Source organism: Sceloporus occidentalis, unplaced genomic scaffold (assembly GCF_023333645.1).
Source record: "Sceloporus occidentalis isolate IW3139 unplaced genomic scaffold, rSceOcc1.0.p SCAF_178, whole genome shotgun sequence".
Taxonomy (NCBI): Eukaryota; Metazoa; Chordata; class Lepidosauria; order Squamata; family Phrynosomatidae; genus Sceloporus; species Sceloporus occidentalis.
This window is the reverse complement of record NW_028317158.1, coordinates 1737501-1808004: the sequence shown is the minus strand read 5'-3', so window position 1 is coordinate 1808004 and position 70504 is coordinate 1737501. Positions and strand designations below refer to the sequence as shown.

Genomic DNA, 70504 nt, shown 5'->3' with positions numbered 1-70504 from the left:
TGCTAACCACTAGCCGGCTTATTCTTTTAAAGGGGAAGTTCCATGGAAAAAATATTTGACACCTTGGATAAACCCCAGAGCTGTATACAGAACTAACCCCCCCCCCGACACTGTATACAGAACTAAACCCCCCTCTCCCCCCAGCGCTGTATACAGAACTGCCTCCCCCCAGCGCTGTATACAGAACTAACCCCCCTCTACCCCCCAGCGCTGTATACAGAACTGCCTTCCCCCCCAGCGCTGTATACAGAACTAACCCCCTCTCCCCCCAGACGCTGTATACAGAACTAACCCCCTCTCCCCCCAGCGCTGTATACAGAACTAACCCCCCTCTCCCCCCCGGCGCTGTATACAGAACTAACCCCCTCTCCCCCCAGCGGCTGTATACAGAACTGCCTCCCCCCCAGCGCTGTATACAGAACTAACCCCCTCTCCCCCCAGCGCTGTATACAGAACTAACCCCCCTTCTCCCCCCGGCGCTGTATACAGAACTAACCCCCTCTCCCCCCAGCGCTGTATACAGAACTAACCCCCTCTCCCCCCAGCGCTGTATACAGAACTAACCCCCCTCTCCCCCCCGGCGCTGTATAAAGAACTAACCCCCTCTCCCCCCAGGGCTGTATACAGAACTGCCTCCCCCAGCGCTGTATACAGAACTAACCCCTTCTCCCCCCGGCGCTGTATACAGAACTAACCCCCTCTCCCCCCGGCGCTCTATACAGAACTAACCCCCTCTCCCCCCAGCGCTGTATACAGAACTGCCTCCCCCCAGCGCTGTATACAGAACTAACCCCTTCTCCCCCCGGCGCTGTATACAGAACTAACCCCCTCTCCCCCCGGCGCTCTATACAGAACTAACCCCCTCTCCCCCCAGCGCTGTATACAGAACTGCCTCCCCCCAGCGCTGTATACAGAACTAACCCCCTCTCCCCCAGCGCTGTATACAGAACTGCCTCCCCCCGGCGCTGTATACAGAACTAACCCCCTCTCCCCCCGGCGCTGTATACAGGACTAACCACCATTCCGTTCCTTTATAGGCTTTCATTAGTCAGAGTCCGACTGGGTGATTAAGACTGAGGCATTCTATTGTTCCCCACAGGCAGTATGATAAGGAGTCGGGGGGGTTTGTTTAGTAGATTGGGGCTCAGATAACAGAGCGAGAATCATACAAACTGGTATTTTGTTGCTAAAGTGATTCTGTATATTGGAAATATATATATTTATCCCCCCCTTGTTCTGACCCAAGCAACACTCGATTCATGAAATGGTTTTTGGGCGCGATGTGATTGGCGATGCTCCGTTTTGGGTTGGGGGGGGGGAAAAAAATCGTATAGTGAGTTGCCGTACTCTTATAACCAAAAAGTGAGTTCTGGTTGAAGTTTAGAAAAGATGGCGGAAGGTATTGGGGTTTTGGGAGATCCGTTTTAGATACTTTGTCCCCTTTCTTCTCGCTCACCAGTATCGGGCTAAAAATAGTGCGGGGTATGAGTGCGTGCGCGGGACGGCGATGGGGTCTCTGCGCGGATTATTGTTGATTGGAATTTCAAGGTCCAAAGGATGGAAGGCGAGCGTCTGACTGTTCGTGCCGCAGCTGTGCTCCGTCCGTCAGGGGGCCGCATTTGCCAGCCCGAGTCTTATTAATTAAACAAAAGGTTCATTTCACGACGGCCCCTCTGAAGGATTTCGGACTGGATGTTATCTCTCCGTCAGAATGCCGTCTCGTACCGCAACATCTGTCTCTCTTCACCCTCTTGTTCTTGGCTAATACTTTGCCAAAGTGTGGAAGTACAAACTTTTGGTGCACAAAAAGGATTTTTTTTTTTAATTTTTTTTTTTTATGTAAGTGTAATAAATGTTTTAAACTGATGTTACCCCCCCAACACCCCCCCCCCACATACTTACCACCTTTACTCTGTCATAGAAATTAAAGGGGAAAATATTTTTTCTTCTTGAGCATAAAGCCTAACACTGTATACGGTAATAACCCCCCCCCAGTGCTGTATACGGTAATAACCCCCCCCAGTGCTGTATACGGTAATAACCCCCCCCAGTGCTGTATACGGTAATAACCCCCCCCAGTGCTGTATACGGTAATAACCCCCCCCAGCGCTGTATACGGTAATAACCCCCCCCAGTGCTGTATACGGTAATAACCCCCCCCAGCGCTGTATACGGTAATAACTCCCCCCAGCGCTGTATACGGTAATAACCCCCCCCCGGCACTGTATACAGTAGTAACACCCCCCCGGTTTTATCTCCTTTTGTCTCAATAAACTCCCTTTTATCTGCAGATCTGGAGCCGTTGTTGCTGTCAGTCGTGTGATATTTTGGGTGACTTTCCCATCTCAAACACCACACTGAGCTGATGCTTTATGGCGATGCTAATGAAGTCCGTTCCCCCATAGACTTTCATTAGTCAGTGTCCGAGTGGATGATTAAGACTGAGCCGCTCTAGTGTTTCCCACAGGCAGTATGATAAGGAGTTACGGCAAAAAAATTATAGAAATGAAAACTTTTTTTTTTTAATGCACAATACTTTTGAAAACATGTTTGGACACTCATTCATGTTTAAAAAATGTTTTAGCTTCATAAAAAAACAACTTTTAAACACCTGTTAATACTTATTTGTGGAGGAAAGTATATAGTTCTGTAGTTTTTTTTTTTTATCAAAGTGGTCAATGATAGGCGTCCCAAGCGCTCTATATCTTATTTATTACACAGGCTACTACTATAGTTATAACATTTTTATATTTATTTTTTTTAAAGACTGGACGCTTTTATATATAAAAACCTAACTTGCTACACTTTAGACATTACGTTATATATTATATAATTTCAGACGGTATCCAAGCTGTATCCGTTTAGCCGACATTGCTTAACCCCTTAAGGACAATGGGCTGTCCATAAACCCATTAAAAACTGGATTGGGAGCCCGTACATGTACGGGCTATGACATTAAGGGGTTAAAATGTTCTTCTACTTTCAGCGGGGATCCGTGAAGCTAATCTCAGCCGCGCAGGTTTCCAGCTGACTGCGGTATTTGTGCTCTAAAGTGTCATTGAGGAAAATAAGTTGTGGTCATTCAGATGTTTTTATTTATTGAATTCGAGAGTCGAGAGAAAATACTTGAGATTTCACGATACGGTTTGGAGTCCTGCGTGAAGAGTCTTCAGTCCATCTCATCTCAGACTAAATTAACTGTTAGAGCTTTATTATTATAATAACTCCCAGGACTCCCAGCCAGCTGGAACAATGAGTTCCAATTGAAGACGGCCGTGACGTCTGTTCTGTATATTGGTTTCTATGGAAGGTTAGTCTAGGAGACACCACGCGCGCCTTGTGTTTGTTTATATTATTATTTTTATTTTTTTTTGGTTTTCTTTCATTATATTTGTAAATTTGGTTTGTATCGGTGTAAATGTGAGTCAGGCTCTAATCGCTTTTTGCCCAGGGCTCTGTGGAAATAATTATTTACTTGCTGATCACTGGTTATTTAATAAGCTGGGATACTTTCTCTCTTTTTTTTATGTATTCAATTGCTTTCGTCCTCCATTAATCTCTGAATTACTAGCCAGGTGGCAACTGTATCCAAGGATCCATCGTGACCTCACGTAAATCTTCTAGGGTAATTTGGCTCAGATGTCCTAAAGGTAACCTAAACATCCGGCGTTGCCTGGGACATTTTCTGTCCCCTAAATTCAACACCCCTCCCCCACACCAAAGGTGTAATGTAAGACTTGGGGCAATTCTCCAGCAGGATGGGGGATGGAAGCCCAAATAATCCTCCAACACATAAACATTTAGATTGAAAGAAACATGAACTATATATGTCATATACGGTGTGTGTATATATATATATATATATATATATATATTATATATATCTCCCTCTCTCTCTATATATATTATATGTGTATATATAAATTCTATTTTTTTTCAATATTATATATTTTAGATTTTATAGTTATATTACATATATATATATGTCTCTCTCTCTCTCTATATATATATATATATTATATGTGTATATATAAATTCGATTTTTTTTCAATATTATATATTTTAGATTTTATAGTTATATTACATATATATGTATGTACTATAACTATAAAATCTAAATATATAATATTGAGAAAAAAATAATAAAAAAAATGAATAAAATATACCGTATTTGCTCGATTATAAGACGACCCCCCAAAATCTAAATATTAATTTAGGAAAAAAACAAAGCCTGAATATAAGACTACCCTATAGGAAAAAAAGTTTTACCAGTAAATATTAATTCATGTAAACAATTTTTTCATATTTAATAAAAGCTATGATTGAGAAAAATATTTATTTTTTTATTTCCTTTTATTTGCCAACCTGCCCCCCCGTTATGCACATCTGCCCCCAGAAATGCCTTATACCCCCTATTTGCCAGTCTGCCCATGATGTGCCTTTTAACCCTCTATATGCCACTCTGCCTCCAGAAATGTCTTATACCCTCCTATATGCCACTCTGCCCCATGATATGCCTTTTAACCCCCTATATGCCAGAGTGGCATATAGGGGGTTAAAAGGCATATCATGGGGCAGAGTGGCATATAGGGGGTTAAAAGGCATTTCTGGAGGTATATATAATATATATAACTGCTAACAGCAATCACACTCCTATCAAGCCAAGGCAGCCAGTACATGCTGGAACCTGGGGATGATAGGAGTGTGAGGACAGCCTCCCTATGCCATGCTACCACCACCACCCCCCCTTACACATCCATGCTATCACACACACACTCATTCACAAACATTTAAATACTCATTCATTCCATTGATCACACATACTTGCTCAAAAAAGTGGAAACCTTTACTTTGTCTCCATCTATTCACTAAACAGAGAATTATTTCTCAGATCCTTTACTATACATTACGAAGGTCCAGCCGAAGGGAGAGCTTGGTTGGCCCTGTGTAATGTATAATAAAATAAGTGAGATTTCGTCACACATTGAATTATACATTATACGGGGCCAGCCTAGCCCTTCTTTGGTGGTGAAACTTGCCAGTGTTGGCCCGTTATATTGATCAGGGAAGTGAATCGGCTGAAACTGCAGCTCTTCTACAGACTCTCCCTTTAGTGAATAGACCTCCATGAGAGCGGTTCCTGTCCAGACGCAGATCTTTGTATCCTTCTGTCTCCGGCTGGCTCGCGTGGCCCCCGGGAGAGCATGGTTCAGGGGTAAATCCAGAGTCCTCCAACGAGCCCAAAAGCTACGATAGAGCTGCCGAGCCGCTAGACCGCGACTGCTCCGTAGAGTGCTGCTGCTGGATGCGACCGTCGTCCGTGTCTGGATAACGCTCTTTTGGACCCAAACTTCTCACTTTCCGCGTAAAACCCTGTAATATATATAATTTTCTTCGCCAGCCTCCTGTGAGAACGGATATTCCTTTGTGTGTTTGGCCGTCGCTGGGCTCGTTAGACGCGGCTGTTACGTCGACTCTTTAGACTTTTATAAAAATAATTCGGGAATGGTGTTTAGAACAGCTGGACGGCTCCAGGTGAACGGCCGCCGGTTCGTTTCATCTCATGCGCGTTGCTGCCAGCTCGCCGACCGCTTAAACACGCGCTATTAATGTTTTATTGTAATTCCTGCAATTAATGTTTTTTGTTTTTTTTCTTTTTAAACCACATTGCTGGTTATAACAAAAGAGGCGCGGAGTTCTCGGTAGCCCGTTGTAGTAATGCCCGCCGTTATAATATATTATTAGCAGCCAAAGAGGGTAAAGCGATCTCTGGCTGTACCTGTAACATAGGGATGTAAAGGTAGGCAACCTCTTTGACGAGAGACTTGGTCTTAATGCCCCAGTGTGACCAAGAAGTCTTAGCATAAACCAATCAGGAGCTAGGGAATGTCCGTTGAATGAGACAATGTATCAGAGGGTAGCCGACGCGCTTCACTTCTCCATCCCATCCAAAAGCTCCGGACAGTCACTTAATGGAAAACACAATGTATTCATTTTTTTTATTTTATTTTTTAATTTCCTGCACCGTAATTCAACTTTAATTTATTATTACCTTTAGTATTATTATTTATATGGTGTCAACAATTACCCGACGTTTCTTAAAATACATAGCAATTTTGGGATAGTTTTGGCGCAATCATTAGGAACATTCAGTTTGTTTATTTTTTGTATTTATTTATACTTGAATAGCTCTGGGTAAAGGCACGCAGAATTTTATATATATATATATAATATATACTGTTTTACAGATAAGTAAGAAATATGGTGGTCAAATTTTTAACATTTAACGTAAAAAAAAAATGAATAAAAAAAAAAAAAATAGAAAATGAAATAATAATTAAAAAAAAAAAAAAGAAAAGTTTTTTTTTGTTTTGAGCAGCCTTTTTCCATAGGCATGTTGTATAGCTTTAGGAATGGAGGATATGTTTGAGGGTTTCCTGCGGTGATAAATGTTGGATATGTGTGACGCCGCCGGCCCCCGTTTTAGTAGATGGATTCATTTGTTAAGCGTGTTTCTCCGGCACGTGGTGAAGTATTTGTTGGTGAAACGGGTTTCTGGTCTTCGGTCTGTCGGGTCGGCGGCTGGTACTATAGATCGCGGGCGGCAGGTTTGGTCTTTAATCTCCATAATCCCGAGACTGAATATGTGGTCCTGTATATGAAGCGTTGACCTTTTCGGAGATAGGAGTAGATCTGAAGGCTTTGAAGTAATGACTTGTTAAACAGAAGCTGATCTGAGCCGGTAAATGTCCTCTTCATCATCAGGGGAGACTTTACTTCATGGTAAATAACTCTGTATACGGTACATCTGCTGTAAAGTCCCTAGGAAAGAAATATTTAATATGTATGTAATATATAATCGTTTTATCTCATTTTGTTCCAATAAACTCCCTTTATCTGCAGACCTGGAGCCGCCGTTGCTGCCAGTCGTGTGATATTTTGGGTGACTTTCCCGGCTCAAACACCGCACTGAGCTGATGCTTTATGGCAATGCTAATGAAGTCTGATTTACATAGACTTTCATTAATCAGAGAGTCCTGCTTTGGGATTAAGACTGAGTCATTCTATTGTCTCCCACAGGCAGTATGATAAGGAGTCGGGGGGTTTAGTAGATCGGGGATCAGATAACAGAGCGAGAATCATACAAACGGCTGATACGCAGCCACCTGAAAACATTATATTATGGGGCAAACATGGGAGCCGGTTAAAAAAGAACGGCGCATCAGAGAATACAAATGAGTGTATTGAGTACAGCGGGGGATGCAGGAGAGTGGGATTTCTTGAAGTATAAATTATAGTCGGAGATGATGGGAGTCATCTCCAGACTGTGAGACCCCTGAGAATCTGCCCCGAGACCCTGAGATTTGGGCAAAAACCCTGAGAGTTCCCCGGTATGGAAATGTCTCCAGTTTAGGACCAGCAGCTGGAACATGCAAAGTGCTGCTTGAACTCAGATGAATCCAGACAATAAATAAAGACTACATTTTCACCCTAAAGTGATGGGGAGTCCTAGCGGTGGCGAGATGGGTAACCCGACCCCGGTCACTCCGTCTGCATCTCATTTGATCCGCATTGCAAAGCAATTAAAGCAGCTGCCAATCAAGAGGGAAATTCCAGCTGGAACCAGTTTAACCCATTATCTTCTCCCCTGTAGGACTGGGTAATAGGTCTGTGAACATCGTTAAGAAGCGTTTTTCTCAGCGTTTTTCGGCTGGTCCAGAATAACTTTCCTGGTATTCATTCGGCAAACCAGTTTGTTTTGTTCTGGTTGTTGCTGGGTCAATACCAAAATAACCTGTGCTGAGAGTGTGGTAGATAAGTGGAGCAGCCTCCCAGCAGAAGTGGTAGAGGCCAATACAGTGAGGGAGTTAAAACATGCGTTAGAAACTTATATTATTTCTCATGGACGGATTTTTAAACCCTGTTGCTTTTTTCAAGCCCAAAAGTAGTTGGAGACGTACTTAGTGGTTTCGGGGGAGGGGTTCCTCAGCTGCCTGTGATGTCATATATCGTAATAAAGGTGTCACACCAGGCTCCGCTTGCATGAGCTATGACAGTAGTATCCATCGGTTATCAGCATTAATTATTCATTGTCTTATATATCGCCATCATATTCCGCAGCGCTGTACAACGGGTAAAAAGTGCTACTAGAAAATAGGATATGACGTAATTCAAATTATAAAGTAAGGAGGGATCTGCTCAAGGGAGCTTACAATCTAGACAATGCCGGCAGTCACCAATAAATGAGACTGTACCAGCAAGCTTGTGACTGTTGCCAGCTATGCTTGTGAAGGATTATTATGCGTCCTGGAAGTGGTTTCTTCTATAAAACAATCTGGTTTTGGTTCTTTACGTTTAAGGACAGCTTAATATGTTTTGTCATCTAGTTTATAAGCAGCCTAATGGGGAGGAATAATCATGTAGAACAGGAAGTTAAGTCTTGTATATGATTTGAAGTTGTAACCAAATGTTTTGGAGACGCGACCGGTGGGCTTTCTCGGAGGGTACGAGCGGACGGCGCCAAGAAGGTATCGAACGTCTCACAAATAATGAATGGAGAGCCCAGAATCTCTGCACCAAATGTATCGGTTTGTCTTAGTCTGTCAATTCTTGTCTTGTCAGATCCCTTGAATTTATGTATTGTATTAAGCGCTGCGTAAACTGTTGGCGCCATATAAAGGATAATAATAATAATAATAATTTTACATTTAGTTAATGAAACGAGTTGGAGTGGCAAAGACTGTAAAGTATTTTGTGCCGGGCCGAGCCGTAAAGAGCTTTTATTAATGCATTACAGATATAATCCGAGTTTATTACATCCCCGGCTCGCCGCGCATGAACTCCTCACGTGGTTGACACAATGTATCTATTCTGTCAGGGGCTACAGATTGGGATATATAGAAACATAGAATGTTCCGGCACATCGGCCCCATTCGGCCCCTGTCTAGTTGCCTGTTTCTCCTGCTGTAAAGACTCAAACCTTAATCAGTCGTTGGTCTCGTCTTAGATTCAGGAGCCGTATGTCTATCCCGTGCATGTTTAAATCCCCTCGCTGTATTAACCCCTACCGCTTCAATAATAATTTTAAAGGTGCTGTTCCACCCAAGGAGCGTCGGCACATCTCCCCAGATAAGTTCTGCATCATGTAAAGTGAAGTAACAGAAACCGGTCGCTTACAACAGCATTCAAAGTTTTATTGAGATACTGGTGCTGCTTAGAAACAGAGTCCTGCCATTCTTCCAAAGCTCCTCCTCCACGTATTACATCGCAGCACTCTGAGCTCCTACAACCGTTCCCGGTCGCCTTTAAACTAATAGACTTTTAAGCAAACGTCCCGTCTGTGATGTCACAAATTAAGAAAATTGCTTAATTGGGGTTTTTCTGTTTTCCGCCTTCTGGATAAAAAGCAGGAAGGTTCGGTTGAAGGGGTTGGACTTGATGGGATTTATATATTTTTTTTTTTTGTGTCCTAAATTACTATGTTACTAAGAGACTCCGCTGGAAGGTTTTGGACTGGAAACTACAGAAAATCGATACATTACGGACACAGGAGGAGTACATAATAATTTCAGTATTAAGGAAAAAAAGACATCTAAGTGGAACAGCATCTTAAAAAAAATATATATATATATATATATATCCTCCAGCCCTTACCGGTTTAATCCTCATTACAACCTTGGCCCGTTATAAGCCTTTGAAGTGCCGAGTGCCTTTAATGCTCAAATGGAAGATCAAAGGCCCTCGAGCCCACTGGGCAGGTGTGATGGCGATGAGATGTGACGGGAAGGCTTTGGAATTGTGGCGTATTATAAACGCGTAACATTTATTATCCACCATCGCTTGAAATTCCTCCAACTCGTGCGAAGTGAGAATAGAACAGTCAAGCGATTCACCGCCGAGCCGATTCCCCCGATATCCGGATCATTCAAATCATTTTCATTAACTGATCGCTTTATATATATATATATAATATACGAGAAAAAACCTCTTCTTAAGACTCTGATCTCGGCGTCTTGAGCAGTGGGTTTTCATGAAACGCATTGTACCAGACGGAGAATATTGTCAGCCTCTGCTAGATCCGTAACTTAACACCCAGCTGTTTCACGTGACGTCAGAGAAGATATTAACTGCTTGAGTATCACGGGGTTAAAAAGACAATTTGAGGGCAGATCAGCCCCCATCTAGTCCGTCCGTTTCTCCTGCTATAAAGACTCAAACCTTAATCAGTCGTTGATCCCTATGCTTATCCCATGCACTGGAACACAGGAGTGATGGGAGTGATAGAGGGCCATTGGAACACAGGAGCGATGGGAGTGATAAAGGGCCATTGGAACCCAGGAGTGATAAAGGGCCATTGGAACCCAGGAGTGATGGGAGTGATAAAGGGCCATTGGAACCCAGGAGTGATGGGAGTGATAAAGGGCCGTTGGAACCCAGGAGTGATGGGAGTGATAAAGGGCCATTGGAACCCAGGAGTGATGGGAGTGATAAAGGGCCTCTGTACGCCTATGAAGAGATTCCATTAACAATCAGCCTTTTCCAGCTACAATAGTCATTAACAGCATTAACCCCGTCTGCGCTGGATTTCTGCTCCAATGTTGTTTTAATGGACAAAATTTGCTTTTTTTTTTCCTCCAACAACTGAGACGTTTCTAAGTGACCCCAAACTTTTGAACGGTATCGCGTGCGTAAATATAAACATCGGGCCCTGGCATGGCATATTCAAGATTTTATTAAATCCTTTGGGATTATAGATCCTTTTCTGTGCCATCTTGGAATCTTTCGGTGGATCCCATCGCCTCTCCCTGGCACCGATGCCCGTAACAGCTTCTTGTTCCAGAGAGACTCCGATGCTGGCGTCGGGGCTACAACTTACTACGTTTGGGAAGCAATCCTCGTCTGTGATGCCAGGGAACGGTGCCACCCGAGGAAAGGACATAAATAAAGTCAGGACGGGAGGTTTTTTTTGTTTCTGGAGCTGAGGGTCCAATAAATTCTACAGGAAGGAAAATGCAAAAACGACTCAAATACATTATTTTTACAGTACGTTTCAGCAAATTATTTTAAAAAGACTTTTTTTTTTGCTAATGTGTGGTGTGTGTGTGTGTGTATGTGTATATATATATATATATATATATGTGTGTGTGTGTGTATATCTATCTATGTATGTAAAGCTCTAATGAAAAAGTTGGTTTTCCTAAAAAAGTAAGAAAACAAGAATTATTATTTTTTTTTTAATTTTAGCCGCACTTATGGACACTTTACTTCCAAACAATTCTATTTGCTAATGTGCAAAACCCTGGCTATGGAATATACTGTATATATTATATTATATAATATTCTATCTGGGCTGTGTGAGTCTGCATGGAACACACAAGCATCAAAGTCCACGGAATGAACACGGATCATGTATGTGACGATCACTCATTTACATGAGGTTGGAGTCTTCACGTTATGGGCAGACCAGACAGGCCGAATGCTTCTCGTCTGTCGTCACATTCTATGTTTCTGTAACCCATTTCTTACGCATTCAGATTCCCGTCTTGTGGCGGCCAAACTGCGAAAGGCCTGTTTCTGCTGATCGGTTGCCCGTCTCTTTTGAAATTGTGATTGGCAGCTGGCTGACTGCTTTGAAGTGCTGGAGGTCACATCAGTCTCCTTTCTCATGGACATGGATAACTATGGCATTGTCCTGCTGTTTCCTTGTTCTTCAAGAGTCCTGTAAAGCATACTGGTGGTGGTGGTGGGGGGGGGGGGGGGTTTGCCACTTCCATGGATTCCGTTAACTCTTACAATGCCACATGGATATGTTGCAATGAGTCATTGAATTTTATTTTATTTTTTTACAAAATTGTGTTTTTTATTTTTCTTCTTTTCTCTCATTTTTTTAAAATTTTATTTTGTGGTGCTCCTGGGCAGTGAAATGGTTAAAGCACTTAAATTATGTTAATTAAAGCGGAGTCACGAAGGGCTTTCGAGATAATTGAGAAATAAATGTACTGTCCCTTTAAATAAAACACGGGGAGTATGCACTAGCATGCGTTAGCGGCCGCGCATGTTTTTCCTCCCAACTTAGTAATGAGCTTCAGATCTTCGTAATGTTGTGGTGGACCCTCTCGCCGCCGTGCTCCGATGTTTAATCAGTTCTAGTAACCTCATTAGAGTAAATGTTTTTGTCTTCTATGATGGAAAACGCTCTGGAGGGTAACAACACCTCGTGGGCTCCACCTTTGCGGAACATTTCAATCATGGAAAGCGAGGCTTGAACACCTGCTGCGGCCTCGTGAAACAATGCAAATTTCCATGAAAATGGGGCGCCAATCTGCTTCCTTTCCATGACGGCAGCGTCTGGAGGCATTATTCTGTTTGGGGTGCGAGTCTTCTGGCACTTGTATAGGCAAATAACAGCAGTGGTACTCGCTCCGGCCCCTTCGTTTTATAGCGATAGTGATTTAAATTTTAAATGGATTGCACTTTTTATTTTCGTTGTGTCAATAGATGGCGTTCCTCTAAATAAATGTGAGCTGTATTTGCACACATGGTACAAATCTATTGGTCCGCGCCATCTATTATATTTCGGTAAGGACGGGCTGTGAATACCGGCAGCCTGGAAACCGGCAGGGTTGCCGGATTCTCTCACGTTTCTATTTACGTTCATTCCTTTTTGTTTCTAAAACACCCTCCCCCCCCCCCCCCCCCCCCGTCCGAAGCTCATGCCCCAAAATGCATGTGGAAACGTGGGACCTTTAACCCAACAATAGACGCCAGATGGCGAGCGCTCTGGAAGTTTGATATTCCTATTAATGCGAACCCTGCAGCATGGATAAATAAAAATTAAAATACATTAAAAAAAACACTTATTTTTTTTCTTTTAGTTACTTCTTCCTTCCCTTTGTTTTTAAAGGGATTTTTTCCCCTATATTTTTCTTTCTCAGCGTGCGGAATTACCTGTAGCTCGTTTTGCTGTTTTTTTAAAGGGACCCTAAAAACAAAAAAAAATGCATATTAAATTATACTTTGTCATTAAAGTAAACTAAAGTAACTGAAGAAAATAAAAATCTTTATTAAAAGGATAAACGCCATAGATTGGCACTTTGTGCCACTGATTGGCTGTTTGAAGCAGCCAATCGGTTGCAGGAAAAAGCTCCCGCTGTAGTCAGTTGGAGCGCTTTCTGGGCAACTCGACTACCGCGAGCCGTATAGTGGAGGAAAGGGGGCTTTGTGCTGAATCCCTCCATGCGTTAATAGGGGGGACCACTCGGCTATCGCACGCATTAAAGTGTATGTGATGGCTGGCGTGTCCCTATAACATGTCGTGCTGTCATGATTTTGGTTAATCATCACATTCCGGGCACTCTTCAGCAAGCAGCTCCGATCTCGATGAGACGATGTATCAATCCGGGTAAGCCACAGGCTTTATCCGCTGAACAGTGAGTATAATATTCAAGATGAAAGTTTAAACTCTGGCAAGTTTCTTCCGCAAGAAGGGTTTCTTGGAAAGCCCATCCTTTGTGTGATTCTGAGTGGTAGCAGTCAGTCACTCACGCTAACACCGCTACAGATATGAATGTAACAACAAGGCGTGTATTTCTCTCTACTCTACGCATGGAACCGGCTCAGCTTGGCCAACGTTGGGGACTCTTGGCCCATTAACTAAAAATAATTGGGTTTTCCCCTGATGATTTCTCTGGAAAGTGCGGAAAGACCGTTGTCTTTTGGGGATCTACAGAACATTCCAGGTTTTGTTCGGCAGAAACGTACAAATTCCTGCTTTCTCTTTAAAGGTTCGCCCCCCCCACCTGATTCTCGATTGAATCGCGCTGCCGGTTATATGTAGAGAAGGTTTTAATGCCGCTGAATTCCAGGCGCGCTTTGTGTCTAATCCCATGAAGACGAAAGTAGTCTAGTCTTTTTTTTTAGCGTTTGGGGAAAGTCGGGAAATAATGTAGCGGGAGTTACCTGGAGAGCGGGACGGAGCATGGAAGGCGTCTCGGCCCCGAACGTTCTGCTCAACCTCCATCACAAATGGTCGATGACATAATCTGATCTCTATATATCTCTCTATGTATATGTATGTATATATATATAATTTTTTCATAGCTTTAAGATGACAGATGAGTTCTCAGCTGTGTGTAGTTGGGTTGATTCAGTGGCCCGTCATATTTTGGATCGGCGTCCTGGGAGTTGAATCGTTTGCGTTCATGGTTTTAGAGGCTCTCTCCACCAAATGTATCGGTTTGTCTTAGTCTGTCAATTCTTGTCTTGTCATATCCCTTGAATTTATGTATTGTATTAAGCGCTGCGTAAACTGTTGGCGCTATATAAATAAAGGATAATAATAATAATAATAAATAATAATAATAATAGTCCAGGTTTTAGAAGAGTTGTTCAGTCGAGCTCCATGTATCTGAAATTCTAGCTCCAGACGGGCGACAGAACTGCAAAGGGAATGGGGAAAAAACCCAATGTCTGGCTACTCGTAGCCCCCGTCTGTTTTCAGGCTATCTCTGCTACCTGGCAAACAAATGTCCTAGGGGCAGGTTGTAGTTTTGCATCAATTGCGTAACAGGCTTTTGCTCTAAATCATGCCGAGATCTCTCAGGATTTTTGCCCCCAATCTGAGGGTGAAGGGGCAGATTCTCGGGGTCGCACAGTCTGGAACCGACTCCCTCCTATTCTACACCGCTGGGATCATATATAATGTTATGGTTGATATCCCTGCTTTAATGCAGGTGACTCAATTAAGGTTTTTTTATGTTTAAATAACAATTTAAGGTTTCCTTGAGAGACGGTATGAGTCAGTCATTTGGATAACACGTTTGGCAAATCACTGCATAGAATTTTCCCAATAGGCTGTTAAAGAGTTAATTTTTTTAGGGTCAGCTGATTTAGAAAGGTCTCAGCATATCCAACCTCGGGACTGTCCCTGGATCTCGAGGTCAGCTGGCCGGGTATACATTGGCGGCTCGTGCATCCACGCTCTTGGTGTCCTTTGCGTTTCGCGTCCTACGCCGCGCATGACTGTTATTTGCAAACAAGTAAAAACAACAACAACGCGGTCTGGATTCTTTTATTTCCTTCCTGCGGTGGCTGGTTTCTCGCCAGCCGCTATAAATAGTGCTCTCTGCGAACGGAGCGTCTGAATCGAGAGCGAGCAACGGGAAAGGAAACCCCCTTTTGGTATCCAGCTGGCCGCCTGCCAATCTAGCGGATTGCTTCATCCGACGGACGCTCGGAGAGGTAGCTCCGGGCAGATAAATGGGAAGATGCGTGGGGACGTCCATCTATTCCCCCCCCCCCCCCCCACGTTTTCATTTTGTTCTCCGCGATTTCAGGTTTGCACGATTCAAAATCTGGTAAAAGTCGCTTTAACCTTTTAAGTGCCACGGCGGGCTTGTCCATCCTCACGGCACTTACACGGTTAAAAATGACGAAAACCGTTGTGGCCTGTGATTATTAGGTGTTTATCATGTGCCGCTTTTTCTTCTTTCATACGATCGCAGTGTGACCGGTCCGCTGGAATATTACCGTATTATTTGCTAGATTATAAGACGACCCCCCCCCCCAACTTTAAATCTTAATGAAAGAAAAGAAAGCCTGATTATAAGATGACTCTCTTGGGGGGGGGGGGGGGGGGAACTATCAAAATCACTGTTTTTGCCTATGTGCCTCTCACACTCTCTGCAAATGTCTCCCTACCGTCTCCTCCAACTGCTTCCGTGTTCCTGTCTCCTTGCCTGCAGTGCTGCTTCTTCTCTTACCTCTTATTGTTCTTCTGTCTTCTTTCTTCTATCTTTTTCTTCTGTCTTCTTTCTTCTATCTTTTTTTTTTTTTTTCTTTTGCCTGCTTCTCCCCGGTTTCAGCTCCGTTATCCCAGGTACTTCTGCAAAAAATGGTCGGTGCCTCCGTGCTCTCTCCTGATTGGAGCAGAAGGCGTCCCCGCGCTGCGCACCGTGGCTGCCCCCTTTTTGCGGATGTACTCCAAGAGGCCGGAATACTGCAGACAGATTCACGGAGAAAGAGAAGGGATTATAAGACGAGGTCATATTTTTCTGATTTTCTCTGATAAAAAAAAACAAAACAAAAAACATCTTATCGATGTTTATTTGATTTAAAAAATGAATCGGTTTGGGTCCCCCCCCCCCACTGAAAGAAGGCAAAGAAAGGGTTAAAGCACTTTGAATGCATCTGATAACTTAGAGGGGGCCGGTGCAGCTTTCACGATGATCCATTTAGCGGGTGGAGGCCGCGTGGGCTTCCGCTAAAACGCGTGGACGAGGGGTAATGTTAAATTGAGCGAACCGAGGAAGAGTAATTTACTCGTTTGTGAAATCATCAAAAATTATCCGTAACGCTAATTGTTTAGACTTTTGACCTCATTTGCCGTTTTGAGAATTAATCGAAATGCGGAGCAGATGTAGGTGAGGGTTTTTTTTACGCGGGGCGGAATGTGAATATCTGGGATGAGTTAAGATCTTTGTCTACAGAATGCCTTCCATTCCGATCTTTTCCGCATTAAAAAAAGATTAAATAGGGATCCCGTCCGCCAAAATATCTCGTATCCTGCCCCATTTGTAACGTCTTCTCCGCAGCCTTTTTATCGTGTAATTGAGGGCCGGTCTGGTAACCATTAAGAAGATACATCTGGTTTAGCCTTACAATAAAACGGAGACCTGGATTAGTCAAATGGTCCTCCTGGGAGAATGGAATCAAGGCATTCTAGTTCTTGCCTCTGTGCGGTAGGAGAAAGTATTGGTAGTTCTATCTTGCAGATGGATTATTGCTTTATCCGCAAAAACCTACAACAGAAATTATTCAGCAATAATGGATACGATCTATATGTCTATGTGCTCTTACCGTTTAACCTGTTATGTGCCGTGTACAGCAGAGATTTAGAGTTAAGGAAGTTTTACTTTACCGAGAGGGTAGATAAGTAGAAGAGCCTCCCAGCAGAAGTGGTAGAGGTAAATACAGTGAGGGGATTTTAAACATGCGCGGGACCAACGACTGATTAAGGTTGGAGTCTTTACAGCAGGAGAAACGGGTGACTAGACCGGCCGGGAAGGTCTTACAAGCGGTCAGGTTGTATGTTTCTATAGTAGAGAAAGTACTTGAAGGGTCTTATCACTAAAGGGAGTCTTCGGAAGAGTTGTGGTTTGAACCTCCAGTGAGCTTCTGCTGAAGGAAGAGCTTGGGTAGCCCTGTGCAATGCATTCTCGCTCATTGAACTATACATTATGGAGGGCCCGCTGAGTCCATCTCTGGGTTTGACCTGGAGTCTCCGGGGGAAGCTCTGTTTCCCCAGGTCTCCGGGTCTGTTCCCATTTTTTTCTTCTTATTTGTCCAAACTTTCTTTAACTTTCTTTTGCATGTACGGGCTTTGTCGTGAATGGGTTAAGAGACGGTCCCGCCGTTGAGGAGTGCGTGTTAAAGTACATTGTGAATTCCATCGCCTCTGTGGTCCTTTTTCATGGAACAGCCGGAAAGAGGGATAGGAGAAAAGTCAAATGTATGGGGAGGTGGGCTTCTGATGATACCCCTCCGTGTACACTTTTATAATGTAAAGGGGTCCCTTGGCTATGCTACGCATTAAAGTGACTACGATGGCCGGAGCGTCCCTGTCAGTTTTTGTCAAATTTTATCCATATTTCACAATTTTTGGCAAAAACTAGGTTTTTTAAAAAAATAAAAATATTCGCTTGTTCCACCAGGAATAAGATTGTGTCAGGAATTTGTGGATTTTTTCCTTTGCTGTTTCCAATCAGGAATGCCGGTTATTTGCAGGAGCGGCTGGTAATTCTGTGTGCTTGGCTTTATTTAATGGAAACCGCAAACGGGGGGCCTGGTTTTCACACTGGGGGGACGAGGGGCCGTCTGCTGGTTGCTTTTTTTTTTTTTTTTTGTGGGTTTTCCTATAACTTCATATGACTTCTCTGCCTAGACTTCTTGTGCGTTCTTCATACTTGCTAACTGTCCTGCTTCTCAGAAAATTCCTGGCAGTGGGAGATCTGCCCTGCGGTCCCGTGCAGACTATGAATGGCGCCGGGTCTGTGTGCCGTGGGGGGCACATGGTATGGTACCACTTATGTCGTTTTATGCCACTTTCGCCTTCACGCACATGCACTTTTTTTTTTTTCTCGTTTTTTTTTAAATTACTCTTTTTTTAAGTAGGTTTTTTTTACAAAAAATGAGCAAAATATAAGTAAAAATAAGTATAAAATATATATGTATGTTCAGATATAAAATGAGAGGGAGGGAGAAAAGAAGAGAGGAGGGGGGGAGGAAGGGCAGAGAGAGGGGAGAAAAAAAGGGGAAAGATGGGAGAGAGGGGAGGAAGGGCAGAGAGAGGGGAGAAAAAAAGGGGAAAGATGGGAGAGAGGGGAGAAAAAAGGGGAGAGGGGGAGAAAAAAAGGGGAGAGAGATAATTAATTTCCCTTTCAACACAAGGTTTAGAATTTGTGAAAATCAGCCATATATTTTTAAAATAATAAATGAGCCTCCGCCGCGTGTAAAGTATGATAAAAGATAATGAAAAAAGGTTAAACTTTGCATTTCCGCGCTTCTGTCCGGCCCTCCTCGTGTCTCGGAGTTTATTGAATAGCTGTTATCATAAGGAAAAGGCGTCCTCTGATGTAAGAGTTACTCTCGCAGCCCTCCAATTAATCGTTTCTCTGTAACGTTTGGGAAATGGACGAAGTGCTGAAGGAAGCTTTCACCTGCCAACAACAACACTCGAGTTTACAGGCACTTTGACAGGGCGGGCGGCGGGGGGGGGGGGGGAGATGGGGGGGGGGCTGTTACATTTGGCTCGGGGTGAGCTTGTCTGGAAGAAGCCCAATGGAATCCCTGGGATGAGGCCAGCGGGCCCTGCGGATGATACATTCGCTTCTCCTCCTCGCAGGATACAATGTATACGAGGACGGCTCGGAGTCTCCTTATGGGTTGGCTGAAGGGCCAGGTTAATGTGCCGGGGAAGCTTCCCAAAAGAAGAATGTATCTGCCCCCCAGCTATTTGCAGTGGGGCGATGTGTTCCGCCAAACACATCTCCCTGCGCATGATCTACTCCCCTCCGGTTCAGACCCCCACGCACATGCGCCGCCAGCGCTTTCCTGCCGATCGGTGGTGACAAATGTCCTACCGTGGAGAGGGAAGAGCAGCTGCAGTAGCAGGGCTGCAACTTCTTGTTTCGTTTTTACATTAAAGCACTCAGAGCCAGTCAGGGACTTTATCATGCATTCTTCTTCACACGGAGTGTTGGGGACATTAGAGAGAAGCTGCTCATTTTTAGTTTTGTTTTGTTTTTTTATTATTTCTGATATTGCTCTTCTTGTAAATTCTAAAAATAGTAAAAAAATGACTTTTACTTCTAATCTGTTTCTCTACGAGGGGCGTAGCGGGAAAGCAAACCGCGGCGATTCTATAGCATGGAGGGAGAGTTGAACTAACAGCCGGGTTCTGCCGTTTTGTAATAACTCACCTGGATTGACTCCATTCTTTTGCCCCCTTTCATATCCAAGGGTTGTTATTTATCCACCGTGCAGATATGGAGTAATGTATACATTTGCGAGGAATTCAAGGATTTTTTCTTGTTAAATAAATAGAATATACATTTACAGAGCCGTTCAGTAACATAAAAGTATTGACCCCCCCCCCCCCGAGATTCCGATAAACAGAGCAAATTTTACTAGCGAACAAATGAAAAAATATATTTCTTACTGTAACTCCGGCCCTGTAATGTAATGACACATATATTAAAAACAAAACGCGAGTTAATAAATGAATTTAATTATGGCGAAAAAAAAACGCGGAAAAGGTTAATTCTGTATAATTAAACAATATAAACCGAGTTCATAAAGACAGTGATGCGGAGCCCAGTTGTATTTTTACTGTGATTTAAAAAAAAAAAATCATAAATTTTAAATAAAATTTTAAATAAAAAATTTGTTACCCGTACTTGGGAAATGACCCTGATACTCTTCAATATTAACCCATTAATAGCTCATTGTGAAGATTCCATGTTCCAAATGGGTCTAATACCGGCCCTCGTGGAAACCTTGACTTGACTTTATTATTTAATAATTGTATTTTTTATTATTTATACACCTTGAGTCACCTGAATTAAAGCAGAGATATCAACCATAAAAACACTAATTGGCCGTCTTAGATATGATCGGAGCAGGCAGAATAGTAAGGGGTCAGATCCAGACTGTGGGACCCTGAGAATCTGCCCCTTCACCCTGACATTGGGGCAAAACCCCTGAGACCTGGGTTAAACCCTGAGCATTACCTGGTATGACTGTATGCCCCCAAATGGGGACATCTGTTTTGGGGGTGTGTAGGTAGAGGTGAGAAGGAACCAAGATGGGCCATGCCGGGAGAAGGGGGTTTGTCTGCGGCTGGACCACCGACCCGCCGTACCCAAAGGCTGCATGGGAGCCGCAATGGAGGTCTGTGCTGGTGCATTGATGTTATATCTCCCGGGGTGAATCGGAGGATCTCCCCGACCGGCCCAAGATCCCCACTTTCTCCAGCGGAGCAGCTATTCAGTACAATGTCCTAAAATCGGGACTGTCCCCCGAAAACCGTGACAATTGGAAGGTATGCATCATTCTATAGATGATTATGTTGTCAATGTGACGCCATATAAAAAAAAAAATAGATATATAAAAAAAATAACTCTGACAAAAGAGAATTTAGGATTAAACATCTGGTTCTGGTGAGCGAGGTTAAACATCGTAAAATGTCTTCGCAGCGGACATATTGATCGTAATTCTCTTTATTTCTATCTCCCCGACTCGGGATCGATAGTTTAGAGTCGCTTTTATCCTTTGAAAGCAAGTCTTCGTTTTTCAAACATGAGTCCTGTTCACGTGCTCGTGCGTTTCCCTTTACATTATTGTATAGGGATACAGACAAAAAACGCCAATAAACAAGGCGAGCGGCAACCATTTCTCCTTTTCTTTAACCAATTTAGTATAGATTTTCGTTCTAATATCCAGAGTTTAAAAGAAAAATCTGCGCACCAGGAAAGTTGTAAATTCTGAGATTAAAGGGGCGCTCCCACCATACTGTTATGTCCTTTTTATTTTGTAAATGGTTACAAAAAGTGACTTAATAATTGACCTACCATGATCCTCTGTTATTTAAAGAAAAGCAGATTTTGTCCTTTAAATCCAGCGTAGATGGGGTTAATGCTGTAAATGACTTCATAGGCGTACAGAGACCCTTTATCACTTCCATCACTCCTGTCTTCCAATGGCCCTTTATCACTCCCATCACTCCTGTCTTCCAATGGCCCTTTATCACTCCTGTCTTCCAATGGCCCTTTATCACTCCTGTCTTCCAATGGCCCTTTATCACTCCTGTCTTCCAATGGCCCTTTATCACTCCTGTCTTCCAATGGCTTTTTATCACTCCCATCACTCCTGTCTTCCAATGGCCCTTTATCACTCCTGTCTTCCAATGGCCCTTTATCACTCCCATCACTCCTGTCTTCCAAAGGCCCTTTATCACACCCATCACTCCTGGGCTGCAATGGCCCTTTATCACTCCCATCACTCCCGTGTTCCAATGGCACACTGTGTTCGCTGATCCGAGTTTAAGGCTAATTGATCGTTAGAAACCCTTTTGCGATTATAGAAAGTTTCTTGTTTTCCATGAAAACCGCTCAGTGACCTCAAACTTTTCAACGATGGTGTAGTTTGATCGGATGCTGAAAGGCTATTAGGTTCTAATGTTCTGGAACTATAACAGCCACAGCAATTGATCAAATGTGTTTTTTGGGGTTTGTTTTCTTAACCTAGAAAGTATTTGCCGTTTGTTTCCCTTTGTTTTCCTTTTCCGCTGCAGTTCTTTCTGTTAATTGATTTTTAATTAGCCAATTTTTCAAAATCTCCTCCAATAAATGGCTATTTGGAGTCCATTGTCTTCTCTTGTTAAGCTGAGATCACTCAGCTGTGTTCTCATTTTAAATATTTCACTGGATCGCTCCTTTGTTACGGTTTGAAACACTTTCCGTTATCTAGAAAAGTAAAATAAAATCCATTGAAAACTTGGCCTCGCAGTGGTAGACTCAAGCTCGAAACTACAAGGTGAATTTGTATTTGAGGTGTCCTTAGGCCGGGGGTTCCTAGATTTTTAAATGTAGGGGAAAATATAAAACGGGCACCTGACTCATACAAAAAACTGTCCAAACCTGCCGTAGGCTCAAAGGACCGCTGACGCTCCCATGCTTAAGATTATAATAAAGTTAAGGGTGTCGGAAAGGACATAAGCTTGGAGTGCGTTCGGTATGTAGGCATGGAACAGAAGGTAGGTACTAAGTAGAAGTATCCTCCTTTGCCCCCTGGACTAAAGCTGCGGACGTGACTGCTTGGTCTGGATTGTTTCTGCCTAGATTCACATAAACAAAATGATTAGTCCACATCTTAAAAGTTGACTCTTCTAGGGGATCCTTGAGGGACAGGGTTGGGAAACCATTAAAATGATCTGAGTGAATCCCAGAAGACCAGGAGCTTGGTTACTGGTGATTTATGAGGTTCCAAGAAGAATTATGTGAGATACGTACACAGACGAGCTTATAACATTGTTGCTCAAGATGGCGGGTTCTTACTTATCCCATGGTATGCATGCTTCAGTGGTAACTTTAAAATTGGAAGCATCTGCTCCATCTTCCTCGTTTTGGGTCGGGGTGGTCTAGGGGTGCATGTTAAGCATGGGCGAGTTCCGTAGCCTTTGAGTTCCATCGGTGTGGGCCAAAACATACCCGTAGAACGACGCTGCCGGGTCCATTGAAGCATCAGAGGTGTCCTTCTTTATTGAAGACAAAGCGGATCTTTTGCTTCAGTTGAGATCTGTAGATTCTTGAAACTGGAACCGCTAATTAGAGGGAATCTTCCTTTGGTCATGCTTAGAAGCTCTTTTATGTTTATTGCATCCATAAGTAGGCTCCCCGTGGCTTTAGAGCTTTGTTTTTGCGTAGCAGTACGTTCTCCAGGGCAGCTCCCTTTTGATGGTGGGGTCACTCCTTCTTCAGGCTTCATTCATCGAGATTGTTTTTTGGGGGGGAGGGGAGGAGATATGCAACAGATAATGGGAGCAGATGTCTTCTTCTCTCCAGACTTCACTTACAGCTCTATTCATTACACGTTTGTCCCATGCATTCTTCCAGAGAGCTCTTAATCATCGTAACCCGATATCAAAAGGACAGTAAAGTTTTTGTACGGAACCACACAACTCTTGGTAGTTTTGGTAAACTTATACGGAATTACGTGATTTTTCCCTCCAAAACATGGAGGCTCTTTGCTGAGAGTGATCTTAACAAAATATTTACTTGTGGCATGTAACCGAGGGCTTACCGTCCCTTTAAATATCCGCTGCCTGCTCGTCGTGTCCTTGCGTTACCCTTTTTTTGCGGTTTATGGAGTGTATTTTCCTAACTAGCTTGTATATACTTTTTTTTAGAGCTGTCGGCGGCGTTTATAGTTTGCTACAGTAGCGCCATTTTATTGGAACAGGTGCGGTTAATGATGCCATCAACTGCCTTGGTCTCTTCATGACTGCTAATTATTACTTCTCAATAACAAATAAACAGATGGCAGAACGTATCAGAAGACGTTGGCGAGTTGTGTTTTTACGGGCTCGCCTATAAAACGTTTTGCTTTAATTCCCGATTAGAGGGTTTGAACATTTTTAGCAACGACCCAGAGATGTTTTTCGTGCTGGCGGCTCTATATATTCCCGATTTAATTGTTCTACGAGGGAAAGTGTAAATAATTTCTTTGTGGTGTCGTAAATGTGAAAAGAGAACTTTCTAAAAATGTACAGTTCTAGGAGCCCGGTTGCCAATCAGCGTTTCCTTATCGAGGTTTTATTTATTTTTTTTGCCAAATGCAGAACATTGAGTTCTTTAATGTTTAATTGTTGCACTTTTTGGGGATTGCATTTGGTAGGAAAATAAAATTGTGTAGATTTACAGTAGATTTATGTACAATTTTACAGAATCCTTTTTTCATATTGACCCTGCCTTAAAGGAACGCTCTAGAACCAAAAATGTTGTTGTTGGAATCCATTGATTGACAAGCCTTTACTCTATTATTATTATTATTATTATCCTTTATTTATATAGCGCCAACAGTTTACGCAGCGCTTAATACAATACATAAATTCAAGGGATATGACAAGACAAGAATTGACAGACTAAGACAAACCGATACATTTGGTGGAGAGAGCCCTGCTCGCAAGCTTATAAGTTCTCTGAATGGATACAGAAAACCGTAAAATATAGCCGGCTAAAAGGAAACTTTGGGGTTTATTCACTAAATGGAGAGCTGGCAGGATAGTTGGGGTTTCAACACCCTCACTTGACTATTTGAAGAATGGTTGAACTGGTTCTGTATAATGCATAATTCAAGTGTGAGCAGACTGAAGAAACCTCAATGATTGAACTATACATTATTCAGGGCCAGCCAAGCTCTTCCTGCACCAGAAGCTCACTGGGATTGGACCTTCAAGTCAAGGAACGGGAACGCAACTTTCCTACAAACTCTCCTGTCAGTCATGTTGTGTATTCGTGGCCTTATGCTGTTGTGTTAGTTGGCCTATGGAAAGCTGGGCTTTACTCTGTCTCAAATTTGGCTTTATCTACCCCAAAAATTTCCCCTGGCGTTCCCGTACATATTGCCATCACGTGACCTAGATGTGAATACTTTGGCCCCTAAGTATCTGTCTTTACCAACTTTCCCCGATTGGAAAAAAAAAACTTGTTTTAGTACTTTTGATGCTCAGTGTCTGGATATAGTTCTTAAATCTGTAAACAGAAGCTTGAACGGAATTTCGGAACATTCTGTGTTCCAGGCTCCATCACCCCCCCCCCCGTCGGTTCTCTGTCTGCTGCAAGCACTGGGAAATGTTCTCCGTATTTTCATGCCATTAAAGTCTCTTCTTGCTTCTTTCTTCCAGACTGTAGCCTTTTCAACCGTTGTAGACCCTACCCTCTGGGATTTCAGCCTCCCAAGTCTATGAATATCTCTCCTCCCTCGTTTCTCACAGACTTCTCCCATTTTTTTTTTTTATTCCTTTCGTTTGTTCAATTTCGACCATGAACATACTATGGTGTAGAGTTCGCATCAATTACAAATGACACTAGACAGCGAAACATCTGTTTCTCTATCCATCACACCAACGCGCTGTTTATGAAGTGTGGAAACGAAATTATTTTGTGCTTCGACTTTCATGATTTGATTTTGTACAGTTCTCGATGACTGTAGACCCTGACAGATCCCAGCCAACTCCCCGAGATTGATCCCGACCAACATCTGTTGTTGCTTTTTGGTACATTTCTGTTTGTGAAGTATGTTTGGCTCGCTAGATGAAGGGAGTTTTTTCCCGCTATCTACCGTATGAATTTCGCTCAAAACATTCTTCGCGTCGATTCGCAAGATTAAAGCATACTTCCAAAAACTTTTATCTCGTGTTTTCTTTTCTCTCTCTCTCTTTCCTTTTTCTCTCTCTCTCTTATCTTTTTGTTTATAATCCTAGCATAAGGAAAATGTTTGTTTCAAGAACTGCAGTTTTTATTTTTTTTTTGCCTTTGGAAAGTCAAGTTCTGAGTCTTAAAGAAAAATCTCTATTTTTTTGCAAATTTGTTTAGTGCGTAAAAAAAAAAAATTTGAAATCTAGAGTTACTAACAATCCATGGTTGGTATTATTCCCATTGTAAGTAACTCTTTGGTGGACGAGATGAACATTACAGACTTAATCGTAGAGGTTGGAGGGTATAATTGAGATACTAGGGTCACATGGTCCAGATGACCTTCTGGTTTTGGGGGTAGATATTGTAGTATCATTTTTATGGTTAGTCCATGAGCGTCTTATGAAATGAATGGGATCTAAGTATTTGGGGGTAAGGGAGAATCAGTGGTCTCTTGTACCGAAGGAGGCTGAAGTTGGTTGACTAAGTGTGAAGGAGACTGAAGAAGGTCTTTGTTCTTTTTTTCTCCATTCAAGCCATACTCCTACTTCCCCGCATAATAGTCTAGTTCTCCTGCCTTCTCTCAACCCCAGTGACTATGGCCAACATCCACCATCTGCTTCTCGTCACAATGGTCCTTTTGCGAGTCTGCCATCTGCCACACACCTTCTCCCGGAGAGAAACTCTTGTAGAACACCAGGCAGGGGTGCCGCGCGGTGGGCTGCATTGTTTTCCTCTTGACTCGACGACAAGAAGTTACTTATTAGTCGTGGAGCCTGTTTATCATATGAATCTCCTTCCCACATTCATATTTCTGGGAGAGCGCTCCCGTTCCATGGGATACGGGCAGGTTGTAAGGGGGAAAAACTCGAGGGGCCTCCACTTTAGACCTCATTATGCGAGAAGAAGAAAAGTTATTTCCTGGAAGCCGGACAGACATCTTGGGAAAGCTGGAAACGTTCAACACCACCTGCCTGTCCCTCGTAACCTCCGATCAAACACATCCATTATTAATTTTTCATTTTATTGTGATTATAACATTTTTTTTCTTGCCTTTATTATAACTGACTTTTTCCCGGTACTTTGTCAACAGTTCCCCCGTTAACAGCTTGTTAATATTTGACCCAAATGAATGCGAGACAAAGACCATCATTCCACCGCCGGGGCGGCGTTATGAAATTTTCAGCTTGATTCAGCCAAAATTAGGTAATAGATAAATAAACCGTCTGGCGCAGCCTATTTATTGTGCGGCTGAGTGGGGCAACCTTTAACTTGTATACGAGTTCTTATCTGAGTTGGCTCAGCTGTTGACATGCATTCTCCATCATGAGCGCGGAGGGAGATTGGTTGTTTAGCAGAGCATCATGGGAGTTGTAGTTCAGCAGCCAACAGACTCGTAATCATGGCCATCTCCATGTCTGCCAGGGTAGGTCACGCTGTTTTGAAAATGATACAATAATAATGACAGAGAATGCTGCGAAGGGGTAAATCCGTCACTTGGCCTCTAAAGACAAAGGGGTTAATTCACTAAAGTAGAAGTTTTCAGGGGAGCTGCAGTTTCTCCCTGATTTTCAACCCCGGTGAGCTTCTGCTGCAGGGAGAGCTTGGATGGTCCTGTAAAATGTATAGTTAACTTTACCCTATAGAAGCTAAGACTGGTGGCAGCCTGTGGCAAGGCCAGCATTATCTACTCCATTTCCCTTCTCCTCTCCCCAGCCGGGTCTTTGAAATGTAGGATTTTGATAAAGTAAAGCATGCGCTGCAGGGTATTTTGTTTTATTCGTTTGAGAAAATCGGTAAAGACAAACGTTCAGATAATTTTTTTTTTTTTGTTTGTTTTTTTTATTTGCAATAGTATGCATTAAGGAATGTTTCTTCCCTTCCTATTTGGGGGGAAAAAAAGGATCATTGTCAGTTTTCTACAACTACAAAAGTATGTTTAAATAATGAATCAAATTCTGCCTTTTTTCATGTTTGCTCCTGTACCATGTGAAGTTGTTTTTGTTTTGTTTTTTGTGTTTGTTTTGTAATTTAGTATTACCTTTTTTTTGTTAGAAAAAAAAAGAAAAAACAATAAGTCAAGTGTAGAAAGCTAGTAAATATTGTTTCGGTTAAAAAAAAAAAAAAAAAAAAGCATTAGAGAGGATGACTTTTTGAATTTTTATTTTATCGTGATATCTGTTAAACTGCTAGTCGGCGAACATAATGCTCTTTCTTCCAAACCTTGTGGGATTAGAGTCTCTTACTTTCTTTCTTTCTGAATTAATGTTTCACATTTGAAAGTCGTTCCCTGCAAAAACTCCCAAATGCGTAGCCTTTCCTTTTTTTTTTTTTTTTTTTTTATTGTCCTCGCGTACAATACTGTTTGGATGGCATTGAATTCTCCGAGGTACCGAGTACGACCGTTGCCAGGCAGGACTAAGAGATTACATTATCGAGACGGACTCTCTCAGTAGGAAAGAATTGGAGGAGGTGGGGGGGCTCTCTGCTCTTTTACAGCCGAAACCCGGGATGAAACTTCTTAAAGGCGAATGCCCACCACACTTCTATATCTTCCGTTATTGTACTATGGCTATGCGGAATATATATATATAATATATATATATATAATATATATAACTGGGACACCCCTGCAAAACTTTCTGGAAGCTTCCTGCTCCCAAAGCCGCTTCTCGCGCATTAAAGGGAACTCGACTAACTAGATAATGCCGCCAGAAAAAAAATTGGTGTGTTTCCCTTTAAAAGCAAAATACTGATTAACTTTAAATGTCTTCTGTAAACTGGGAAGAAAAAACACCTAGGAATAGACTGTTTATTGGAAGAGAAACGCTTTGAAAAGTAGAAAGAACGGCACAAAGTATTGCGTTTCCTTTTTGGTCGCGGCGAGCGTTTGCTGAAATGCGTCTTTATAATCCACGGAGAAATTCACCGGGTGGGAGATTTCTTAAAACTCTGCGCTTTTACGTCCTCGGGTCTCCGATTATCGCCGAGAAGAAACGCAAGACTGATTTTTGTAATTCAGATTTTGCTGCTGAAAGTTTAGGAATTTTGATTGACGCCTGCATTTGAGCAAAATTTTATTTTTTACATTTTTTTTTTTGGAGGGCAGAATTTTTAAATAGGCAGGAATTTTAGCGATCTGATTTTCTGGTTTGATGTAATAGATTTCTGATTGGTGGGTGTGGTGGTCTAGCAGCATTTTGATTTGATGGCAGCCTGGTAAATGAGCCCAATAACTGGCCAGTATATTTTGTATTTATTATTATTATTTATTATTTTTTTTTAGATTTTTTTTAATGTAAGAAGTGTTGGATGAGGAGTTGAAAATTTATGTTCTTGACTCCCTTCCGATTTTTTTTTTCAAAAATTAAATAAATCCAAAAGCAATATTTCCATACATATTTATTATTTTTGAAAAATACTTTCTATATGGTGGTACGCAGAAGAAACGTCGCCCTAACGTGTAAATGTCCTCGGTAATCATGCAGCCCTCCGTTGGGTATCGAGTCTCTCGCGCGCTCAATTCCGGATTATCCGCAGCCTTTCCCCCCCCCCCTCTCTGCGCATGAACAGTCAATTGTGTCCAAAGCGTCTCCTCCCTGCGAATGTTTATATAGCCGTGAACACCCGTCTAACCTCTCTCAGCTTATGTGTGTCTTATAAAGAATAAAACAATAGAATCCCCTGAACAGAAAAACTGTCTAGAAACATGTAAAACAAAGCTGTTCTTTCTCAAGAGTTCTTTTTTTTTTTCTTTTTTTAAACAGTTTTTTTATGCAAATGTTGCCACTTGTGGTTTAAGGGGGCTTAAAGTGGGTCTACGATTTTTCTTCCTATATTCCATCTTTTGCAAGTTTTTTTTTTACACTAAATAAAGTTAAGTAAATGTGTTTGCAGATTAAAATAAGCAATATGTGTGTATTAAAATTAGTGATTATTCTTCCCTCATTGAGTTATCTCTCCCTATATTAAGTTGCTGATTGTTGTTGATTGGTTCGGGCAGCCTTTGTAAGAATTGGGGGAGGGGAGAGGAAATTGGTTGAATGTCCTGCCGCGTTAAGTTGTTAAGACACAGATCTCAGCCTCCATGACGGTCCGCCTTTAAGAAACAGAGCTGACCCTTCTGTATGAAAATTAGCCAAAAATGCTGTGTTTTTTTTTAAATTTTATTTTTACTTTTTTTTTTCTTTTTTATTCTGTATAAATCCTTTTCTTTATTGATGAGAATGCTCTAGAAACCCAACCTTTTAAATGGCTTCGCGCATTAGCAATCCATTGATTTCCGCGGCCCTTATTGGCCGTCTCTTTGATGCATTTTCATTATGCGCGGCGGTAAATAACCTCTGTAAATCAGGCGGAAAGGACTTGATTTATTTTAAAATCAAGTTTGGCTTTTTTGACTTTGAGGCTAAGTAACTTTCCGGTGTTACGGGCGCCGCGCGTCTGACTCCGATGGCTTTATTCCGAGTACGCAAAGTTCTCTTTAGCCGTTCTTGCAGGATATGGCCGGTAATATCTTTTTGGGCCCCTGCCACCTAAACAGTGTTTACAGTTTAAACTTTCACTTGCAGCGTTAGAAACAAATGTGTGCATTAACACCGAGCTTACCAAAACACCAGGCCTTCAACTCTTTCACGTGGACTCATGTTTCATGTACATTTAAAAGACCAAAACTTTTTGTTTTATTTGGACTATATTATATATTGCCTTTTTTTTACTCTAGGAGATTGGATACGGTTTCTCACCAGGAGAAGCCATATTGGGGGGGGGGGGGAACAATTTCTGAGTACCATAATGTAGCTTAATGCAGGGATATTCTTGTTTGATGCCAAACAGAAACACCACAGTGAGATGATTCTTTATGGCAATGCTAATGAAGTCTTGTTTATGCAAATTAAATCTTGTTTATGCTAATGAAGTCTTGTTTATGCTAATGAAGTCTTGATTGTCCCAAGATAAGACCTAAACCAAAAAAAAAAAAGCCCCCATACAGCGATTATAAACATTGTAGGTATTTTGTGAAAACCTGTCGAGACAGAAAATGACACTTTTTTTGTAACATTTGTTTATACGCGATTCTCATATTTTGGGAGTTCCGCCTTAACTGGAGAAGTGTCATTCTAAATACTTTGGCAGACAAAAGATTAATCGTTCGCGTAAAAATGTTTCCAGGAAATGCTCTGCCCACCCTTTCAGCCCACGAATCATTAGGAAACAAATTACAGTCTGCTCGTTAGCGGAGTCGGAACTCATTGACTTGCCCGTGCTCGTGAATGACTTGTTCCTGACATTCGTTCCCGGGAGAAAGGAAGCAACAAAAATGGGCTCCGTTTGCCTCGTTTTGAGCGTCGCGGCCCGAGGTAGAAGCCGGTGGCTTTCTCCCTAACGTTAAGAATCCTCCTTACTTTATAAATAGTAACAAAGTAATCTAGGTCTTGCCGATCGGATTTCTCATTGGATCGAGAAGCTCTAAAATATTACTGTTTATTCTATCTATTTATAGCCCTGTATGTTCTGCTTTTTTTATCTGGTGTATCTGATAGAACCCCCTCTCTCGGCGGTGGATTCCATACCTTTACTGCCCTCACCGTAAAGAATCCCTTCCTTTGTTGTGGATGAAATCTCCGCTCTTCCCGTCTCAGAGGGCGACCTCTCGTTCTTTGTTCGTTTCTGTTAATGAAGAGCTCTTTATGTCGGCCCCGCACATATTTCTACAGCTTTATAATATCCCTTCTAAGACGCCGTGTTTCTAGCGTATATAGAGGCTTTTTTTTTTTGGTCTTTATTCATAAATCCATATAAAAATGTCTTACATTCTACAATTACTCTCCTGTCCCCCCTTCTTCCTTCTCTATACTAATTGGCTGTGATGAGCGGCTCGCATGTATATCAGATACCCGTGTAGCTGGCACTCTAACATTAGATACGTTACAGACAATCCGGGTTCGGGAGTCCAGCCACATATCCCCCCTAAAATATATTTCTGTAACGTCATGGGTCTGGGGGGGCAGCCTTCCCCGGGGAACACGTACATGTTTAGAACACACAAGGCTTCCATTAAATACACGCTAAGGCTCTGTTTGGTCTGTGACCGATCTGCAGCTTCTCTGCGAGAATTCCATCAAAGTAAAAGAAGGGTCAGGCAGAGAGCCATCCTTGTGCGCATTTTGTATTTTCTATATATTCCTATAATTATTTAACCCCTTTTTATTACCTACCCTATGATATGTTGTGTTCATCACCTGCGCGTGTGATCTGCATGTATGTTGGATACATATTATAGAGGATCTCTCTAGAACTTGAATATTAAATATATATTTCTTTCTCTTATTCCGCAGCCGCGTGTTTCTGGGATTAACGTATCTCTTTTCAGTGTCTCCGACAATTTTGTGCATGCGTTGACTGTCTCTTTGCCGGACGACCCTTGATTTGTGCCAGAAAATCGGTAGAAATCAGATTTTTACTTAGCAGCGTTATAGAAAACAATTTGATTCCGAGCTAGACGTAGCTGAAACTTAAGACAGCTGGTAACCACGTAACGTGCGATAGCCGGCCGACGGCACAGAATTACAATGCGGATCTTTTAAAGAGGACTAATGTGGGGACGGCCCCGACGGCCCTGACATGGTCCGACCTCATAGGGGCAAGGAAATATTTCTTTTTTTGTTATTGAGTCATTCATAGCTTTTTAAAATCTTTTAACGCTGGCCAACGATGAGTTATAGGGAAGGTGAAACGCGTCGGCTCTCCAGTTTCATTTTGCATTCTGAATGTCCGACCTCTGGAAGTTTTCTTCCTGAAGAAGCCGGTGAAGTCATTGAGAATGATGAGAAATCTTGAAGTCTGGGTGTTGCCTACATATTCCTGGATTAGTAAATAAACCCCAGAGATTCAAGCCTATTCAATTGGGGTCTCCTGTTTTTTTTTCCTCTAAGACCCATTTCAATTGCCGCTGACCGACGCATGTAAAGTGCTGCCCCCTGCAGGACGCGGGGTGTATAACATCACGGAAGGGAATTTCTCGGTTATACATCCCACATACTGCAGGGGGCAGCGCATTACATGCGTCGGTCAGCTATGTATATGTCTTGGCAAGTGGCTGATGTAGTCATCCTTTGCCAATGGGGACTAACCGGCTGGGCTTTCAGTAATAATGTAACTTTTTTTTAAATTAATTTATGTTAATAAAACTTTTTTTTACGGTAACATTTTTTTTATTATTATAAAAATTTTTTTTATCAGATTCCAGCTCTGGCTGACGTTGGCATGGGGCAGGGATAAACGAGTATAGTTTTCTGGGTAGGGGGTAGTTTTTGTTATTTCGCTGGGCTTGATCATGCGCGGCTGGCGGCCTCCGAGCTGCATTGCATGCGTTGGGCTTTCTCGGGTCAAGACCATTGAAGCCTGATTCATCTGGAACTGGACTTTGTCCGGAGAATAAACATTGACAGTGCTTGTTTTCTGGTCACCGGACAAAGCGCAGTTGAGTCAGCAAGTTCGCAGCCGTTCAGCTGGACCCCTTCGCTGCCGCATGGGCACCGCCGGCTGAATTCGCAAGCTTCGCACAGCGATCTACCCTTTCTAGACTTTTATATTCCAGAGAACAAAATACTCGCCGACGTTCCAAGAGCAATAATCGTTTAACCCCTTCCCCTCCTCGACTCTTATCTAGCCCATTGAGTATGTAACGCTTTGGAGAACAAGTGGTTAAAACTACCACCTGCCGTGTATTAAAGAATATTGCTGCCCCCATCCCCTCGCGCCTCCACCTTGGCATCGCCATCCTGCGGTTTGAAACCTCCAGTATTGTATTTTGTAAAAATAATTTATATGCATTCTACCAATTAGAAAAAAATGGGGGGGGTGCTCCCCTCCCCCTCCTCTGTGCTCCGCCACCGATAGGCGCTTGAAATGAATGGGAGGGCTTTCTGCAGATGCAATCAGGGGGTCTTGTTAGACCCCCCAAAGCGTTTGCTGAGCTGTATATCATGTTTTAAGAGATGTGGCTGGAGGGTGGGGAAAGGGGCTAATGCGTATGGGGGATTCTGCATTTGGAATGAGTACCAATTTAAAGGGAACTCTCAGCCATCATATGCCGGACGCTTCTGTCTTGGTTGGCCACCTGGCAAACCTGGCGAGGGTCACTCACGTTGGCTGCCACTCACGCAACAGATCCGATGCATTAATGCGCAGCTGCTGGCCTTAAAGCTGCAGAGCTTTTTTTTTTTTTTCCTCTCGTCCGGCCCTCGTCCGGAGTCGGCTGTGGGCGATGTAACTCGAGACTGAAGACTCCAGTTTTTTTTAACTTCAATAATTAAAGAATGCATGAAAATGTCTTCCCGGCCCTTTCGATGCGCGGCTCCCGGGGGCTGCGGATTTCGGGGGCCGAGCCGCTCACGCTTGATTGCGTTTAATTGATCTCTGCAGTTCTGCAATTCTAAGCGTTTCCATTTTTTCCCCTCCGCTCTATACAATTGCCAAAGAATTGGCTCTGCAGCGATCGATGCGAGCGCCCGCACTAATTATACGACCTCACGTCGGGGCGAGTGATTCGGAATAATGTCACACACACACGACCTGACGTCTGGAGCGGAGCTGATTTATTTGGGGTGGATAAAGAACAAACCCGTTCCCAAATGTTAATATTTTGGAACGTTCGCAAGGTCTACGCCCCGACAGACTGTTAAATTATTCCTCCCCGGCTGGCGGACTATATAAGGGCAAAACAGCCATAAACATGGATGCTTTGGTCGGAGCCACCGCTGAAAAAAATATCTTTTTAATGTTAAACACCTGTGGATCTCATACTCGCTCCTTCTGCTTTGAACTATAAATGCAGAACTAAGGACAGCATATATATATTTAAAAATGTAATGATGTTTCGCTTTACTGAGAGGGTGGTAGATAAGTGGAGCAGCCTCCTAGCAGAAGAGGTAGAGGTTAGTACAGTGAGGGTATTAAACATGCATGGGATAGACATACGGCTCCTGAATCTAAGGCGAGACCAACGACTGATTAAGGTTTGAGACTTTACAGCAGGAGAATCGGGCGACTAGACGGGGGCCGGATGGGGCCGATCCGCAGGAAAATTCTTTTTTTCAAAAAAATTTTTTTAGAAAGTTGGGCGGTTTGCACCGGGGCAAATGGCTCAATTATATCCTTCTTGCCCCTTCCCGTCCCAAAACACCTCTCCCCGGAATTTACAGCACTTTATGGATTTCTTGGAAGTTTGTGAGTCCTCCTGGGAATCCTGTCTGCTGTGATGCAATCAATAACCCTTTAACTGCCTCTGCGGTGACAGGGAGGTCACATCGAGCACTGGAACAAAAGCACTGCACTTGGTGAGACAATAAGGGGTTAACATTCCAAGTGCAGTTACTTTGTTCCTGTTGTAGTCCAGACAGAATCTGCTACTTTGTACTTCATCCACTAAAACTATATATATATATATACACAATGTCATAAAAAACAAAGGATTGCAGAGATTGCGGTGATGACTTTTTTTATTGGACTAACAAATAAATAAATATATATAATAAAAGTATAAAAAAAATATATATAATTGTATTAATTTCCGAAGACATCAGAAAAAGAAAAGTGGAAGTTTTATTAAAAAAAAAAAATATATATTTTAAAGGGAAGCCAAATTAACAAAAGCCACAAAATTACAGAAATTGCTTTCTGGTTTCTAATTTTTTTTGTATATTTTTCAATTACAGAAATATATTGTATACTTTTTATTTTTTTTTATTATATATTTAATACATATAAATATTATATACATTTTATGTATTATACGCACTGTAATTTGCTTAATGGCCTATGTGTGAACGCCACGAGATTCCTGCTGATTGGTGAATAATTTATGGGATTTCACCCCGTGAATTATTTACTGTTTAGTAAATCTAGATCAATGTTTAATTAATTATGGCAAATTAGACTTTGAGATTTCAGGCGTGCGTCTCTCTAGCTTTCTCCTTCAATTAGTCCCCCCCCCCCCCCCCCCCCGTCATCCGTAAAAGCCCGTAGGCGTTCTGGTCCAATTCACAAAGTCCGACAAAGTGGAAAAATGTGCATGAAATGAAAGGGTTACAATATTTAAAGAGGCAGTAATGGGCACCTGCGCTTCCTGTCACCCCCTTTAAAGAAGAATGTATTGTCCCAAAACTGTAAAAAAAATAAAAAAATAAAAAAAGTAAAATCTGCCGCTGCATCCTCCGTAGTCCGCACTGATTGGCTGCTTGAAAGTCAATCAATGGCAGAAACGTGGTCCCATTGAAATTAATGGGAGCGTTTTCAGCTCGGGCACGCAAGTAATAAATACAGAGTAATAAAAAGAGTAATAATCATACTAGCAACAATAATAATATTATAATAATAGCAATAATAATAATAGTAGTAATAATAATAATAATAGTATTTGTAATAGTTATTATAATAGTAATAGTGTTGCGCAGTAAGGCCGTCCTTTGCCAATTGAGTCAGACTTTGGTTATCTCTGCTTGTTTCTAATATGATTGTGTGTTTTGAGCTCAGATGTGATACTTAATGCTTTATATAAAAAGAAAAAGAATAGGGCTGAATGGTGGGAGTGCCCCTTTAAGTAGCCCCCCTTGTGTTGGTCTACGGACCCCCTGCTGAGGATGCGGGAATGATGAAAGTCTAAGTGATGTTGCTAAAATGTATTATTTTCTTCTATTAGAAAGTACTGTGTTCAACACTTTAGGCATTATTATATATTTTATTTATCATTATTAGTATTGGTATTATTATTTATTATATATTTTATTTATTATTATTGGAGATGGGGCCCCTTTTTTATTTTTACTTTAAAAAACCTACATCTGCCCCGGAGTGAGGCTCTTTACTCCTTTTAGGAAAATCCTAGAAGTTATTTCGTGGATTAAAAGCCAAAAATCCCCATTCATCCAAATTCTCTTATTATACTGAATATATGAGTAAGGAGGAGAATACTCTTACTAACAGGCGCAAGAGCTCCCCCTGCAGGATAAAAGTACAGGAGAGGCCAGAATCTAACGCTTACTTGTAATTTTAAGGAAGTTTTACTTTCCTGAGAGGGTGGAAGATAAGTGGAACAGCCTCCCAGCAAAAGTGGTAGAGGGTAATACAGTGAGGGCATTGAACATGCATGGGATAGACATACGGCTCCTGAATCTAAGACGAGACCAACGACTGATTAAGGTTGGAGTCTTTACAGCAGGAGAAACGGCCAACTAGATGGGCCAGGTTGCAACACCGTTTAGTGAATCGAGCCCTACCATCTTGTGAAATGCTTTGTGCTCGGCATATAGAATATTTAGCATCCCTATACGCTGTATATAGAACTCCGCTTGCCGTGGAGTCTCTGGGCCCCGCGTGGCCCCCGGAGAGAGACCCCCCCGAGGCAGTGATTGTGTGTTTCTTCCTGCGCTGTAATTACCGCTCTGGCCTCGTTTGAACCTCGGTGTTCGCTGCGGCGCGTTATGGGCGATCAGCGTGAGTCGGAGATGATATTCCTGCCTCGTACATCATCTGCAGCCGGCGTTTGGATTTGAAATCTCTAATGAAGTGTAGAAAGAGGTGCCTTGGGGACACGGTGACGGAGAGACCTCCGTGACGTAGCTAATGAGCTATAACCAGCGTGTGGGGGGGAGAGAGAGCTTTGAAAGGGGGGGGGGGGATAAATTGCAGATCTCTGGCGGTTGCAATAACAAACGCATCGATTTAAGGTTCTGGCTGAGAGTGATGATGATTGTTGTGTAACGGTTACCCGGCCCTGGGGTAAATCTCGAGCATGCCCGTTCTAGGCTTATTTCTCGCCTAAATACCCTTCCTTTTAAACCGGCCCTCCATGGCCGACCCCTTAGTCTGGGCTGGTCCTCTCTGCTGCCCCTCACGCACCCACCGTTACCCCCAACCAGACCGGATCTGCCCTTTCCCGCCGTCCACCTTAGTCACGCACAACAGCTGTGGCCCCCTGTGAAGCTGCCCCCCCTAGTTATCTGCCCCCCCTAGTTATCTGCCCCTCTGTGTGCTGTCCCTGGCAATGCAGTAAGAAAAAGCCCTGTTGTGTTTCTTTAACATTTAAAAATCTATTTTTTTATTTTTTTTTTGCATGTTTTTTTGTTAGTCGTAAAATCTTATTAAATTCAGAAAAAAAAAAACCTTTTTGAAGAATTCGTTTGCCGTTTTTAGAATTTCCGGCTTCGATCAAACGGGTAAAAAAAAAAGCAATTCACAGCATTGCACGGAAACGTCTTAAATTAAAAATAGCTCGTCTCTCGGCGCTTTGTAGAAGTAGTATAACAAGGAGCAGAGCCCCGGGGGGTTGGTCGGACGGCTCGATATTCCAGAGGCTATTCTTGGATCTCTGGCTTCTATTTCGGCCCCCGGGGTTGACATGATATTTTTAGCATCGGCGGGGGGGGGGGGGTGCTATTTCCGGCGAGCCAGCGGCTGCCTCGCTCTCTCTTTTTAGCTCGTCTCTCGTGATCCCTTTCGCGGGATATCTGCTCGGCTCTCGTGAAAGCGGCTGAGAGGCGGAGGTTGGCGTCTTGGTCTCTTTCTCCACTTCACTCGCAGCCTTGAAGTGCCGGCTTTCTATCGTTTTAAAAACCCTTAAGGGATTGTTAACGGCGTTTGTGAGCAGCGCGTACTTTGTAAAAATCTCGTTTTATTTTGGAGAAACGGGAGAGACGGCGGGATCTCCATACCTACAGCTTGCGGGAGAGGGGGGGAGAGAGGAGGGGGAGAGAGACATTTAAATATATATATAAAAGGATTTAACAAAGTACAGGAGGGGAGTTTAGTTCTAGATAAATGTTATAATGGGTCGTCAGATTCTGACATGGAATATAAGGAAGTTTCTCTTTACTGCGAGGGTGGTGGATAAGTGGAACAGCCTCCCAGCAGAAGTGGTAGAGGGTAATACAGTGAGGGAATTACACATGCATGGGATAGGCATACGGCTCCTGAATCTAAGACGAGGCCAACGACTGGTTAAGGTTTGAGTCTTTACAGCAGGAGAAACGGGCAGACATTAGACGGGCCAGCAGGGGCCGATCTGCCAGCAGATTCTGCTTTTTTGTCCAAGTCGGTTATTTGTCTTCGTGACTCGATGTCTGGGATAATGTCCTGATTTTCAGAATAAATCCATTCGTATAGATAAAAAGGGGCAAGTAAGTTGGCTTCATGGTAAATACGGACGGGGCATACAGAGGGGTTGGCGATATTTATACCCCTGCTGGATGTTCCATAGCACCCAGCCTGCATTAAGGGGTTAAAGTGCAACATTTTTTTTTCTCCAGGAAAGGTAATTTGTTTAAAGGGACACTCCAGCCATCGTATACTGTAATGCATATGGAGCCGCGCGGCCCCTTTACCGTCTGCTGGTGACCCTGCTGGATATGGCATCATAATAGGTTTCCAAACTGAAATGAATTGTTTGTTATTGGAAGGTGGGCTGTTGGTCCCGCCCCCGAGGAGCACTCTCTAACTCCTGTTTATTGTTCTCGCTCAGGCTCAGGGCACAATGATGCCGAAACCAGGGAATGCGTCTACTACAACGCGAACTGGGAGATCGAGAAAACCAACCAAAGCGGCGTGGAAAAATGCGAAGGCGAGAAGGACAAACGGCTTCACTGCTACGCTTCGTGGAGGAATAATTCCGGCTTCATAGAGCTCGTGAAGAAGGGATGCTGGCTGGATGATTTCAACTGCTATGACAGGTAATTCCCAAAGCAAACACGCGCAGGGTTATGAGAGGGGAAGGAAATCCAGAGCGAGCATGCGCGTCTCCGAAAGGAGGTTTCCCTTCCAAAACTACTTTTCTAGTGATAATGAGGTCTTACATAACAAGTCTTTCCTTTTCTTTCTTTCCCGTCTCGCTATGGGTCTCTCTCTCTCTCTCTCTCTCTCGCTTTGTGTCTCTCTCTCTCTCGCGCTTTGTCTCTCTCTCTCTCGCGCTTTGTCTCTCTCGCTTTGTGTCTCTCTCTCTCTCTCTCTCTCTCTCTCTCTCTCGCTTTGTGTCTCTCTCTCTCTCTCTCTCGCTTTGTGTCTCTCTCTCTCTCTCTCTCTCTCTCGCTTTGTGTCTCTCTCTCTCTCGCTTTGTGTGTCTCTCTCCCTCTCTCTCTCTCTCGCTTTGTGACTCTCTCTCGCTTTGTGACTCTCTCTCGCTTTGTGACTCTCTCTCGCTTTGTGACTCTCTCTCGCTTTGTGACTCTCTCTCGCTTTGTGTCTCTCTCTCTCTGGCTTTGTGTCTCTCTCTCTCGCTTTGTGTCTCTCTCTCTCTCGCTTTGTGTCTCTCTCTCTCTGGCTTTGTGTCTCTCTCTCTCTCTCGCTTTGTGTCTCTCTCTCTCTCTCTCTCTCTCTCTCTCGCTTTGTGTCTCTCTCTCTCTCTCTCTCTCGCTTTGTGTCTCTCTCTCTCTCTATTTGGTAGTATGGGCAGACATCCCCGATCTACTAAACACCCCGACTCCTTATCATACTGCCTGTGGGGAACAATAGAATGGCTCAGTCTTAATCACCCAGTCGGACTCTCTGACTAATGAAAGTCTATGGAGGAACGGACTTCATTAGCATCGCCATAAAGCATCAGCTCAGTGTGGTGTTTGATAAAGGGAGTTTATTGGGACAAAATGAGGTAAAAACAGGTTTTTTTCTGGCTCCGCTCCCGCTTGTCATACATGGTCTTAGCTCCCTGAGATTGTTTAGGGAGAAAAAAAAATAAAAGCAAGAGAGATTTAAATGAAATAACCGATGATGTAATATTACGTTCTCGCTATTCTTATACACGCCGTGTGAGGCGTATACAGAGATCTCCGTTCTGAAGAGCGCTGAGCTGTCTCGGCTCGGCCGTCCCTCCGGTACTTCGAGGGCCTCCTGACAGTTTCCGGATTCATTTTAATTAACATTCTCTTAATTGAGTAAATTTGCTGTGTTTACACGAAACCTTAATTGATTTAATTACACATTAATACATTTCCCGTTATCAAGAACGTCCCTAATGAATACAGACGACCAAAAAGCCATCGGGCCGAGCCAAACGCTTCGGTCTCTGCTGCGGCTGAGTGCCGGCTGAGCTTGATGTGAGTCATGGTACAGAGACGCAGATGTTACCCTCTCATTGTTTTATCGATCAGTCGGTTTTCATGTCTCTGAGGCTTTGGGCTTTTATTTGTTTTTATTTATTTGGCGTACGAGGCAAATGCAATCCATCACTGCTTGGAGGAGATGCATTCCACCAACTGTGTGCATGCGCAGACACTCTCCACCAGCCAACTCCTCCAGCACTGGGTTATGGCAGTTTTCCAGGGTGTCTTATTGATACCCCTCAACTACCGCTAAAAAAGGACTCTCTATTTCAACTTGAGCGGCTTCCCGCCAGGTACAGCGGGGCAGATACGCTGCCGAATCTATAGAAGTCATTTTTTTTCGGCATGTAAGGAATATAGATTATTATATATTCTTATATATCATTATTATATATACCGGTACATTAGATACATATTATATTATATGTTATATACATTTGATATTCTTATTTTAGGACGCGGCCAATCAGGTTAGGCCGCTTTCCTTCTGTCGGCCGACGCGTCGCGGGTTGTGATTGACCTCCTCCTGCTGCTGCGCGGACAGCCGGTTCGAATTTATACAGCGCTGCTGGATTTGTAGATCTTGCGAAATATATAATGTGATAATTTGCAGATCCGGGGTATAAAAGGCAGCATAACGCCGAAAAAAGTTATTTATTAGCCACGAGCTCTCGCGTAGCGACCCGCCTCCTCCCGTGAAACGCGGGCTCGTTCATAACCCCCAAAAACGGCTTTCCAAAACCTACGATACAAGATCCTCTGACCCGGAAAACCATTATTATTTATTATTATTATTGCTATTTTTATTATGATTATCAGACATTTTTAAAATATTATTATTAATTACATTTTTTTTTGGGGGGGGGGGGGGATTGAAAACCTTATTTATATATATATTTTTTTAACTGTTAAAACATAATATTTCCTAGAATGTTTATATTTGTAGCATTTCATTTATCTTAGATTTTTCCCCCATTTCCATTCGTTCTTTGACCCTTTAGGCAGGAATGTGTGGCGAAAGAAGAGAACCCCCAGGTGTTCTTCTGCTGTTGTGAAGGCAATTACTGCAATGAGAAATTTACCCATTTACCGGAAGGTGAGTTTTTTTTTTTTTTAGGAAATTATTTTTTTTCGGGGGGGAGGGGGGGGATCTTAAATCACAACCTCCTAAAACCCCCCTTTTAGTAAGCTCTGAAAGCATGGTTTCTTGATATGTGCTTGTAACCCTTGGCGCTATATAAAAGGAATAATAGTTACGGGCAGATTTATGGAAATATCTGTAATGTGAGATTTTTTAACCTGTTGAGTGCTGCATAGACTGTAGATCACAAGAGGCTTCATACGGATGGTAACGGCTGCCACAGGCACCCTGATCTCCCATAAAGCGGCAGAGGATCTCCATGCTGTGATATTATATATCTTTATAATATATTATATATTTCCCCAGCTGTAAATGGGGGGGGCTGGCAGAGTACCTGGGAGAAGCGCCTGTTCTCCGGGTCAACACCTGAGACCCCCTGGGGTCTTGACACGCCCCGCTCCCCGCCCATTTCCCCTTTAAGTGGGGGGTGTTTCCCGCGATGTCAGCGGGAACGCCCACTAACGTCAGAAAGTTCCGGTAGCTGTTTGTTCACAAAGCGGGTTCGATTAGAATTCTAAACTAGTCCAAACCCAACAGCCGGACACGCAGCCGCATATCAGCCGTTTGTATCTGAATTAAAGCCTCTTTTTGTGTTGCGATGGAATACGTTATATTTTATAATTATGTAAATTATATGATTTTATTAGAATTATGGGTCACCTTAACGTCTGTCGAATATCTTCCAAAACACAGCGACAATTTTATTAATGTCCCTGACGTTAGAGAATGGGGAGAGTGCTTACCTGATGCAGTCAGACTGTTCTTCCCACCGATTGGTTGCTTCCAACATCCAATCAGTGGCCGTTATGCATTCCGGTTGTAATCAAGGTGTGGGAGCCAATGCGTATAGGGGGGGTTCTGCAGACAAAAGCCCCTTTCTAATTCTGCAAAGTTCCCTATCTTTGTCCCTTTGGGATTTCATAAAATCCTTCATCTTTTTCCCCCTAACAGACCGCGGTTTTGTGCTGCCAATGGTTATAGAACTGGCATAATATTGTTTTTTGTGCCGGGCTATGGGCGTAAAGCCCCCTTTTTAAAAATGTTTTTTTACTTTATTGGCGTTTTGCCAGCTACACAATGCAGGCGAGGCATAAATCAGCGGCCGTGACCCTTTTTATACCCCGCACACGCATTCTCCGCGGAGCGCGCCGGCGCCTGAGACAGAAAATGAGTCAAACTTCATTTTTTTAGCGCATTAAGTCAATAAATAGGCGGGTGAATGTTGCATTTTTAACGACAGATTAAACCCATCCGGGTCTGGATCAGCCGTCTATGTGGTAGAAGGTTTGGGGTAAAGGGGGGTTTATGGGTCATAAAGAGGTTTAAAGGATCCGTCCGCATTCCCTGTTTTTTTGGTCTGAAATGTCACCATTGAATGGCGCGTCGGGACCGTTACACATACATGATGCACAAATACTATAGATATAGAAACATAGGGGCAGATCGGCCCCTTTCCGGCCCGTCTAGTCACTTCCGCATTATAGAGCCTCTCTGTGTGCCTCGTGGTATTTTGGACGGCTGCGATTATTGGCCGATAAATGACTTTTAATCAATAACTCGATTGTTTTTAACGTTCCAAGTAATCTGTCTTCACAGCAGCAAATTATCAAAGTCAAGATTTCTTTTCCATTAAACTTCATTTTCCGTGTAGTAAAGAAGTGAATTTTGAGTCTGTTTGCTAAATTTTTTTTTTATTTATTTTTTTATTAGACTATGGAGCAAGAAAATCATCGGCCAGACCCCGTAAGTAATATATACAAATATTATATACAAAAAAAAAGTGTTTTAAAGTGTAAATAATTGTTTACTAGGTCATTGTAAAAGTAAATTTAAATGAATTCCACCTTCCGCTTGCAGAGGTTTTTCCAAAGGTCGCAGAATAGCAGAACAGAAAGAGTTAATTTAAAAGAAATGTTACTAATTATGTGAAATATTGGGGTTATAAAGTATCGGAAATTCCTAAATCCTGTTATTTGTATAGTTCGAGAAATTGGCAGCTCAGACGCGGGGGGGACCTGTCCAGCCGAATCCATGGTTTTTCCCTCTTCTTTTCTGTAATTTTTGTGGTTTTTTTTGTTTTTTTTGTTTTAAAGGAACGTTTGACCCCAAGCCACAGACGGCTGCCTCGCTGCTCAATATCTTGGTGTATTCTCTTCTTCCCATCGCCGGTCTCTCCATGGCCATTCTCTTGGCTTTCTGGAGGTACCGCCATCGGAAGCCTCCCTATGGGCACGTCGACATTAACGAGGTGAGTGAGTGTTTGCTTCAAACCCGTGAGCCGGAGATCATGACCCGCCATAGAAAAAAATGGAATCTGCCGGCAGATCGGCCCCATTCGGCCCCCGTCTAGTCGCCCGTTTCTCCTGCTGTAAAGACTCAGACCTTAATCAGTCGTTGGTCTCGTCTTAGATTCAGGAGCCGTATGTCTATCCTGCGCATGTTTAATACCCTCGCTGTATTACCCTCTACCGCTTCTGCTGGGAGGCTGATCCATCTACCACTCAGTTATGTAAAACTTCCTTGCATTACATCTAACCTATAGCATCCCAACAGCTCAATCCCAGATCTAAGCAGCTCTGCACACCCGGATTGTCACCGCTCGAGATGTGTATTATTTATGAGCCAGGCTTGGGCCGTAAGGAATTACGGGATTTGTTCCTTAAAAGCGTTGAACGCGCGTCTGCGCTATGCCGGGATGTCCGTAAAACGCCATCCAATTACTGCGCCTTTAATTCCGCCGTGCTAATTGCCAATAAAAGGTTGTTTTGGTTTATATGGAAGCTTTATGACTTTGCTGCAGTAGAGGTTGGCGGGGGGGGGGATGGGCTGGGACTCGGAGCCTTTGTACGCTCGCCAACACTATAAACAGCCTTAATGTACAGATTTCAGGGTTTCTTCATACCCTGAAACACATTAATAAATAGTTTTTTTATTTTTTTTCCCCAAATTGTGAAACGCCATAAACGTCCGTCTTCAAAACCGACGGAGCGGAGAATTTGCCACTTTTGTCTTCTCTGTTTGGTTTCAGATTTTCTATCATGATATAAAATATGTTTACTTATATTCCACTTATACACCAAACATTGATTATATTATATATTATTAATAATAATATTATATTATATATAACATATTTATTAAGTTGATTCCACCTAATAAATATATTATATATATTACTATCACGTCTCACCCCAAGGTGATGCGTTCCTCCAAGGATGTCTTGGAGACCGCTGAGACGCGCTGTTTTGGGGTTATTAGAGGTGATTTTATATTTATGCCGGTGATGTAATGAAAGCCGCGTTCTGTTACAAGAACCAGAGGTTATTGGAATCACTGGCGCTCGTAAAAAGTAGAAATAAAATCAATATTGTGTTACTTTTGACGCAGGACCTCGGCCCCCCGCCTCCCTCTCCTCTGGCTGGGCTGAAGCCTTTGCAGTTGCTGGAAATTAAAGCTCGGGGCCGCTTCGGGTGCGTTTGGAAAGCGAGGCTGATGAACGACTACGTCGCCGTGAAAATCTTCCCCATTCAGGTAAAATTACAGAAAAGACGTCTCTTTTTTCCTGCCGCTGTGAAATGCGTCAGTTCCAATGGCCCTTTATCACTCCCATCACTCCTGTGTTCCAATGGCCCTTTATCACTCCCATCACTCCTGGGTTCCAATGGCCCTTTATCACTCCCATCACTCCTGGGTTCCAATGGCCCTTTATCACTCCCATCACTCCAGGGTTCCAATGGCCCTTTATCACTCCCATCACTCCTGTGTTCCAATGGCCCTTTATCACTCCCATCACTCCTGTGTTCCAATGGCCCTTTATCACTCCCATCACTCCTGGGTTCCAATGGCCCTTTATCACTCCCATCACTCCTGGGTTCCAATGGCCCTTTATCACTCCCATCACTCCAGGGTTCCAATGGCCCTTTATCACTCCCATCACTCCTGGGTTCCAATGGCCCTTTATCACTCCCATCACTCCTGTGTTCCAATAGCCCTTTATCACTCCCATCACTCCTTTGCGTTGTGTTCGCTGATCCATGTTTAAGTGTAAAAGGCTAATTGATGGCTAGAAACCCTTTTTTGTAATTATGTTACAGCCAGAAATGTCCTCGTTTTCCATATAAACAGCTCAGTGACCCCAAACCTTTGAGCTCTGGTGTATGTAATTACTGCAGATCCTCCGGCGAGGTGGCTCTCTCAGTATTTCCTCCCCGTCCTGCCAGTTGTCTTTAGCGTCTTGTCTCTCTCTCACAGGATAAGCAGTCTTGGCAAAGCGAGCGAGAGATCTTCAACACCCCGGGCATGAAGCACGAGAACCTCCTGCACTTCATCGGAGCCGAGAAGCGGGGGTCCAACCTGGAGATGGAGCTCTGGCTGATCACTGCTTTCCACGAAAAGGTACGGCGCGGGGTACGAACCCTCCCCCCGCCATCGGCGAGCGCCCGGACTTTCTTTAATTAGCAGATAAAGTCGTTACTTAATTACAGGGACGCGGATCTGGAAGGTTTTAATATCTGGTTAACCCTATACTAGCCAAACGGTTAAGAGTGTGGAATATCTTTCATGTCTGAGCTGTTTTCATGTAAATTCTTTGAAAAGCCAATCAAAATACTTTATATCGATGTAAATGTTAAGAACGTTAGTTTGCCTTGGAATATTATTCCTCCCCGAACTGGCAGATCGGCCCCCGTCTAGTCTGCCCGCTTCTCCTGCTGTAAAGACTCAAACCTTAATCAGTCGTTGGTCTCGTCTTAGATTCAGGAGCCGTATGCCTGCCCCCCGCATGTTTAATACCCTCACTGTATTACCCTCTACCACTTCTGCTGGGAGGCTGTTCCATTTATCTGCAACTGTCTCGGTAAATTAAAATAAAGCATTGATTTTTTTATTTTTTTTTGTATATACGTAGGGCTCTCTGACGGATTTCCTGAAAGGGAACGTGGTCAGCTGGAACGAGCTGTGCCACATCTCGGAGTCGATGGCTCGCGGCCTCGCGTACCTCCATGAAGACCTGCCGCGCTGCAAAGGGGAAGGACACAAGCCGGCGATCGCTCACAGGTAAGCGGCCGGCGGGTCCGTCTCGATGCGGCGACTCGTAGACAGACTCTGAGAACCTTCTTCGGCTCCCGGGGCGTGAAGGGACTCGCGTGACCTGATTCTGGTGAAACGCGTGCATTCACGTTACAAAACTTAACACGTTAAGCGCCAGGAGGCTGCATGAAGAAGGTTACTTTACTGAAACGAAGCTTATGCCCAAGCCCTGTATTAAAGAAGCGTTGTGCCTATACTGGTCCCAAAATGTTTCAGGCTCCCTCAGACGTAGAATTCTTAATATTTTGGGCAAAGTTAAACCTCGGCGTCAGCTCTTCAGTAAGATTATCTCTTAGAAACTAGTCTTACAGAAGATAAAGGCCATTTTTGTCATCATGAAAAGGGGCTTTTATACATAAAACGGACCTTTTAATGCTGTCTGTAGCGAGAGCCCCTCGGATATGAAATATTCCCGTTTCCAGGCTTATCAGCGACGGTCATTTTTTTTGTCTCCTGGTTACCGGTTTGAATCCAGGCGTATTTTCCGGGCGTTCCGTTTCAGAATCCCATCATTAATTACGGAGCCTAAACAGAGTTCACTAATGGCCAGAGACCCCAAACTTCTAGCCGGTTACTCATTACCAGCGACCGGAGACATTAATCTTTCCTCAGCGCATTCTTGCAGGACATGGGGGGGGGGGGAGAGTGGTTATTTTTCACGCAAACCATCTGCCGGGGGGGTTTTACGCAGAAACAGACTGCATGATTCACAGCAGGGAGAGCGGCCGCTCCTCACCGCAGCATCCCCATTATCCCAAATCCGAACGCCCGTTCACAGCCGCTCTCTAATGGGTTATCGGAGCCGGGATCCAGCTGAGTGAAACAGATTTCCTCCGACTAATGTGCTCTCGCCGGTCGTGTCTGCGACACATGAGACCCTCCTTCCATTGTAGACCTATCTACGGGATTGTGCAAATCACCTGAGCTTAATCCAAAGTACCTTCACCGTTTAGTCGAGCCGTGCCTGATTTGTTGTAACAAAAGAAAAATTAACACATTTGTACACTACTGTTCAAAGGTTTGGGCCATTGGTACACAGGAGTGATGGGAGTGATAAAGGGCCATTGGAACACAGGAGTGATGGGAGTGATAAAGGGCCATTGGAGCACAGGAGTGATGGGAGTGATAAAGGGCCATTGGAACACAGGAGTGATGGGAGTGATAAAAGGCCATTGGAACACAGGAGTGATGGGAGTGATAAAGGGCCATTGGAGCACAGGAGTGATGGGAGTGATAAAGGGCCATTGGAGCACAGGAGTGATGGGAGTGATAAAGGGCCATTGGAACACAGGAGTGATGGGAGTGATAAAGGGCCATTGGAACACAGGAGTGATGGGACTGATAAAGGGCCTCTGTACGCCTATGAAGAGATACCATTAACAATTAGCCATTTCCAGCTACAATAGTTATTTATGACATTAACCCCATCTGCGCTGGATTTCTGATCTATTTCATGCTTTTTTAACGGACAAAATTTGCTTTTCTTTCAAAAACAAGGAAATCTCTCAGTGACCCTAAACTTTTGAAGGAATGTAAGTGTCTTCATAGATCTAGCAAAACTAAAGGTGTTTTTTTTTGTTTTTTTTAGTCTAATTATTCTCTGGACATCAGTATAAAATGTATTATTTTTTATAAATTTGGTGCACTAGGCTTGGTGTTTTTTGTTTTGTTTTTTTTTCATACTTCCACACATTATCTTATGTGTAAAATTTCTCAAGTTTTCCGCAAGTGAACGTTTAAGACAGAATTAAGAAATTGCTAACAAATAACATAAATGACAGTTTTAGCATGAAGTTTTTTTTTTTTTGTAAGAAGTTTTGTGGCCCTTTTTTTTTTTTTTTTTTTACATGTAGTTTGTTTCAAAAGACCGTTCCTTTTGAGTTGCTAATTATTTTATCTCACGAATAGGAAAAGAGCTTTGTTACAGACCCCCCCCCATCCATATGCAGCAGAGACCCCCCCCATGGAAATGTAAAGGGACCACTCAGCTATTGTATTCTTTAACCCCTTAAGGACAATGGGTTGTCCCTAAACCCATTAAAAACAATGCATTGTCATGAAGGGGTTAAAGCACGTCCCTTTAATAATCTTTGCTAAGCAGCTCCTTATACATACGGCGATAGTTATTCATGGAGCTTTATGTTTAGAAAGGGCAGACCTTTGGAAATATGGTAATTAACGATGAAAAGACCTGACATATGGAAATCACGAGTAAAAAATGTCAGCACCTCATCAATTATTCAAAGTAAATAGCCCTGAAATAAACCCAAGAGGCATCGGGCGCGCGCTAAACGCACGGGAAACTAATCATTCTATTTATTTTATTTATTAGGCGGGTTTCTGTAGGACGATTCATACGATATACATTGGTACAGCTGTCCGGCTGACGAGCTGCAACGCCTACGATCCTCAGGCAGATCTGAGGATTATGAGAGCATAAAAAAAAAACTGACTTTATGGGGCGTTATGACGTTTTTCTGCAGCGGTAAAAGCAGAACCTTCGAAATCCACGAAATCCAAAAGAATGCTCTTTCCAACCCGCGTTTCAACTGATTTTTGGGAACAAAAAAAATAAATAAAAAATAATAATAATAATAAAAAATATATATATACCGGTATATAAAAAAAGCGTGCCAAGAAGTCACTTTTTGTTGCGATTTGACCTGGTTTTATGTTCTTTTATTGATACGCACACTGTTCAAAAGTTTGGGGTCACTGAGCTGTTTTCGTGAAAAACAAGGACCTTTCTGACTGCATTTAATTCGTATTTAATGCAGAAATCCGGCGACTTGCACGCTGCGGTGTGTTTCACAGTCCTCCTTTTTTTTTTTTTTTTAGATAAACACTTATTCTTTCTTCTGTTTCTTTTTCTTCGCAGAGATTTTAAAAGTAAAAACGTTTTGCTGCGACACGACTTGACGGCCATTCTCGCAGACTTTGGTTTGGCGGTGCGGTTTGAACCCGGCAAACCCCCGGGAGATACGCACGGGCAGGTGAATATCATATAAATATACCCCGCCGTTCAGCGCTTGAGTATCGGCCGATGCTAGACCCCGGCCCCGCTCCTGCCCCGATGTGGTAACTGGGCTGATTTCGGGAGGTTTAGGGCTTCTCCGGTCCTGTTTTACGGCATTACGTTGTACTTTCCAACACCGCGAATGATAAGACGCCAGGAATCTTGATCCTGCCCCTCGGCCAAATTGTTCAGCTCGGTCGCGTTTTTGACCTTAGCGTTAAGGTAAATAAACCGGTCTTATTTCGGCGACAGAAGCCGCCATGTTCGCCATCGCTTAGACTCAGAAGCAGGCGTTCCTGGTCCGTTTTGCGTTCACAATTCAACGGAACGAGCGAATCTAACGAGCGTCCGGCGGGTCATTTAAGGGGAAATCTGATCTTTTGAAATGTTCTCCCCGTAGGTTGGAACGCGGCGTTATATGGCTCCAGAGGTGCTAGAAGGAGCAATTAACTTCCAGCGAGATTCCTTTCTCAGGATAGACATGTACGCCATGGGGCTGGTCCTCTGGGAGATTGTGTCCAGATGCACGGCCGCGGATGGTGAGTCTTTGGGTCCCCCTAGTGGTTACTGTCGGTAACAACAACAACAACAACAACTACAACAAGAAACTACATAGAAACATTTTATTTGTGAAACAAAAGTTGCAATCCCCTGCTTTTCATATTTACATTTTTATACTTATGACTTCCCGGTATAACGATAAGTCGCCAATTAGCTGCGTGGAATGCGTGATAACCCAAGATCACCTTCCTATTGGACTTTTTTATTTATTATTTTTATATATTTTTATTTATTTTAACAAAACATAATGACATCACACTTTGCATACTTTACTCTACAGTACTTTTGCATGGAAGAAGAACACTCCATAGTTTTCTCATGACGCTATAATATTTGCGATTGATACATCCGCGTTGATTGCCGTTAAGGCGATGCGTTGGCATTCGGATTGCGGAAGGGTTTAGAGAGGAGGGCAAAAAAATAAATAAAAAATGCCCCATTTGTAAAACCTCGTAACGTAGCCGGGAACCTTAAGTGAGAATGAATCTCTCTCTCCCGGAGTCCGTGACGGAGCTCGTGAAAACCCGTATCCAATGTGCCGTGACCCGTCAGCTTCCGCTGGCATTCAGTTCCTGACCTGCGGACTTATTGGATCCGTAGGGGTATTAATTGGAAAGTTTTTTTTTTTAATGAGAGCAATTAAATAAATGGGAACCTGCATCAGAAGACAAATGTTTCTTGTTTCTAATAGTCATAAATAAATTCATCTGAATGGTAGCCGGTGACTCCGCGTGGCCGGGACTTAATGCTTGATCAACGTCCTCTTCCAAATTAAACTTCCCGGCTCCGAGACCTCGTCAGGCTCACAAAATGTATAAATGTCGATCAAACTGTCTCGTTCACGTCTCCAGGCCCTGTTGATGAATACATGCTGCCGTTCGAAGAAGAGATCGGTCAGCATCCGTCTTTAGAAGACCTTCAGGACGTGGTGGTTCACAAGAAAATGCGACCGGTATTTAAGGACCACTGGTTAAAACATCCCGTGAGTTATTCGCCGTTTTTTTATTATACTTTATTCATTTTATTTCTGAATTTGAACGTCGCCCTACAGCAGCTCACAGATGGATGAAGTCGCATCTTTGTTACCGAGATTCTAACCGAAGAGTTGATTCTCTGTTGACTTCAGGTTACATTTTTAAAAGCGATTGTTGAATTTAACCACCCCCCCCCCAACAAATAAAATGTTTCAGGCGCTATAATAATATTCAAATAATTCCAAGTAAATGTAAAGATGCTTTATTCTGTATTATTGTTTAAGGCTCTGGATACCCCCCCCCCCCCCCCATCTGCAGAGAGTTCCGAGGAGGGCTACACAATAGAGATAAAAATGATCAAAGGTCTCAACGTGTCCGTCTTGGAGAGAGAGAAAAGATTTAAATTCATAAAGGAATTAAACAAAGTACAGGAGGGAAGATTATTACAAAGGAGGAGAAACGTTAGAACAAGAGGCCAGAATCTAACACTAGAGGATCAGAGGCTGAGATGCAGTGAAAGGTGTAAATCTACTAAGAGGGTGCTAGATAAATGGAACAGCCTTCCAGCAGAAGTGGTAGAGGGGTAATACAGTGAGGGGATTTAAACATGCATGGGGTAGACCTACGGCTCCTGAAACCCAAATGCTTACTGTGTGCTGTTTTGTTGTCAGGGTTTGGCGCAGCTCTGTGTCACAATCGAAGAATGCTGGGACCACGACGCAGAAGCGAGACTCTCAGCCGGCTGCGTGGAAGAGCGTATTTCACAGATCCGCAAACTAGCGACCGGCACTACCTCGGACTGCCTCGTCTCCATCGTTACTTCTGTCACCAACGTGGACTTACCGCCCAAAGAGTCCAGTATCTGAGTCACGGCTCCTCTGTCTTTCCAGACTCAGAAATTTAAAACAAAAACAAAATAGGCATTTTTTTTATTTTTTTTTTTTTTTTTCAAAAACACAACATGGGGGAAAAAACGTGAATGCAGCTGCTATTTTAACTTGACTTTTGTATTATTATTATTATTATTATTTGGGGGGGGGTTTATATGGAAAAGGGGAGGGGGGGGGGGTTGGATCAATCTTACCAGCACGTTGCTCCATTGTATTAAACAGAAATGGACATCTTTGCAAGCGTTCAGGTGCCGACTTAATGAATGCCGAAAGATGCAGGTACTTCGAAACCTCAACAAACTCGTTTTTTATATGACGTTATCTCGGTTTCTCGCAATGTCAGATCTTCTCTGAAGAGGACCAAAAGGAAACCGCTTGTTAATCTCGGTTAACAAAATGCTGCAATCTTTGTAGTGAGCTGAAGAGTGTTACGATAAAGGTGCACCTTCCACAAACGGGATCCTCTTTCTCTACAGTCTCCCTCTTCTACCGGACGGATGCTCCAAAAAACCATCTGCTGTGTCTTATTTTTTATTATTTTTTTTTTCTATTTAATTTAAACGGATATAACGGGTGTCTTTGTAACGCGTGGAGTGGAGAGATCTGGAAGAGGAGCGCTCTCTCGTCTGGGGGGGGTAAGCCGATTGGGGAAAGACCTTGGTTTTTTTTACAGACCCGGGAGTACAGTTTTCAGCATTTGGAAAAGCGTTTGCTATGGAGCTACTTCTCAGGTACCCAGTAATAAGGGGGGAAAAAGGCTTTTTTTTTTTTAATTATTATTATTCCCCAATACTGAGGATTTGGTTCAGAGAAAGAAAAAGCCTGGTCTGTCTGGCGACTGTAAATTCTGACCTTGTGGAGGAAATAATTAAGAAGTTCTGGAACGCATAGGGCAGTTTATATGCAAACATACACTGAATAACAAAAAACACAAAGAAAATCATCTGCCGGGTACCAGAACCAGACCGTTACCGTCGATACCTTTTCTACATTCAGCTGTCCGTGGGATGTGCGGCCTTCGAGCTTTAACAACAAATACTTTTGTGTAACAGGAGCTAATATTTCGATGGCCTGGATTATATTTTGCAAAACTGGTGTTCGTCATGATTGTGTAATATTTTAAAAAATTATTTTATTTTTAATTTTTTTTTTTTTTTTTTATTTTTTTTTTTTTTTTTTACAAAATCTTTCACTATACCCCAGGATTAAATCAAACAAAAAATAATTGGTGCATTAAAAAAAAAAAAAAAAAAATCTCTAGGATTACCATTACCTATGTTTAAATATGTGAATGTTCCCGAAGCTGCTGATTCTCAACACTACGTTTAATTTTTTTTTCCAAGCATTTTTTTTTGTTTTTACAGAATATACACATATACAATTGTTCGTGGCTTCCAAGGTTTACCTCTTCGACTGCTAAATGAGTTGGGTGACCTATGCAGTAGATGTGTATCTAGCATGGTGAAGGGGGTCATCATTAAAGATATCAATTAAAAAAAGGAAAACAAAAAAAAAAATCATGACCATAGACCACCTCAAACCGGAATACCTCAAAATTTTATACTTGTATAAGTTTTATTATATATTTTTTAGTTATGTTGTCTTGTAGTACATATATTTTAATGTAAGTTGGCTTTTCTGACAAGGGAGTTTTAAAGAAAAAAATGAAAAGTAAAAAAAAAAAACTTTTAGGAAATGCTACCTTTTTTTTTTTTTTTTTTTTTTATATATATAAAAGCACCCTGTAAATAATTGTACACATTTGTAGATTTAACTGCCTAAATAAGTTAATTGTGTATCATTTATACGTTTCCAATGGCTGTTTTATACTTTGTCCATTTTATAAAACACAGTAAGCCTTTTTTGGGGGAGGGGGGTGAAGAATTACCTGGTTCTCCCCGAGGTACGATATTCTAACAAAATAACCTTTTTTTTCCTTGAAATTTGGCTCGCATAATATCTCTTAAAATACATTTTCCCGGAGGCGTGTCCAAGTGGCACATTTGCCATTCATTTTGATTTTATGAGTGAATATTCATTATAACTGATGACTGTTTAGTATTTCTTCATTTTTTATTTTTTTTATTATTTTTTTTTGACCCCTTAATGATAACTTGGGAGCAGTTGGAAAAAGCTGAGATTGGTCACCTTTCTGAATAACTTACTGTTAATTTCTGATGGAGTTCACGCAGTCATTTATTATTATTTTTATTGGGTTTTTTTCACTATAAGCTAAAATGAACTTTACAGCAGCTGTCCTGTCTTTCCTCACTCAATTAACCAATTTCTCAAAGAAGCTTTAATGTACTTATTGTAAGTGCCATATTTGATTTAACAGTCTATTAATGTGTATGTCTTTTTTTAGACATTATACTGTCGGAAAGGCCAGAATGTTACCGTATAAATGATGAATCTTCTGTGAGCGCGTGAAACATGTTTCTATTAATGCAGATACGGTGTGCGAGTATAGAATGATCTGCCCCCCCCCCCATACGCTGGCTATAAACCCTATTTTAAATCGACTACACAGATCCATGTGTAAAACTATTTTAATTTTACAATTTTTATTTTAAAACTAGATTTAATGAAAATTTCCTGAAACATCTAACGCCCGCCATGAGTACAGGACATATTACCCAGTATTTAAACACAAGGAGTTTGTAAATACATTTTCTATAGATCTCGCTACTATTTTATTAAAGAATATCCTTAAAAAAATTTTTTTAAAAATGTTTACGTCTGCCAACCCTAAAGATTATGGATGGGAAGAGTGCCAAATTTTCTATAGACCATGTGATAATTTTGAGCCAAACAAACCAAAAGTAGTTTTCATATTTAAAAGTTCCATGGATGACACAAGGTTAAGAAGTTTACTTTAAAGGCTTCTTTTTCGGTCACATTCCCTTTAGGTAAAACCGCATAATACTCGTTCGTTAGTCAAACCTAGTATTGTACTGAAAATAGAAAAAGACAACCCAAAACCTGTACGAATCCGCCATGTTGATTTTATTGAAACCTAATCTAATATATATATATATATATATATATATATATATATATATATTTATATTAAATTATATTTATTTGGTCTTATACATGGATTTGAACGAAGCCTTATTTCACAAACACCTGATAATAATTAAGTAAGTAATTAGTAATCCTAGCCAATATTTGGGCAGAAAAATGTTCCTATTCACCTGAAAACAAGCATTTGATCGTGGTTGTGCGCTTAAGATTGCATAAAAATCCATTATCCAAAAATATAAATAAATTCAGCAAGTTATATAGTCTGTAATCTTCCTAATGTAATAAAACAAAATATCGAAGACTAAAAAAACCCGTAAAAAATAATGTTTTTAGTCTTAGAAGTAAGGAAATTTGTGGCTCCTACCTGAAGTTGTGATAACAGAATAAACCGAAATGATATTTAAAAATAATATGGGTTATTTAGATATTATTTAAAATATATTTTGAATTTGTAAATTTGCAAACAGTCCCAAAATAATAATAATAAAAAAATCCATACAACCTATTTGGGAAACATCTCAATCAATCTTAATTATTCCCACTTTTGTGAATATTTTTTTCCTATTAAAAAAAATTGTCTAAAAGAAAAATCCCTTTTCTAAATGCTTGTTTTCAGTATTTAAATGCGTGTGTGTGTGTATATAATGTAATATATAATATATGTGTGTGCGGAATATTCTTAATATGCAGTACATATGTGAATACAATTGTATTATTTTTTTTCTTATTTCTGCTGAATATTACAGCGGAAATATATATATTTTTTTTCTTTTCAAATGTTTTACAGAACATTAATACTATTTTCTAAAATGGTATTCATGTTAAGTTCATGTATCTCCTAGGGGGATAGTTCAATGCACAGAACTTCAATGCATTAGTCCTTTGATTATTGCCATTGGCCTTGGCTCGGAGTGATGTATATGGCGGCAAACGAAGATTTAGATCCATGAGTTAACCTCTTGTTTCCCAGAGGAAGGTTGTTTTTTTTCTTTGTTTCTTTTTTTAATGTGTGGCTGGGCTTCTTTAATTTCAAAGGCGATTCATGCTGAAACAATGTGCTTTTAAAGGGCAGTCATACCATTTTTTAATTTTATTTGTATAAATTTTTTTTTTATTATTTTAGGAAGGGGGTTAATGAAGGATTTGTATTTTTTTTTTTTTAGTTTTTTTGTATTTCTACCCCCTTTATTCCTGTAAATAGTACTTTTAATAAAACTGTGATAAAGATGGAAGTGTTTGGCCACTGCATACACGCTGTGGGAAGGTCATTGAGATTCAATTGTCTAATGCATTCAAGCTGAAAATCAGTTTTAACCTCTTAAGTGCCAGTGCATTGTTTTGCAGTGATTGCCATCTGGTAATCAAAAGGTTTAATCGGTTATTGGGCACTAGCTGTATGAAAAAAAATACATTGTGGATTTTCATGATTCATAAAGTTGTAAAAGGCCGGAATTTTCTGTGCGTACTTCTGCACAATTTCGTGGCAGTCGGCTGATACAAGTGCATTACCGCTTTGTAACTTTTTATCTAATGAATGTGAATTGTTCTTTGCCAACACTACATAGTAATATTTATAATTGTATGAAATAATAGTTTGTTCTACAATTGTCTTTAGTATCATGGTTCAAGTACCATTTCCTCTGTGACGGAACACCTTTTTTTTACATGTTTTAACCCCACCGGTGCCAGATTTGAGGGCGGTGCGTTTGTGAGGTGCTGCACTCTCCTCTGGCACGCTCAGGGTTACACCGATATGTTAGTGCCTTTGCTTCATTAAAGGAAAAACTGAACAGCTGCTGTAAACTTCTTATATATATATATATATATAATATATATATATATATATAAAATATGACATTTTTTTCAATGCTCTGAAAGCCCACTACCTTATTTCCCATGATTCATCTCATCCTTGGTTTGAAAATCTCTGGATTTAACTATTATGTAAACCTATTACCTCAGATCTCATGTTAAACAGTGTTGCTATCTTTAGATTCTTGATGCAAGTTTCTTGATACATGTGTAAAAAAAAAAATAAAAAATAAAAATAATAAGATAAATGTTATGAAGGACCGTAAAGGAAAAAAAAATGTTTTCCCTTCAATTCTTTACAAAGTCGTGTAACGTTATTGAATGGCATTGTGTTGGATGTTTGACATAACAAATTTCCCTTGGCTGTTTTTAATGGTTTGAATCTTTGCTTAATGGCTTGAATAAAAAAACAATCCTTTATGACTAAGTATTTGGAGACCCAAGCGTTAAAGCTGGAGTCACTTGTCAGGGATGGCCTGTCATAACTGCGTCGTGAGGTCATCGGACGCTAGTTCTCTGTTTAGTGAATAAACCCCAGTGTTGCAGGCGGCTTCTACTCTCCGCTGTTTAGGCCTTGGTACATAGGCCACGGAATCGAGATGGTGCGCTGGCGCCCTACTGAGGCTGTCCATGTCTGTTTTGACTCAAGTAAAAAGTAGTGAATATCCATGGTCCTAATAAGCCCAAGAACGATCCTACATGGTGCGAACAGACCACACGTTTGGAGCGGAAAGGCCTCCAGCTAACGCCCGATCCAACGTCTTTATATTTGAAACTTCCTTCCAATGGAAGCAATTTAGACGTTGTGTTCAAATATATAATAAAAATAATTCACTGGTCATAGCATCTCCTCAAACAGCTGAAGAGAAATATGGTCCTCTCTTTACTTTGACTGAGAAAGGGTCCTTTCTGTATTAAAGACCCACAACTTCATGGACAATACTATGTTGAGGGGGACCAACTTTAAAGAAGGAAAAATCTGTTGTGACACTTAAAGTAGATCAAAGTCGTGAATAAAAATTCGTTTTATTATGTTACAATGTTGCCGTATCCACTCGCAGTGAAGGAAGTTGCATATTGACAAATTAAATAATATTTTGAACTATGTTCTTGATCCACACAATGCCATTTTCAGAATGTCCGCTTCACCTGCATATTGACCTAAAAAAAAAAAAAAAAATCTTAAGGGAATATTAATGGTTACAACAAACAAAAATGACCACTATGAAAAATGTAACATCTTAGGCAAATATTTATCGTAAAGTTACGCAATCTTTATATGAAAGTAAAGAGATTTTTTTATTTTTTTTTTACAACGCCTAGATTCTATATTATCTTTTTTGGAAAGAAATCTATTCTAGGGCAAGGAGAGCTGTGATTGGTGGACTCTGTTTTCTCAGGTTTCCAATCAGCCAATGGGGTCTCGAGCTGTTTATAGAATTTTGGAAAGTTCTCTATGTTGTGAATCCTAAATGCTGCCCAGTTCAAGTGGGATAAAGATGCCTTTCATGCTCCAACATTAAAACAGGCATACTGTATAATAATTGCAAAATGTTAATATTCCTTTAAGCTTTTTTTTTTTTTTATAAGACTATTTTTTTTGTTGTAAACACGCATTTTCTGTAAAATGGTCATTTAATCAAAAAGGAACATTTCGACCATGAGCAGAACTTTGAATAGCTGTGTGGAAAAAGGATGTACCATCTCTGTCCAAAAAAAACCCTTATGCTCTTAAAATGTTTTACATTTTTTTATGAAACTTTTTTAAGGACCTTTTTTAAAAAAATAAAAAAACCTTTTTTTTGGCCTTTGCTACATACACTGAGCTGTTTTGAAGGAAGTCTATAAGATATGAATATCCAACAAAATATGGACAAATAAAGTACTGTTTGATACAATGAGAAGTGAGATGTAAACTCTGTTATAATTCACTATTGTAACTATTAAAACGTAGCAGAGAGAGCTTATACTACTGATTTTACAAACGTTATGCTAAAATATCCTGTTTTTTAAAAGAATTATATATGCGCCTATATATAATTGAGCCTGTTGCTGTAACATATATTAAATGGATGGATTTTTCAATAGATGTATTTATCGATATCTATCTAGACACCCTAGAATTGTATGTCTATATTGGTAAATCGGAAGTGGCAAAAATGGTAGTTCCAATAAAGAATCAAATTTTAAATGCTGTTCGGCACAAATATTTAAGAGGCTGTTCTATCCCTTTTAAGAAAAAAAAAAAAGATGTGATAAAGGGATTTATATATGTTTAATAAGGATGGACAAATTTAAAAATGGGCAACATGAGCAGGACTGGGCGTGTCTAACATTTAGCCACGCCCAACTCCTTCCTGTGGCACGCTTAACGTGTTCCTTGGTGCGCTTTACCGCAGTAGCTTATAAGCGCGGCAATTACGGAGCTACTGATTGGCCACATCTGCCGTAAACCATGCGTTCATTGTATTGCAGTGAAGATATGAAGGTGTTTTGTTATTTTTAAAGAACAATGTATCATAGTTCATACAATTGCTGTGAAGCTTTGTCCCTTTTTACTGTAGTAAGCTTAGAAACGGAGTATCGAGTTTCACGATCGGACCGGTCGAGTTCCGGGTTTGACTGCGTTAATTACCCACACTGGGAGCCAGGATAAAATCATTGTGAATGTAGTATTTGCCCCGTGTGAAGCAGCCACACCTTAACCAATAGGAGGATGTTTTAGAAAGGACTATTTCAAGTTTATCTTTTTGTATATGAAAATGAATAATAAATTACAGGTAAATATTGATCTGTGGTCTTGTTTTTCTCGTTCTTTGTGTATGTTATTCTTAAAGCAACAGTCGTGTCCATGGGGGTTTTTTTTCGTTTTTTTTCTTTTAAATAAAACACAAGATGTTACATTATTTACTGCGTTAGTAAAATCCAAGTAGTATTTCACACGTGTCTTCTGATGGAGTTAACCCTGCAGCTCCACTGGCATGCTAGATCAGCTAGGGTGGCTAGACACCGTTCGTTTAATTGGGTTTTCTAGAATGTTCCTTTAATTGGGTTTTCTAGAATGTTCCTTTAACCCCTTGACTGCTAACGACGGCATGGTGCCGTCGCTAGCAGTCCCAGTCAGGTGCTAACGACGGCACCATGCCGTCGCTAGCACTCTCCTACCTTTATGGAGGTCTGTGGACCCCCATCACTACCTACCCCGGCGATCTGCCCCTCACACTGAAGGGCATCACCGGGGCCACCCGATCCGGCCGGTGACGGCACGCGCAATGACGTCACCACGTAACTTTATTAATAACTGACAATTGTCAGTTAAAGCGGTATGGGGGCATGCTGCTTAGATGCCTGTATCTCAGCTACAGACCCCCAACATATACCGTTGGAAAGGTAATCGCCTCACCTTTCCAATGGTATAATGCTTGTGAAAAAAGAATCAAATTTTTTAAATCCTGATGAACTGCAAATATTATTAAAATCAGCCATTTAGCCTGTGCGGTACGTGAGTAACCATCTCATCGCTGGAGCGCCTTGCATTTTTATGGCAAAACTTATTTTTGCTGTAAAAGTGATTTTTTTTTCTCCCTTTACCATCATTTCTTTGGGATTGTAAGGGGAAAGGATGGTGTGTGCTACTGTGAGTGAATGTATGGAAAGAATGGCGTGTGCGTCTGTGAGTGAATGTATGGAAAGTATGGTGTGTGCTTCTGTGAGTGAATGTAGATATGAAAGGCGTGTGAATGGTCAGTAATTAGGGTTGAAGCCTTGACGTGGCATTACTGCTCACGTAGGAAGTTAAATTATGGCACAAAAAGTACATATTTGCAAAAACTACACCCCTTGGCGCATCAAATGAGGTGTATTTGTACCTCATATGATGCGCCAAGGGGTGTTTCTAGTACAAACCTGGAGTGCGCAAGACACAAATGAACATGTCGCTATGGTTAGAAAAAAACTATTTTCTAGCCAAAGCGACATATTCCATGATTATTTGTGCACTCAACTTTTGTCCTAGAAATACATGTAGCCCCTCATTTGAAGCGCCAAGGGGTGTAGTTTCTTGAAATGTGTACTTTATGTACCCTAATTTAACTTCCCAGATGTCTAGATCTCTTTAACTTCAGATATGGCAGATTGGAGAATCTTGTCAAAAATTGTCTTAAAACATTTAGGGGTGATGCCTGCAATTAGACAGCTCTAGACAGCTGAGAAGTTAAATTATGGTACATAAAGTATACATTTTCAGAAACTACACCCCTTGGCGCATTAAATGAGGGGCTGCATGTATTCATAGCACAAGACTGGAGTGCGCAAGACATAAATTAACTTGGCGCTTTTAACTTATTTTTTTTTTATTTTTATAAGTGTGATATTCATTTATTTGTTGTGCACATCAGATTTGTGATACAAATAAGACCTCATTTGCTGCGGCTGGGGGTGTAGTTTCTAAAAATATATAGTTTTGTTGGCATATTTTAACATCCCAGGCAGCTAGAGCTGTTTAATTGATGCCAGCCATGCATTAAATGCAAAGATGTCTTTTGTGATAGTCTAATAAATGTAACTTTTAGCAATAAAATATTAGAAAAACTCAATTTCTGTTTATTTTAGACCGGTTACCTACTACAAATATTTAGCAGCACAGCTTTTGATATTAGAGTTTAGAAAAATAAAATTACAAACTAGTTTTTATTGAGTCGGAAGTGAAAAATTACACTTTTTTCCCATTTTTGGCTATATTTTGCAAACCTGATGAGACATACACATATGGAAATGGTATATTTGGAATCTGCTGGGTGTGCTGAAAAAAACAATATATGGTTTGTATAGTTTATTCCCAAGAAATTTACTTATAAACGCGTTTAAACGTGAGATGCACCAAAATGCCGAAAACCAGCTTAGCACCAGGGTGGGAAATGGCTTAGCAGCCAAGGGGTTAATTGGGTTCTCTCGAATGTTAATGACCAAATGGAAGTCGTTTTATACCAGTAACAGGCTTTTGTTTGGGGGAAATAGGCAGCAATGGCTTCAGCAGAGCTTGTGAGGGGCATTGGTGTTTTTGTAGGGGTCTTTCTTGCATATAGTAACTATAATTTAGGTTGAACAAACACAATGAAGTGATTTTCAATTGTGTTGCAAAAAAGAACAATTCCTAGGGATTCTCCTAATCATAACCGATTATATCCCTGTATATTCTTCTGTACTTAAAAGCCATCCAGCCCTTATTTAACCCCTTTGTGACGCAGGACGTATTATTACGTACTGCAGTTCCTTACCGTTGAGGACACAGCGTGCAATAGTACTTTCAATAGACAAAGGAAATGCCAAGCAGAATCGCCTTGGTCTCTGTTCTCCGCACCTCTGCATTGTGAGGTTGATTTTTTTTATGTATTATATTCATTGGGTTAGGGTTATTTCGCAGATAATTTTAGGGTTACTTAGCAGGGAATTTTAGTGTTGGGGTAACTGAGGAATTTTAAGGTTAGGGGTTTTTAGCTAATAAGTTGCATGGGTGAATTGTTATGTCTAAATTATGTTAGCGGTTAATTTTAACTTTAATTTTAAATGAAAAAGATTTTTTGGTGGATATTAAATAAGTAAGCTTGGTTTACTTAAAGTAGAGGTAAGTAATTTTTAAAATTATTTGATTTTTTTTTTTAATTAAGACTATTTGGTGGGTGGTTAGGTAATTGGGGTTAGTCCTGGTTATTTTGTCAAGTGCTTTAAAAAAAAACAAACCAAAGTATGTTAGTTTAGAAAGTTAAGTACGTTGGGCGGGAAGTGAGATTTAATTTTTTGATTATTTGGTGGATGGCTGATTAGGTGTGTGGACAATTACATGGCTGGCAAGTGCTTGCCCAAGAAAGACCATCAGAATGACAGCCTTGATAACACCCCCCCCCCCGTTTATTATTTACAAATCAAATTTGGATAAATCTCTGATAAAAATGTCACGCTTCAGATCAGAAATGTGCTATAAGCATTTCAAACCTTTGCATGTAGGGCATTGCTGAACATGCGGGATGTTACTGAATACAAATTGTGAGGTTTTTGTACATGCACAGAAACAGTAAAAAAAAATTCTGAAATTGCATTTTTTGGTGAAAAATGCATTCTTTGGAATACTTTTTTTAACCAATAAATATCTGAAGATATTGGTTAGATAACAGCTGCATAAATGCATAAAACCTGTCCGTATGTCCCTAGATAAATAGCTTTCAAAAATATATAGTTTTCTTGGGTTAAGTTGAAATATGCAGACCCCCCCCCCCCACACTGCCTCAAATGAGAAATGGGCCAAGAAAATTGATCTGTAAAGTTCCTGATTTAAAAAAAAAAACAGAATTATGCATGTTCTAATTTAGACTTTCTAATGTCCCATAACCGTGTCGAACCTGTACAGACCGAGAATTGCTGAACTCAGGGAATGGTGCAGATTTTTTGTGCGCCTAACCAGTCAGACAAAAACATTATATTATATATATAGCTTTCTTGGGTTTAATTTAAATATGAGAAAAAAACCGTACTGCCTCAAATGAGACATGGGCCCGGTAAATCGATCTCTAAAATGTCCAAGTTTGAGAAAAAAAAATGGAAATTTGCATTTTCCAATTTAGACCATGTAGCATCCCAAAAACGTAACATGCCTATGTATGTGGGACTTGGCCATACCCCATAACATTTTGTTCGTTCCCCCCCCCCCACCTATTCTGTTAAAGAAATCAACTGCAATACTGTGAAAAATGTTTTTATTTATTTTTGCCCACTTTCTTATACTAAATTATATATAAATTAGAAGTTTTAGAAGAAAGTCCTAGTTGTGCAAAAAAAATGTATATAGTGCCAACAATTTACGCGGCGTTTCTTGCAATACATAAATTCAAGGAGTCTGAGACAAGATGAGGATCGACAGCCTAAGACAAACCGATACGTTAGGTGGAGAGGCTCAGCTCGCAAGCTTACAATCTTGAGGTGTCCTTTTTAAGAACCAGCACCAAAAACTGCACTTCATATTTAGGGTTTGGTCTTACCGTTGCCTTATACAGGACAATATCTTACTGTCCCCTGCACCAGGTCTTTAACCCCTTCCGTACCGATGACGTACCTGGTACTTCCTGGTTGGGTGTCACCCACAGACCGGGACGTACCAGGTACGTCATCGATGATGCACGATCCAGCGTCGCTATGGAGTCTCCCTGCTCTGCCACGGTGCCGGCTTGTAATGCTGAGCGAAATTGCATTACAAGGCGGCACCGAGACCGAGCTAGGGGGCTCGTAGAGGAGAGAGAGGGGCGCCCCTCTCCTCCGCTTCAAAAAAAAAACCAAAAAAAAAACGCTTGGGGCGGCAAAGTGCCGCCCCCTCAAAAGGGCCACCTGGGGCAATTGCCCCACTCGGCTCCATTGTAGGGCCGGCCCTGTGTGTACCCCCTGAGCCCGGGGCTTTATCTTAATTTAACTTTATCATTTTTATCAGTTTGCCCTGTGTTGGGCGCACTTTATCTTACATTTTTCTTCAGTAAATCACTAGATGATGTCATCCCTTTAGTTGGATATCCATCTACTTTATAGCTGTGTGGATTTATTCATTTTGCTGGCTTCAATTCATTATAATGATTTATATATATATATATATATATATATATATATGTGTAATCTTTTTTTAGTGATGTCATGTAGCCGTTGTACAGCTCCGTGGAATATGATGGTGCTATATAAAACAATAAATAATAATAAAAGTTACGTTTGATTTATGATAGGGAGTACAAACCATTTTCATTTTTTAACATAAAGACATAACCCTTCTCCTTTCCTAATTCATTAGTCCTTCCCTGGCCTCTCCCCATTTAAAGCTTGAATAGATAAAAACACAAATGTTTATGAAGCTTTTTCTGCTGCACTGGCAACAAAGCTTTTCGACTTATCGGTGTGTTGCACTGGCCGAGGGGACTGCAGGCTGTATGTAAGCATTTAAAGGGCCAAGATGCAATTATCTTTGAAATGGGGGCAAACGCGCAGGCGCCCCTCCTCCCTGCTCGGTGGTCTTACTTTGAGAATAGGTGGGCCTAGTCATAGATACGGGGGCGCGGGGTTATTTTAGCTATGATTATTTGTTTTTGATTTTCATATGTCAACAAGCCTCCATTTGAAAACGGTTGGATGCCAATTCCACTTAATTGAGGATATAAGTATTGTTTTCAATTATATTTCTGGTGGATTATACACTGTGTGTGTCACAACTTTGGTGAATTTTATATCTTTAAATTGTGGGGTTTTTTTTGTTTTTTTTTTTCTTTTTGCGCGACACTTTATATATTTATTTATTTTAGCACCCGACCATCACCAACCGAAGACGCCGCAGAGGGCGAAACATGGAACTCAAGCCATGTTTATTATATGAGCTGAGCCTGTTTAATATATTAATTTATATATATATTAATGTTTTATATACTATATATATATATATGTTTTATATACTATAAGGATTGCAGTAATTATCAGGGCCAAATAGGACTTTTTTATGTGATTTTGCTTCGTTACCGGTAAATTCCTGAGTATTAGGAAAATTGTACATTTTTGGCCTGACGGCTCGATCCGTCCCACAGAACCCCGAGAAACGGAGCTACACGGTCCGCTAACACAGTATATTTGGCACTTCCGGCTATGAGCACAAGTTTCAGCAGTTTATTCTCCGCCCCCCTGTCACTCACCGCCTTTCATCGTCAGGCCACGCCTCCCCTTCCCGCCATGTCCGGGCCGTTCTCCCGCAGGCTGTTCTCCCGCCGCCGTTCCTTCCTCGGAGGGTTTGTAGTGGGGGCCGCGGCTGCCGGTGCTTCCTGCCTGGCCGCTCTGCAGCTGTGGGACGGGAGGAGAGAGGAACCGGGTGAGAGAAACGTAGCGCGCCCGGCGGGGATTGAACCCGCACCTCACCTTCTGTCAGCAGATACAATGTAACAGGGGAGAGGAGGGGCACAATGTACCATATACAGCGTGTGTGTGTAAAGATATATATTCATACAGATATATTACATATACATTATATATGTTATACAGCCATGTGTGTTTATATAATACAATATATATGCGTAATAACTATTACACCAGTCCTGGGTGTGCCGTTTGGACCAGTTGGGTGCTGTCCCTATGGGACTACAATATTCACACTATAACTAAATATCACTTATAGATAGCATATATTGTTAAAATATATGGCAGCCAACTGTGAATGAGGCCGAGCCTGCTCTGGGATAACCATAGGTTTGAAACATAAATGCTGAAGATGACAATGCATCATGGGAGTTGTAGTTCCAAAAGTGTAGGCACCAACAGTCCCTGCCTCATGCCACCCCTCACTTCACAGAAGGTGACGCCCGTAGGGTCTCTGCCACGGAAGTCTTCGTGCTCCCAGGCTTTAGCGCTCAGCCGTCACGTAATGCTTACCTCCGTCCATCAGAAACGTGGCGCTGTTGCTGCCCGATGACGTTTATAGGTAAATCTTTAAATTAACAAAAACTGAAATTACTGAGAAAAGTAAAACTTTATCTACATAAACGCTTTAGAAAACTCTGATTATTTAAAAAAAAAAAAAAAAAAATAGAAATCGCTTCACCTATATTTTTATAGTTCAATAAAGGCTTCTTTAGACACCAGAATTTTGTGATGATCTCAACGTGAATTTTTGTTATTTTTTTTAATCGTGTTTGGTTTTTTTTAGTTCCAGTAGAACAGTCTCCTTTAGAAGAGTTTGGGTTCCCGCGGGCCGGTGCGGAGGTCCGGCGGTACCTTAACCATGCGTTGTCGTATGATCAAGCAAAGAAGACTCCGAGATGGGTTATCGAGCATCTTTCAAAAGACAAACTCGACGGTAAGTGAGGTGTACGTTTACGGGATGGTATCCCCCCGTGTCCTTGTCGCCCACTGCGAGACTTAATGGATATGATCGGTGGATAGTTGGCAGCTGTGATTGGTAAAGGGACACTTCAGCCATTATGTGGACTTTAACTCGTGTGGTCCCTTGCAAACCCCCCATGTGCATTTGCCAATTCTCTTATATAAGAACTCGCTTTGCCACCTCTGTTCCAATAGACATTGATGTTTTTGTCCTGCATTGTACATTCTAAGCATTTTATATATATATATATATATATATATATATATATATCGCAGTGTCCAGCATTCTTAAGTCATTGTCCAAAAATTAATATACAGAACAGATTTTGTTTAAAAGCTTGGTTTTCTGTAGCAAACGTTTTTCTCCACTAGATGGCAGTGTAGCTCCACTGCAGTCTATAATTAGGCTCAAGCCAAGGTATTCCGTGTTTTCGTATAGCGCTAGCAGATTGCATAGCGATGTAACAAAGGGGTTAATTTTAAATTGATTGTAACATTAACATATTGAGACATGCTGTCTTCAGGGTGCAGGGGGCTAAGGTTTGGGGCCAAAGACCTCTTGGGATCTGATACTCTTTGGACCAATCGGTTATTGATTATGTGTGAATGAATTAACGAGAAAATTGGCCATTTTCCTAAATGACTTGTAGTCTGACATACACGGTTTATTCCAGGTGTTGCCGACAGACAACATTGCAAATTTAAACCAGATCCAAACATCCCCAAAATCTTTAGCGCATCCAATGAAGACTATTTTAAGAGCGGATGGTCCCGAGGGCACATGGCACCAGCTGGGGACAACAAATTCTCCACCGTATGGCATTTTCTTATTTTGCTATCGATACATATTTTACTTTGTAAAATATAAATTATCACTATTTACTGGACAAAGGGATTTATTTAAATGTAGCCGCAAAACAGATAACGGTGTGAGCTCGACGGTACAAGAGTATTTCTGTACTAGAGAGGGGAAGAAATAGTGATTCTGAAAAAGGATATCATCAAATTTTCTAAGAACCCATTTTTGGTGTGTATGTAGTGCTTTAGTACATTTATAGAAAGAAAACATGCATAAATAAGCCCTGGGTCGGTTGTGTTTGATATTGTAAGCATGTGGGTGTATGTTAGCATGAGTGTGTAAGTTTGTGTCTATACATATGTCAGGGCAGGGCATGGGGTCACTTGGCTTTACTCCCCGATAACCCCCCCTCCCCGATCCAGAAAGTGCCAGCCCACTATCTTACTGTATTCCATCACATTTTATGGTAAAAGGCGCATGTCTGCTCAGTAGAGTGAGTTGGAACTATTGAATGACTCTGATCTGTTCTGTGAATATTTTTGCATGGATGGAATTATGCTTATCCACGGAAGGCTCTTTTACAATCGTGAGGGGGAAGGGTTTAGTTTGAAGGTAAAAAAAATTACTTTGATTACCAGTGCTTGGCTTGTGATGTAATAAGCGTATTATCTAATACACGCCTAACTGAAGTTTCCCTGTGAATTATAGGAGGCCATGGCGGAAACATTCTACCTGTCCAACATTGTACCGCAAAACTATGAGAATAATGCTGGCTTTTGGAACAGGTGAGGGATATAAATATGTAGTTAATGTTTGCTATTCAATATTGAAAAAATATTTTAATTCGGTTGTCTTTTCGTTATTAACTTTCAACTTTAAAAAACATAACTATCTGGCCAAATGAATCCATAACAGTCATTTTGCTAAATGCCTTAAAATGATGCTTTTAAAGCTGAAAGTTAATAACGAAAGACAACCAAACTCTTCTATTTGATACTATAATATACTATAATATTATTTAATATTTTTTTTTATTTTTTTCAGGGGGGGGTGAGGTCCATAACACCACCTTTTTTTACTTTTTTTTTTTATTTTTTTATTAGGCTTGAAATGTATTGCCGAGACTTGACAAAAAAATATGAAGACGTTTGGGTTGTCTCCGGGCCTCTAGTGTTGCCTGAAACGCAGGAAGACGGAAGAAAGAGAGTGTCTTATCAGGTCAGAGTGCGGTTTTGCGCCTGGTTTCCAAAAACACCAGGTTTACTGTTTAAAAAAAATAAAATAAAAATAAAAAAGTAGCCGACGTCTCCTCCTTAACAAATCAGACAGGTGCCGGGAGCGTTCATTCGTGAAATGAATTTCTCACTTATCAGTAAACTAAAATTCCACTTGATTCCTTAGCGTCGGAAGAAAAGCTGCATCTCATTTCCATTCGTTTCTTGTGAGGAGAATAAGATTAGAAATCGATTAAATTATAATTTTGAACATTTTAAATTAACTTTATAAGAGAAAAGGATAGCGTGATGAGAAATTTTAGTCTTGCAAATACTAGTTACCCTAAATGTGAGTATTATGCACAGATCCAAATTGTATCAATGTTGTGACACGTGAATATCTCCGTGTTGTTAGTATGTGTCTCGTATACACCGTGTTCCTTTGTGTGTGTTCTGAACAGTAACTGTATCGGTGCGTAGAAGCATTTCAACACATAAAGGGGTTCAACAAAGGAGGAGAAATGTTAGAACAAGAGGCCAGGGTCTAAAACTGGAGGATGAGATGGAATGGAGGGATTTTTTTTTTCTTTTCCTGGGAGGGTGGTAGATAAGTGGAACAGCCTCCCAGGAGAAGTGGTAGAGGCTAATACAGTGAAATAATTTAAACATGCATGAGATAGACATACGGCTCCTGAATCTAAGACGAGACCATCGACTTGATTAAGGTTTGAGTCTTTACAGCGGGAGAAACGGGCAGACTAGACGGGGGCCGAATGGGGCCGATCTGTTTAATCTACAGCAGTTAATATTTTTTGTTCTCTGATTCTAACGCGCAGGTAATTGGGAAAGATGACGTTGCGGTGCCCTCCCACCTCTACAAGGTCATCCTCGCCCGGCAGCAGGACTCCGCAGAGGCGTTGGCCGTCGGGGCCTTTGTGGTGCCCAATATCCCCATCGGGTTTGACCGTCAGTTGCCCGAATATCAAGTCCAGCTCGAAGAGTTAGAGAAAATGTCTGGGTTGATTTTTTTCCCTGGGGCGGACGGCTTCAAAGACCTTTGCGAAGAGGATGGCTGCAGACTGATCCAGCTCGAGGAGTTTAAGCTGTACATTGCTGGGCGGAGGATGAAGAACGCCCGCAACTTGCAGAAGGTCGAGAAAATTATGTCGGAGCTGAGAGAGGCCGATATAAAACCCGATGATTATCTGACGAGCCTGTATGAACAGAAAAAGAAAGAGCTGTCAGGGGAGACCAACGATCAGCAGGAGAGAAGGAGAGGATAAAAAGGCTGTTTGTTTTATATGGGGGGGTTTAAAAATATAAAATCTTCAGTTTATCAACATGTGGGGTCCTAATAAACTATTTTTTAAATTTTTTTTGCCGCCACAGCCAATTTATTATTGAATTATGACTTCATTAATCATGCAAGGGCTGGGCTTGCTTTACTGTATAAACTACTTTTTGTTTTTTCTTTTCTTTTATTGACCTGTATTTTGCAGCGTTAGTAACTTAACAGAGCAGGCTTCCCAA

The 70504-nt window shown here is 41.6% G+C and overlaps 2 protein-coding genes across 2 annotated transcripts; both read left to right on the top strand.

Moving 5' to 3' along the window:
• Positions 1–26874: 26874 nt before the first annotated feature.
• Positions 26875–52210, top strand: LOC149278877 (activin receptor type-2B). The gene is made up of 12 exons (XM_089501677.1): positions 26875–26898; positions 38780–38784; positions 38930–39199; positions 41566–41660; positions 43799–43953; positions 45093–45236; positions 45957–46100; positions 46612–46760; positions 49672–49786; positions 50210–50348; positions 51222–51352; positions 52016–52210. Exons 1-12 carry the CDS (start codon positions 26875–26877, stop codon positions 52208–52210), a joined length of 1566 nt encoding a protein of 521 aa, XP_089357803.1.
• Positions 52211–65818: 13608 nt separating this feature from the next.
• LOC149278876 (nuclease EXOG, mitochondrial-like) lies at positions 65819–70257 on the top strand. Its single transcript, XM_089501676.1, has 6 exons — positions 65819–65954; positions 66786–66935; positions 67636–67775; positions 68469–68545; positions 68864–68978; positions 69811–70257. Exons 1-6 carry the CDS (start codon positions 65819–65821, stop codon positions 70255–70257), a joined length of 1065 nt encoding a protein of 354 aa, XP_089357802.1.
• Positions 70258–70504: the final 247 nt, after the last annotated feature.

Coding starts and splice junctions, on each gene's coding strand:
- LOC149278877 (XM_089501677.1), top strand. CDS start 26,875: ATGGCCATCTCCATGTCTGCCAGG. Junction 46,101..46,611: donor TCACTGCTTTCCACGAAAAG/GTACGGCGCGGG, acceptor GTATATACGTAG/GGCTCTCTGACGGATTTCCT. Junction 51,353..52,015: donor ACCACTGGTTAAAACATCCC/GTGAGTTATTCG, acceptor TTTTGTTGTCAG/GGTTTGGCGCAGCTCTGTGT.
- LOC149278876 (XM_089501676.1), top strand. CDS start 65,819: ATGTCCGGGCCGTTCTCCCGCAGGCTGTTCTCCCGCCGCCGTTCCTTC. Junction 67,776..68,468: donor GGGACAACAAATTCTCCACC/GTATGGCATTTT, acceptor TGTGAATTATAG/GAGGCCATGGCGGAAACATT. Junction 68,546..68,863: donor AATGCTGGCTTTTGGAACAG/GTGAGGGATATA, acceptor TTTTTTTATTAG/GCTTGAAATGTATTGCCGAG.